General features: G+C 35.4%; 1 protein-coding gene across 2 annotated transcripts; it reads left to right on the forward strand.

Moving 5' to 3' along the window:
* Nucleotides 1–8,237: 8,237 nt before the first annotated feature.
* On the forward strand, nucleotides 8,238–54,429 carry PTAR1 (protein prenyltransferase alpha subunit repeat containing 1). 2 transcript variants are annotated; one of them, XM_012736794.3, is made up of 7 exons: nucleotides 8,238–8,411; nucleotides 20,109–20,278; nucleotides 29,142–29,208; nucleotides 35,501–35,605; nucleotides 36,377–36,590; nucleotides 46,073–46,374; nucleotides 49,057–54,429. In XM_012736794.3, exons 1-7 carry the CDS (start codon nucleotides 8,326–8,328, stop codon nucleotides 49,397–49,399), a joined length of 1,287 nt encoding a protein of 428 aa, XP_012592248.1. In that variant the 5' UTR covers nucleotides 8,238–8,325; the 3' UTR covers nucleotides 49,400–54,429. The 2 variants fall into 2 exon arrangements, with proteins under 2 accessions (XP_012592248.1, XP_075864756.1); XM_076008641.1 differs by lacking the exons at nucleotides 8,238–8,411; nucleotides 20,109–20,278 and adding an exon at nucleotides 20,288–21,297.
* Nucleotides 54,430–72,089: the final 17,660 nt, after the last annotated feature.

The following is a 72,089-nucleotide window of genomic DNA, read 5'->3' on the forward strand; positions in this document are numbered from 1 at the left end:
TTATTCTTGAAAAAGTGTATTTCTTGGCATTTCAAAATGTTGGAATATTATGTTGATCTGTGGGACAACTACAAAAGGTACAACATATGCACAATGGGAATATAAAAAAAAAAAAAAGCGAAAGGAGCAGAGGAAAAGTTTGACATAATAATGGCAGAGAATTTTCCAAAATTGATGATAGACACAAAACCATAGATCCAAGAAGCTCAGAGAACACCAAGCAGGATAAATAACAAAAAACTACACTGAGGTATTTCTTATTCAAACTGAAGAAAACCAAAGACAAAGAGAAAATCTTGAAAGAAGTGGGGGTAGGAGGTGGGGATGGGACACCTTACCTATAGAGGAGCAATAATAAGAATTACAGCAGACTTCTCTTCAGAAACAATGCAAGTAAGAAGAGAGTGAAATGAAATATTTAAAGTGTTGAAAGAAAAAAGCCACCAAACTAGGATTTTGTATCTAGTGAAATTATCCTTCAAAACTAAGGAAAAATAGGGACTTTCTCAAATAGAAATTGAGGGAATTAGTCATGTTAAAAGAAGTTCTCTAAAAGACCAGTAAAATGATATAGGTCAGGAACATGGATCTACATAAGGAAAGGAAGAGATTTAGAGAATAAATGAAAGTAAAATGAAATATTTTATTTTTCCTATTCTTAATTGCCATAAAAGATAAGTCTATGCAGAATAATAATAGCAACATTGGATTTAGTGATTATCACTTATGAGTAAGTCAAATAAATAACAGCAATGTTATAAGGTACAGGAGGAAGGAATTGGGAATATACTGTCATGAGGTACTTGTACTACCATTTAAGCAGTATAGTTACAGAGAGTGGACTTTGATTAGGTGTAAACATATATTTTAAGTCTAGGACAACCACTAAAAAAAAGTTTAAAAAGAAGTATAATTTGGCCAGCCACAGTAGCTTATGCCTGTAATCTCAGCACTTTGGGAGGCCAAGGCAGGAGGAATGCTTAAGGCCAGGAGTTTGAGACCAGCCTGGGTAACATAGCAAGACCCTGTCTCTACAAAAAATTAAGAAAACTAGTGGGGTATGGAGGCACACACCGGTAGTCCCAGCTACTTGAGGGGCTGAGGTGGGAGAATCCCTTAAGCCCAGGAGTTCAAGGTTACATTGAGCTATGATTCCACCACTGTACTCCAACCTGGGCAATAGAACAAGACCTTGTCTCTCAAAAAATAAATAAAAAAGAAGAATTTACATGTATTATATTCTAAATGTATCCCCCAAAATTCAGGTTGAAACCCTAACCCTTAGTACCTCAGAATATAATTGTATTGGGAGATAGGGCATTTACAAAGGTAAGTAAGTCAAAATGAGGGCATTAGGGAGAACCCTAATCTGATTAGTGTCCTTGTAAGAAGAGGACATTTGGATACACTGAGAGACACTACACACCTGTGTACACAGAGGGAAGACACAACAAGAAAGCAGCCATCTACAAGCAGGGAGAGAGGCCTCAGAAGAAACCAACCCTGTCAACATCTTGCTTTTGGACTTACAGCCTCCAGAACTCTGAGAAAATAAATTTCTGTTGTTTAAGCTACCCAGTCTGTGATATTTTGTTATGACAGCCTCACTAAACTAATATGATATGCTATGAGAGAAAAGAAAATGGGATCATTTTGGATCATATAAAGTGTTTCATTAGAGAAGGCAGAAAAAGAATGAAAAAAAAAAGAAAGCAGCAGCAGCAGCAAAGAACATGGGTAACAAACAGAAAACAATAACAAATATGGGAGCTATTTATCCACCTATATCAATCGTCACTTTAAACATCAATGGCATAACTTTAAGCATCAGTGGTTTAAATATGGCAATAAGAGACTGTCACAGTGGATAAAAAAAAAAGATCCAACAACATGTTTACAAAATTATGTTGGCTCCTAACAGGGGAAAATGGAAGCAAATGAACTAAAACAATGCAAAAAAAGGTGGCTAATGTCTAACAAAATAATGAAGAAGTTCTTAAATGAGAAAAAATCTTGTAAGACTATCTGTAAGAACTATCCCCAGTGCCTAGTATGGTGGCTGAAACAACCAAGCACTTAACAAATATTTGTTGAATAAATACATGAATTAAAACATTCAAGATAGTCAGCAATCTAATGTGATTTTTCCAACAACCACCAAATCAATTAATCATCTAGTAGAAAAAATAAAGTTATTCTTCAAAACAGCCCATTAAATGTATCTGTACCTTCACTTTGTGTTTTCTTCAGAGCTTAATGTTTTGTAGCCTGCCATATATAGAACCTTTAGAAACAAAAAGAGAAATTTTAAAAATAGGCCTTAAAAAGAAACACTTTCAACTCTAATCTCCCTTTCCATTCTTCCTCTATATTTAGGTGTGAAAAAAGGAAGGCCAATGGCACAAAACATACAATTGCCTACCCTTAAAAACAAAGGAATTAGGCCAGGCGCGGTGGCTCACGCCTGTAATCCTAGCACTCTGGGAGGCCGAGGTGGGCGGATTGCTCAAGGTTGGGAGTTCGAAACTAGCCTGAGCGAGACCCTGTCTCTACTAAAAATAGAAAGAAATTAATTGGCCAACTAAAAGTATATATACAAAAAATTAGCCGGGCATGGTGGCGCATGCCTGTAGTCCCAGCTACTCGGGAGGCTGAGGCAGAAGGATTGCTTGAGCCCAGGAGTTTGAGGTTGCTGTGAGCTAGGCTGACGCCACGGCACTCACTCTAGCCTGGGCAACAAAAAGTGAGACTCTGTCTCAAAAAAAAAAAAAAAAAAACAAAGGAATTAAATTGCATGGCACTGAGTTCCAATTCTGGTTTATAATTTAGAATGAAAAAGTTTTAGTTACACAGTCTAAAATGTGTCAGAGAGCAGTTTAGATTTTTTCAAATATAATTTATAAAAGTCTGAAATCATTTTTTTCCTTTTTAAAATTTCAAAATAGTAAGGGTGAAACATATTGTGCTTAAGTCATATCTTCCTTATTAGGATGATACTGATTTATAGCTTTGATCTTTCAAAGAAGGGTGTCAAGTTAATTTTTAAAATGACTTCACTCATTCTTCTTGAGAAAAATATTTATGCACTAACACTTTTCTTATTGAAATGGAAGACAGTTGTCAACTCAGTTAAAGCCAGTAAGAAAGAACAATCCATTCTTGATGTTGGTATTGACTTATATCTATCCCATAGACTTATCTAAAGATTGTAACAATAAAAAATGATTTAAGAAAGCTTATATAACTTGGTGCAATGTGGTCAGAGCTACTCTTGGTCAGAATTAAATCTTGTCAAAAATTTTGGGAGAAAATATTAAACTATTTTAAATGAAATACATTTTTTATATTTTATTTGAACTTTCTTATAAAGAACTTATTCATTTTCATTAGGAAAAGGTTGAATTTGATCAAGTCAAATTCATACACCGAGTCATTTTAACTGGAGTTTATGAAATACAGGAAGGTGTTCAAGCAAATAATTCTCACGAGACTAGGATTTTGTTAACATCCATTAAGATTATTTTTGTGCATTACAAAAGTGGCTAAAAGCCAGCTTTACAAAAAGCTTCTGCACAGCCAAGGAAACAATCAACAGAGCAAATAGACAACCTACAGAACGGGGGAAAATATTTGCATGCTATACACCCAATAAAGGGCTAATAACCAGAATCTATAAAAAAACTCAAGCAAATTGGCAAGAAGAAATCAAACAACCCCATTAAAAAGAGGACAAAAGACATGAACAGAAGCTTTTCAAAAAAGAAGATGGACTAATGGCCAAGAAACATATGAAAAAATACTCCATGTCTCTAGTTATCAGAGAAATGTGAATCAAAGCCACAATTAGATATCACCTAACTCCAGTGAGAATGGCTTTTATCAAAATGTCCCAAAACAACAGATGCTTGCATGGATGCAGAGAGAAATGAACACATACACTGTTGGTGGGACTGCAAACGAGCACAACCTCTGAAAAATAGTATGGAGATTCCTCAAAGACCTAAAAGTAGAACTACCATTTGATCCAGCAATCCCACTACTGGGTATTTATCTAACGGAAAAAAACTCATTTTCTCAAAAAGACACTGTACCAGAATATGCCAATGTTGAAGCTCTGTGCAAGGAAGAAGTGAAGGCTACGGCAGAGTTGTTAACTTTCTGGCAGAGTGTTGAAGGCACGCTACTATACTGAATACCCAGCAGATAGCACAATATCTTATACACTGTAATAATTATTAAAATGTATGGAATAATTAAGTAAAATTGGAGTCTTGTCTTCTAAGAGGTAGTATTTAGCCTTCTCCTCTTACAAACCCAACACATCATTTTTTGTACTGTCCTTTTTGCACACTGACGATTTAAGGGATTTAACATAGAAATTAAAGTGCCTAAAATCAAAAGGCATCACATGGGGAGTTATTCTTTGACGTTCCTAGCTAAAACTCAGACTATCAGGCTCTATAAATATTATACTGCAAGTTAAGAGTATAATTCAACTAGTAATGATGCTTGCTTTACTCATAAAAATAATTTGTATAGTGCTTCACAGTTTAAAGATGCTATTGCATGTATTTTCTCATTTTATCCCAACAGTTGGAATAATGCAGTAACAGAGATATTAACTAAATATAATAACAGATAACATTAGCATTCATGGGTGCTTTTGTGATATTTTTAAATAGTTCTTGAATGTATAGTAAGTCTTATGTTTGTGAAAATAAACTAACATATCAAGGCAAAACATGTACCAAATGTCCCTAGGTTTAATGTACATGTCTTTTAAAGTAAATTTATTAATTTCCATTCCTTTTCTTGATATAGTCTTTAATAAAAACTAAGATGGACACTATGCCCATTGACTTTTCTTAAGAATTCATAAAAAGACATCAAAATTGAGGCTTCTTAGCTAATAATGTGTTATCCCTTCTCCTATTTCTTTGCTAGTAAATTCTTAGATTTTAAATTTTAGGATAATGGATAGGGTTGACATATGGCATATTATAAGATATCACAATGGCAATATTACAATAAAGCATTTAAAATTGGGCATTTAATTTTTTTGATGGAGGAAATAAACTTTGTTTTTGAAATAACTAGTACCATGGTAAGAACATAGTGCTACTTGAATTCTGTCTTGCTTAATGTCATTAGAAAATGGACTTCAAATAAAAATAAATGGAGTATATAAACAACATGTCATAGTAATATAAGTAGAATAATACAGAGCAAAGCTGGAAACAGATTACAAGGTCATCTCCATTTCTTCACAAAAGTCATTAAAACCACTGTGGTGTCCTTCTTCCTTCCAGGGCCCTCAATCTATACATTAGGGTTTTCACTGCAGAAAGTTTGGAACACTTAGGAAAGTATAATGAACATATATTTACATGTCTTAATTATCTCCAGTAATTCTATCATACAGAGATAACCACTGTCAACATTTGAGTTTATATCCTCCCGGTCTATTTTACATATATGTGATATTTAGGTATAATTCATATTGTATATATGAAATTAGGATTGTATTGTACACATTTTGGTATCTGTCATTACAGGTCATCACACATTTACGTTTAAATTACACATTTACGTTTTCCCCTATTGTCAATTAATATTCTAAAATATGAAAAGTGTAATTTGGGGGGTGAGTGGGAAGATTGTCAAAATATATTCACAACCATGTAAATGATGATAGATATGCATGGTCGCTTAAAAAAAACATTACATCTTGGCCAGGTGCTGGCACTTTGGGAGGCTGAGGTGGGAAGATCACTTGAGGCTAGGAGATTGAGACCAGCCTGAGCAAATATCAAGACCTTGTCTCTACAAAAAATAGAAAAATTAGTCAGGTGTGGTGGTACACACCTGTAGTTCCAGCTACTTGGCTGGCTGAGGCAGGAGGATCACTTGAGCCCAGGAGTTGAGGTTGCAGTGAGCTATGATGAGGCCACTATACTCTAACCCCTGGTGACGGAGCAAGATGCTATCTCAAAAAGAAAAACAATGAATACATCTCTAAGAAAACTAATATACAAAAGAGATAGTTGGCTAATTAGCAAATACATCATCTCTTTATTAATATATACTTTAAAAAACTTTTCTTAAATTTCAAAAATTATATTTTGCTCTTTGCATTACTTAGAAAGTAAAATTCTCCTATGAATATATCTCCCCCTAACACTTTGGTATATATTCTTCTTTTTATGAGATTTCTAAATGGCTAAATAGTATTTTATTTTTAAATGGCTAAATAGTTTTTTATCATATAAATTTGTCATAATTTAATCAATTCCCTATCATTGGGCATTTAAGCTATTAGCTATATTTTTGTTATTATCAATAAGTGAGTTTTGCAGATCCCTGAACATAATCTTTTAGTCCTTCTACAAAATCATGCTAAATTTATCACACCCTGTTCTTACATACATAGCATTATTAAGGACTCATGAATTTCAAATCTTAACCTCTTTGAACCTCAGTTTCTGTATCTGTAAAATTAGGAGGTTTTCTAAAAAAAATTAAAGTTTTAAAAATAATAGAACTTTAATAATCAGGTGAAACAATTTGTCAACTCTTAGAAAAAACATGAGATATAATGCCTGCCTTTTAAATAAGTATAAAGTGTGTGTGTGTGCAGAGGACATACAAAGAGTCATATAGAGGAATTATCTTTCTGGAATACCAATTTTATATCAAGAATTGGGGACAAAGTTTAGATTTTTTCTTGTTAAACATAAATATACTAGAGTGAAATGAAAAAAAATCATACTAATTTTTAAAAATATAGTTTCTGAAAAAAAAATTCTTATTTCTGAGTGTGCTGTTTTGATCTCTGACCTCAGAAGTTGAGATTTATTTCCCACTGTCATTAGGTTGTCAAAGTCCTGATTAAGAGGAAGACTTGTCACTTAACTCAAACCATTTGAGAACTGATTATCAAATTCTTAGGGTAACCAGGATATTTAAAGTTGTTCTTGGCTTTGGAATCTAAATACACATTCCACTCATTTCACTGCTTCATTCCAGAACTTGTCAGGTTTGATTTTACTAATTCTTTTTAAACCTGTCTCATCTTGCTTTCTACAATTTTGTGAAACTTCTTTCTCACTTCTTTTAAAACCAGGCCAATGTCCAGCCTTTATAAATAAATCCATAGGCTAATATTGACGACTGGGTATAGTTAATTTATATTTTTCATTTATATTTCTCATTTAATTCACTCTACATCCCCAACGGATGGTTTTTACTTTCACAATCAGAATCCCTACTTTAAATCCTCCACATATGTTCACATTAAACACAAAATAAACTAGCTTTTAAAAAAAAAGTTCTTAAAAGATATAGATTTCAAGGGTGAAAGAAAAAACAACTTAAAACAAGACTTTTCTATCACAAAGGGGCAAAAGAAAAAAAAAAGCTGATATATGAAAGTCTGAATTATGACATTTCAAAATCCAAATGGACTAGAAACCTGGTTTTTACTACAAAAAATACTGGTAGCAAGATAAATAGCGATTGTGAGTAAATTCTGTCAGGGCCTTGATATTTCTTACTCCAAAACTGAAGCAATGTTCAAAAATGAAGTAGAAAAAATCTGTTTAACTTCAACTTCCTATAGCCAGACAGCAAATAACTTTTCCTTCACTTTCATTTGCCTTCCTTTAATGAATTCATTAAAAAATTTTAATTAACTTTTTTTTTTTTTTTTTAAAGAGCTGCTTTTAATTTCAGAGGCCAAAACTGGCACGCAGGTACAAAAGGAGGTCACCAACACGGTCAAATAGGGACTCACTCCGCTGCGAAGTCTCTGGACCTCCTTTTCCCTCTGGCCGGGAAAATAAATCGAACAAGCTCTCAAAACGCTCGGGGACCACCTGTTCAAGAGGCCTGCCCTACCAGTTCAACTATCCTGAACTCCCGGGCACCTGTCTGGGGGGTTCAGGCAAGTCTCTGGCTCTCGGGGAGTGTCTTGAGGACCTCTTCTTCTTCCTCGGTTCCGAGTAGACTAAAAAATTAAAATAAAATAATAAAATCAGCGGCCTCAGGTAACTTTGCAAATGAATCTACAGCATCCTCTCCGACGCTGAGAAACTCGGTTACCGGTGCCAAGGCAAAGTCAAGGACGCGCCAGGCAGCTGGCTGCCAATCCCTGCAGTAAGGCGCCACGTCCCTGCCGGTGGCGGGCTGACCCGGAAGTGCTCGGCGGCGGCCACGGCGGCGGAGGCGCGGCCAAACCAGTGCGCACACGCGCGCGCTTCCCGCGGAACTCCCGCCGGCTCTCGGCTCTCCCGGCGGCGCGCCCGAGCCGCCGCGGCCGCCGCCAACATGGCCGAGACCAGCGAGGAGGTGGCGGTGCTGGTGCAGCGGGTGGTGAAGGACATCACCAACGCCTTCAGGAGGAACCCGCACATGTGAGTCGCGCGGCTCCGCCGCCTCCTGGGGTCGTCGGGGGTGGGCGAGGGCGGGGCCGCGCCTCGAGCCGACCTCGGGCGGCGGGCTGACCGCAGGTCCCGGCCCACGCGCCCTTCTCGGGCGGAGGCAGAGTGAGGTCGGGGCGGACCGTTGTCGGCAGCCGCGGGGCCAGCTTTCCGCTACGGGGACTCGCTCGCGGGCGAGTCCCTAGAAGTGACCTCGGAAATTCCACTCGGAACGACTTTGTTTCTCTCTCTCTCCCTCCCTCCCCTTTCCCAGGAGTTCACGAAACTCCAAAGACTTCCCCCGTAGGTCCATGTCCGACTTCTGTTTAAGACGCACGGGCACAAACAACACTGTGGGTCTGTGTGTGCTTTGTGAACACAACTCCTTTGAGGTTCATCCCGGACGTTGGCAAGAAGGGGTTACCGATCCTCTTATTCTTAATGGGCCAAAACCCCCTCCGTTTGCTAACTAAAGGTAGTTTGAGGCTGCTTTTGACTTTCTCCGTACTTGTTACAAGATTGTAAAGTGACTCTGATAAAATACTGTGTTGTGAAGGTGAACAGCGTTCTCAAGAGAAGCTTCTGTGGGCATAGTGTGGAGTCTGAGATAAAGCAGATGAAGCCTGGATACTTATTAGCATAAGCTGATTCATAGTTACAGGGAACATGTAAACTCATTTTTATCCCAACACTGCTGCCCTCTTCAGCAGAACGCTACAGGACTGGCACATGAAATATCTTCCCTCTTTCCTTTTTCTTGGAGTACTCTGGGAAGATACCACAAGAGTCTTTACTCTTTTTTTTATTTTTTATTTTTTTGAGACAGAGTTGGGCTCTGTTGCCCGGGCTAGAGTGCTGTGGCATCAGGCTAGCTCACAGCAACCTCAAACTCCTGAGCTCAAGCTATCCTGCCTCAGCCTCCCGAGTAGCTGGGACTACAGGCATGTCCCACCATGCCTGGCTAATTTTTTCTGTATATATATTTTAGTTGTCCAGATAATTTCTTTCTATTTTTAGTAGGGATGGGGTCTCGCTCTTGCTCAGGCTGGTCTCAAAATCCTGACCTTGAGTGATCCTCCCTTCTGGGACTCCCAGAGTGCTAATCTGACACTTCTGCTTTTATGTAACCATTTAAAAGGAAGCTGTTAAAAGAGAGAGAGAGAGAGAGAGAGAGAGAGAGAGAGAGAGAGAGATCTACAACATTATAGAAAGAAGTAAGAAGCAAGAGTGTAACTTCTTTCCCATTCTTACTGTGAACTAAAATAAAATTTTAAGGCTCACCCCCCCACCGGCTGACTAAATGGACCCCCTCATGGCCAAAGGAATATTCTAAAACTAAATTGTCTGCCGGGAGGAGGGGAGGTCAGACATGCCTTATCATGGAGCCCTCCCTTCTTAGGGAAGTCCTTTGTAACCCATTAATAGGCCTAAGGGTATGCTAGACAAACCTACAGGTCCTCAGTTTATACAACAAATATATGTCAGGTGGTTTATCTCTGATAAACAGCTCCTATGTTAAAACATTCCAAGCTTTAGACAAAGCTTCATGTCTTTAACCAATTACAAGCCAAAAAATCTTTAAACTCACCTGTGAGCCCTGGCTTCAGCTTCCAGATAGCCCACCTTTTCAGACCAAACCAATGTATGCCTTCCAGATATTGATTTATGATTTTAGCTGTAACCCTTGTCTCCCTGAAATGTATAAAACCAAACTGTAACCCAGCCACTGCCACTTGCTCAAGGCTTCTTGAGCGTGGCTCTGAGTCATTGTCCTCAAATTTGGCTCAGAGTAAATCTCTTTAGAATTATTTTACAGACTTTATCTTTTCTTTTCCATTGACACTACTCCTCCCCAAAGGAAAGAAACATGGAATCCAGTTCACATTTTCACTTTATCTAGTTTTGGGGATTTATTTTTAATGTTTTCTTTTTTAGACTGGAACACATGAATTAATTTTTTAAGCCTTCTAACCCCTTCAGCTTTTCTGCCTAAAAGAGTTGCCAGACCTACATCTTAAAGTGTTTTCTTCTTCCAAGATGATGATTTTAAAAGAAGTCCTCAGATGTCTTGCTCCCTTGTGGCACACCATTGGAGACCTGCAACTGTGTCTCATTAAAAAACAAAACACTGCTGGCCTCAAAACACACCTGCCACCTCTGACAGCATCCACTTCCCTTCGCCTTATAACTGCTGCCTTTCTCAAAATGAGAGTGTTTGGAATGATTTCCTGGCAGTATCCATAGTGGTTGCTGGGCTTTCTAAAGAATGCTTTGATGCCTTTTTGTGTATCCGTCTTTCAATCCTTTCTTGAGAATGGGAGCCTTAGTGCAAATAAGAGACATCCTCAAAAAAAAAGTTGGACAAATGAAGGGCCTATTTTCTCATCATTGGTGTTATTTTTCTAAAAGAAATTATAGCAGAAGTTAGAAGTCTAATAAAAATGTAGTAATCATCTTAGTTTCTCTTCTTTGTGGTAAATAGAGCATAATTATTTCATATTTGAAGAAATGGAGATTGAGTGTTCACTGGCTTGGCAGGTTGACAGTGCAGTTTGGAACATGTCCCAGTTCTTCTGGATGACACTTACCAAAACTCTTAAAGGACTTTAATGCCACACCCTTAGTAATTTTTTTTACTGTGAAATCTCATTAATATATTCTTTATCAGTATATAACTTAAAATTATTAGTAAGCATTTGGGTCATTCAGAATTTAAAAGGGAGATAAGTTGGGCATTTAAATAATTTTAAATGATTTGTAATATAGGTCTAAACATTTAAATCGATTAATATTAATCATCAGCTATATTTTAGTATATATTCCCTACTGTACAACTATCTTCAATAATATTACTCTTCATCTTTTAAAATGTCTTCTAATTTGGGCTTTCCAAAATTGCCTATACTTCTTTTCCTGATCCAGCCCTTTTACTCCCCAAATAGAGTGGCTTTATTTCTAATTAAAAGGAAAAAAATGCAGTATCTTTAAAGTTAGTGTCTAACTTTACAATATCTAATTACACTTTTAGTGCTATAAACGTTTTTCGTTTTTTTTTTTTTTTTTTTTTGAGACAGAGTCTCGCTTTGTTGCCCAGGCTAGAGTGAGTGCCGTGGCGTCAGCCTAGCTCACAGCAACCTCAAACTCCTGGGCTCAAGTGATCCTTCTGCCTCAGCCTCCCGGGTAGCTGGGACTACAGGCATGCGCCACCATGCCCGGCTAATTTTTTTAAATATATATATCAGTTGGCCAATTAATTTCTTTCTATTTATAGTAGAGACGGGGTCTCGCTCTTGCTCAGGCTGGTTTTGAACTCCTGACCTTGAGCAATCCGCCCGCCTCGGCCTCCCAAGAGCTAGGATTACAGGCGTGAGCCACAGCGCCCGGCACGTTTTTCGTTTTTAACCTTTCTCTTCTCCAAACACAAGAGAGATTGTAATTTTATTAGCCAGTGTCCACTCTATTAAATATATTGACTTTATTTATGTAGAAATACCTAGCTAGAAGGAATCGAAGATAAAGTGGGTGAGATGTGGTTTAGTTCTGGTTCAGTGTGAATAGATACGGTCTCTCAGCCTCAGTTTCATCTTGATCTTGTGAGCCTAATGAAAACACAGGAAAATTACCTCACACTATGGCACTTAATTGCCACTAAGTAAATGTTAGACTTAAACTGATTCCCTGTGCTCCTCACCAAAAATATATTAGCCAGATGATTGAAGAATGAAGCACTTTATAAACCAGATAAATACCATATAAATGTTGTTTGTATAGTTGACTATTATTGTCTTGGATTCTCTAAAACTGAAGGCTTGACCTAGCAATGGGCATTAACTTAATGTGTAGACCCTGTGCTAATGTGGAAGACAACTGTCTACAATGTAATTAGGGTCATGTTAAAGTTCTTTTATCCAGCAAGTTATTTTTTTATTACTCTATTAAGTATTTATTGAGCTGTCACTGTTTATGAGGTGTTATAAGTACCATCTTCACTGTATGGCACTCAGAAATTTTTGTGATGATGGAAATTTTCTATATCTGTGCTATATCTATGGTTCCCTCTAGCCCTTAGTAGCTGTTGAACACTTGAAATGTACCTAATGCAAATGAGGAACTGACTTTTTTATTTTTTATTTATTTTTTTTTTTTTGAGACAGAGTCTCGCTTTGTTGCACAGGCTAGAGTGAGTGCCGTGGTGTCAGCCTAGCTCACAGCAACCTCAAACTCCTGGGCTCAAGCAATCCTGCTGCCTCAGCCTCCCGAGTAGTTGGGACTACAGGCATGCGCCACCACGCCCGGCTAATTTTATATATATATATTAGTTGGCCAATTAATTTCTTTCTATTTATAGTAGAGACGGGGTCTTGCTCTTGCTCAGGCTGGTTTCGAACTCCTGACCTCGAGCAATCCGCCCGCCTCGGCCTCCCAGAGTGCTAGGATTACAGGCTTGAGCCACCGTGCCCGGCCGAGGAACTGACTTTTAAATTTCATTTAATTTTAATTGATTTATACATAGTGGCCACATATGCCCAGTGACTACTTCATTACACAGTACAGGTCTAAGTGGAGACCTAAGACCTACCTGCATGAGTAGTAAGTTAACTCTGCAGAGCTAACCCTGCTAGGCTTTCATGATAAAGGCTGGATTAGCAGGATGATGAACAAGTGCTATAGGAGTCTAATGGAAGGAAAGAGGAGGTAATGGAAGGAAAGGAGGAGGCTGGGTATTTCTGAATTGGGGCTCTTAGTGGAGATGAGTTTTAAGCTGAACAGTAAAGTCTCGGTAGAATTTACAGTCTCAGAAGGAACCAGAGACCTTCACAGGGAGCAGTGAATTGACCTAGATTAATGAAAATGTGATTGAGAAGGTACAATAGGGCCAGGTTATGGAAGTCCTTGACTCTTTAGCTTTATTTCTTTCATTCCATTTATACATTCAGCAAAAGAGCACCTGTGTTTGACAGGCATGATGCCAGCCTTTGGGTATTCAGGGCTAGGAGTGAGCTGGGTGTAGTTTGGTGAACAAACCAGACACGGTCCCTACCCTAATGGAACTTTAAATAAATCAGCACCCAGATTATGAAAAGAGCCAAAAAGGGTAAGAAGGGTACTTTGAATGAATAATAATAGGGAGGCCTAATTTAGATTAGAAGGTCAAGATAGTTCTTTTTGAGGAAATAGCATTTAAATTGACACATGATGGATAAAGAAGAGTTGGCTCAGGGAAATATGCTTCCTTAGGCAGTGAGTAGGCCCCAGTGAAAAATTTTGACTAAGGACATGATAATGAAAGGCAGTTTTAGATTGTTTGCAAGTTGAACTAAAAATTAGGAAGCCATAGAGTCTACTGAGCTTCTTTAAACAATAGTATAATACGGTTGTAAAAACTTTGGTTTAGAGTTTGACAGTCCTAGATTTGAATCTTGGCTTGTTATTTACAATCTGGCTATACTTAGACAAGACTTTTTCTTCATCTATAAAATGGGATTAAAATTCCTACTTTGAAAGATTGTTGTGCAGAATAAATGAAATAGTATATGTGAAACCTAACACAGAGCGTGACATATAATAAACATTGAACAGTAATGATTTGTATAACTTTTTTCTAAATTAGATCAGTAATGTAGTTTCAGTGATACACAAAATCGGTAGTCCTTAGAATTACTGAGAAAGCCTATGAGGTCTCTGAAATATCTTAATCACCAGTAAAGTTTTAATTATCAATATGCAAGGGCCAGTTCATTAAGATATTTTTCTGACTTCCCTTTTTGGTCATTCTGGAAAGAATTCCACTTGAGGGGGTTGGGGAAGAGAAAACCAAATAACTACTATTAGATTTAAAAGATGTTTATTTAGCATTTCCTGAATCTTTGGGCTGTTTTCTGTTTGGCTACCACACATTATAGGGTTCTGTTTTATTATTGGGGGACCATCTGTCCCTCTCAGAAGAGAATCTGGTTAATAACTACTTTTGTGAATAATAAGTGGATCTTTCCTAGTTTTTGATGTTTCTGAGAAGTACAGACAGGAGAATCTGTCTGAACATGAGGAACAACGTCAATATCAGTATTATATGAACCTTGAACTTCATTGGGAAGCCAGTGGATCCCCATTGTGAAGTGAGGCACTCAAAGAGATGTATCATGCTGTGTATGATCGTAAGTATCATACATATGTTGGTTCATTACATGTTACTATGCCTTTGGAGTGTCTTGTGAAGGTAACCTAAAAAGCAAGCACGATTAGAGCTTAATCTGTGTCCCAAATCTTCATGTGTTTAAAAATCCTATGACCTTCTTGGTAGTACAGGTATTTACTTGAGTGCCTTGTTAAATACTAGGAATCTAAATTGCCAGAAACCTAACAGTATAAAAGAATGAAATTTAGTGGTGGTCAAAGAGGTCAGAAATTCCTCTCATAAAACTATTAGGTCATTAAATACAAAATGTCCTGATTTCGAATCAAAAGGGTAGTTTATCATATCTCAAACAAGAAGCAGTACAATTAATCAAAGTATGTACCTAAACTGTTGACAGGGTTTTGCCATCTTAACTTGTTTATGCCAGCAGCGAAGAAGCCTGGAAAGTAAGGAGCCACGAAATTGTTAGAGGTGTTTTCCACAGCCTGTTGAGAATTGAATATTTTTCTTTGCAAGAAGTGGTCCAAAGCCTGGAAGAAGTGGTAGTCGGTGCAAGGTCTGGTGAATCTGGTGGATGACAGAGAGTTTCTAAGTCCAATTTCTGTAATTCAAGCAATGTTGTTTGTGCGCCATGGTTGAGCGTTGTCTTACAAGAGGATTGGCCTGTCTCTATTGAGTAATCAGGGTTTGGAGAGAATTTCTCTTCTGACGCTCATTTAATTCATGTGGTACCCATCTTCTTTACCCATCCATCTTCTTTACCTTGCCAATTTCTTTCACATGATTCAAGATTGTTGGAATAGTAATGTCAGACTTTGCTAATTCACACATAGGTTGAGATGGGTTTGCTTTCACTACAGTTTTTAGTTCATCATTATCCACCTTGGTCTCAGGTCCCCCATGTGGCTCATTTTCAACATTAAAATCACCAGAACAGAATTTCTCAAACCATCGATATACTGTGCATTCATTAGCCATAACCTTCCAAAACACTTGATATTTCAAGCTGTCATTGCACTGGTTCTACAATAGAACTCATACTTGAAAATAACATGAATTTTTGACTTATCTATGGTTTCACAAAATTGCTCTAAAAATTTTAAAAGATAATCACAAACGAAAACGTGCATTTGAGGATGTACCTTCACAATAAAAACAAAACAAGAAGTGTCAAAGTGAAATGTCAGAAATATCAACTGTCAAACTTAGTACTTAAGGAAATCGAACATTTTCTACTTAATAACCTAATATTTAGGAAGTAACTGGAGATCGATTTGATATTTATAGTATTAATACATTCATTGTAACCATTTAAAATATAAAAATTAATTGTAGGAAAATGTTTAATGTGAATTGCTAAGTTTTTTAAAAAAATTATAGACGACTATGTCCAAAATGTATCCCACTTTTGTAAAATACTTAGAAAAATAGGATGTGTACCCAAACATTAGTAGTATAGAAAGTTGATAAATGGCTTCTTAAGTTTTTTTCCTGAGTCTCCCAACTTTTTTCAGTATGAAATTAGAATTTAAATTGCCAAAAATATAGAAGGAATTGATCTAATTCCTGTTTTGCTCTTCACTCCAATGTCAAGGGGTTTGGGCTAAGTATTAGGAGGCCCAGATTCTTAGCCGCTAGTGTTAATAATGTGACCTTCAGTAGTACCCTTAAACCTCATTGGACCTCAGTTTCCTCATCTGATAAAATGAGAGACTGGAAGAATGAGGTCCCTTCCAATTTTAAAATGATTCCGGAATCCTATCCTAAATTGTCTGATAAAAAGTGGACTATGACCTAAGGGACTAGGCACAGAAATCTGAAGTAAAACGCACTGTTTTGTAGAAGCTTACTGACCTACCTATCTTTATAAAGTACATGTTATATTTTTTAGGAAGCAGCAAAACTCTGTATCTTAGGGTCACATAACTTGACAGAGGCTTAATATTCTTTGTCTCTGCTTCCTGTTATCTGTTAACCAAGGAATTTCACTGGCTGATCACAGGCTCTTAAATGAATTGATAATGATATATTTCATCTTTGCCTAGCACTTTTGAATTTAACCCATTCTTCACATTGCATTATTTGGTTTCATAACAGGCAGGGGAGGTATTATTATTCCTGTTTTTCAGATGAGGATACTGATTACAAGTGACTTGCCAACTTCACATTGACTGTCAGTGGTAGAATGGAGACTAACTACTGGAGAACTCTAGACTTCATATCGAGTGCTTTTATCTCTACATCTTACTACCTTTATTTTCAAATGTTTTCCCAACCCCACCCATAGTGCTTTATATTCTCTGTTATGACTGTTTTCATTCTCCTTACATGAACATAGCTGCCAGGTTTCATAGTCATAAAGTTTGAAAGTTGTGTAAGATCTAGCTCTTTTCCCTTACTGGAGATACAGTGCAATTCCAAGATTTTATAAATGAGGAAACTGAGGTCTATAGAGGCCAAAATGACATGAGATATTTATATATACACACACACCCCTATATTGCTATATATCTCCACATTCATCCAAGACTTGGATCCACGCTGTTTTCAGTATACTGCATTAAAACAAAATCAGAGGTAATATTCTTTTGGAGGATTAAGCAGTAATAACCTTTGAAAACTGTTTGAATATTATCACTGAAGTGCAAGGATAATCAGCCTTTCAGCAAGGAGTTATTGAGACCTGCTATATCCATGGCATTCTTTTTTTTAAAAGAGTATTTCTTGAAAGGATGGTAGCCAACCAAAGCAGTGTGTTTTTTATTTTTTTATTTTATTTATTTATTTATTTTATTTATTTATTTATTTATTTATTTATTTATTTATTTATTTATTTTTTTGAGACAGAGTCTCGCTTTGTTGCCTAGGCTAGAGTGAGTGCCATGGCGTCAGCCTAGCTCATAGCAACCTCAATCTCCTGGCTCAAGCAATCCTTCTGCCTCAGCCTCCCAAGTAGCTGGGACTACAGGCATGCGCCACCATGCCCGGCTAATTTTTATATATATATATATATATATATATATATATATATATATATATTAGTTGGCCAATTAATTTCTTTCTATTTATAGTAGAGACGGGGTCTCGCTCTTGCTCAGGCTGGTTTCGAACTCCTGACCTCGAGCAATCTGCCCGCCTCGGCCTCCCAGAGAGCTAGGGTTACAGGCGTGAGCCACCACGCCTGGCAGCAGTGTGTTTTTTAATTGTGCAGATGGCTCTTTCTTGTAATTGAGGTACCAGATTATTAGTTGGGCATTTTAATTCTGGTTTAGTGAGCAGGACAGGTTTTTACATTGTGAATTTAAGTTAAAGAAAATCCCTCCCCAAAACAGAATATATCCAGAAGCTAGGTTTGTTTTATTTTTGTTACTATAATGTTTATATTGTTGACTCTTGCAGTTCTTCGAAGTGTCATAAATGGTTAGTAGATCTCAGAGAACAGAATTTCCTGAAATAATTACATTGAGTGGTTTTTTTTAAAAAAAGTAATTTTAGTTTATTTTATATATGTTCTTTAGATAGTAAAATAAGAACTCCAGAAAAATAAATGTTCTTTAGATAGTAAAATAAGAACCCCAGAGATTTGGTCATGTATTAGTCAAGTATAGTTAGATGTGGCTAGTTTTTCCAATAGTGAATTAGATAGATTTCAGGTTAATATCATCAACTATAAATACAAAAAAAACATATTTTGAAATACTAGGCATTGACCTCAGGTGCTCTTTCAGCATTGTCCTGATTTTTCCTACAGAACTTTATTACTGGAATGGTAAAATGATAACGTTTTATTGTAGATATTGACACAAATCCCCAGTAAATCTGTTAAGCTCTTCAAAGTCTGAGACCACTTTATGTTATTCGTTTTTGTGTCAGAACCTAACAAATTACCCAGTGCATCGTTACTAATAGGTACTCAGAAAACGTATGATAGTATTGACATGGTGTGTTGAAACATCTTGGAGTCAGCTGAACTAGTTGTCAGGACAAAAAGCCATAGGTCCCAAAATATACTTGAGAGTTAAGTTAGCTTGAAAGAATTATTAGTAAATTGCAACCCCTGGGGTACCCTTGTTTATTGATATATCCCTATGTCACTAAAGAAGTGATTAGTAGAAAGTAGGTTACCTCTGAGCTATCCAGTTTAGAGTTTTCAGGAGGGAATTTATTTTAGATCCACAGGTGCTACCAATTTGTGATAGTGGCCTAACAAAAAAAAAGGGTATTTCTTATAACCTGTAATTGAACAAGTTTCCCCCTTTTTTCCATCTGTCAAACTATTATCTTCTTGGCAAGGGAATCCCAGGGACATAACAGATTAAGTCGCACACAAACTCTGAAAAATAGTTCCTTATTCTGTTTTCTAAAGACATGTTTAAAGAATCTCTATTGACACTCTAAAAATAATATTGCACCTACTCTTGTTAAAAGGTTTCTTGTTACTCATTAAAACAGGACATTCTGTTTGGGAAAGGATGCTTCATGTATACAAGAATTATGTCTTCCTTTATAGTTGAAAGGTGTGTATAGGTTTTGCAAAAACATTTTTATGTTTGCTGGTTCATTTACTATGTAAGTCAAATCCCCTGTATAATGTTTATGAAATCTCTGCCTGTGATGTAAATTGGCTTAAATTGGTGTGGATTGAAGGATATAGATGAAAATTATCAAAATCTGAAATGTAATTTGTGGGTTTTTTTTTTAACATTGATTAGAGTTGCTTTTTTAATTTAGTAAAGTATAAAGAAGAAAAAAAATGGCCCAAGATCTCACTAAGATAACGTTTATTGTTAGTTTGTTTCTACTCCACATAGATTTATTAGCAAGCCAGCATAAACACATTTGTTGACGTTTTTAAAAAATAGAAATAATAGTACAAGTGATTAGACAATTTAAACTGTATAAAATAAAATCCTTCCTCAATACCTTTCTCTCTCCAAAAGTTTCTTATTATCCCTCTAAAATTTTTGAATGCATCTATATATCTTGTAAAGAAATTATGTAGAAGACTTTGTGCTATGTACCGTGTTCAGCATTTTGCTTTTTTTTTTTTCATTTAATATAACTTAGTGAGCTTTCCATACCAGCATATGCGATCTACCTTGTATTTTTTAACAGCTCAATCACATGGATGGGCCATGTTTATTTTATCAGACTATTTCCAGTTTTGTTGCACCATGACAGTGAACATCTTATTCATATATTTTGGCATGGGATCATTTCTGAGCACTTGAATTGCTGGATCAAAGGGTATGTGCATTTAAATTTTTGAAAGACATTTTTGAATTGCTGTTCAAAGACAAGTCCAATTTTCACTCCCATCAGCCGAGAGTACAACATACCACTGGTTTTCCCATGCTCTTGCCAGCGTTAACAAACTAGTTTTTTGTTTTTTTAATTTCTACCAATCCAGTAAGTAAGCTAAATGTTTTTAAGGAAGGGAAATATATAAATATATATAGATTTTTAAAAAATATTCTGTGGGATTAGAAAATTTTTGAAAAAGCTAGTATTCTTATCTTTAATTCTTTTTTTCATTGTTTGTTTTACATTTTAAGAGATGAAATTGGCCTGATCCCATGTCCTGAAGCTAGGTATAACCGGAGTCCCATAGTCCTGGTTGAAAACAAACTTGGTGTGGAGAGCTGGTGTGTCAAGTTCCTTTTACCATATGTCCACAACAAGCTCCTTTTGTACAGAACGAGAAAACAATGGCTGAACAGAGATGGTAAGTGTGAACAGTCTCTTCTTCATTTAGTTTTTAGAAGCAACATGGGATACAGTAGGAAGGGCCCTTGTCTGGGTGTTGGCATTCCTAGATTTTAGTTCTGGTTCTTCTTCTCTGGGTGGGTGCTTAACCTTTCTGTCAAGTGAGGCCTTTGGACTAGACCTGTAGTTTTCAAATTTTGCATCTATAGTGATTTTATGGAAATGCCTCAAGCAGGATTCCAGGTCACCTCCTACAACCAGAACAGTTCTGATTTTATCTGTTTATGTGTTGGGGTCATTGTAAGATTTTATTCAAAGAGAACATCCTATGGCTTAAAAAAGAGCTTAAATGTCACTGAAGAGTACTGTATTCCCTATGAGATCAGTTTCTGATTTCTAGTCCTTTAGTAGTTTATGACCAGTAGAACTCACTTTTGCAGCAGTCCAAATGAGGTACCAGAGGCATGATGATGGTAGCTATACTGTGAACCCCATGATTTATGAGTGTGCCATTGCACTGTGAATCCCAATTGAGCTCTGGCTCTCTCTGTCCTGTTCCTGTGCTGAAATGAGCAAAAGAAATCCACCCCAGTAGTCATTTCTTCATTCCTCTGAGACAGTTCTTTACTGCATCAGACAATCCCTAATCATTCTACCTCATTTCTTTTCTTAGTGTTCTGCCTCTGTGTGTACAAATTCTGTTTATCGTTTTAAGGCTCACCTCGGGTCTCACTTTTTGGGAGCATACTCATCTAAGACTACTGTTTTCGTAGAGCCTCTTCCCCTTCCCACATACAGCAGTACCTTCAGAAGTGCTCAGTATGCCCAGAGGCTGATTTTGAATAAGAACTTTGTTTCCTAGAGAATTTTAATTGCCAGTTTAGTAGCCATTACCAAGGGCCTACTCATACCAGAAGCTGTTCTGAGTACTGTGGGGGATAAAAAGATGAATAATACATGGTCTCTTTTTTCAAGTATCTTACAGTTGAGTGACAGTCTCTTTAGGGGTAGGAGCTATGGAGAAGAGTGTTGCCAAAGGTATGACATACTGATTTCCTTGAATTTCTCTCAGCACTATCCTTAACATACTGTCATGATAGCACTTTTCCCTGTTTAGACCATAGAAAAGGAGTATGATTTGAAAATTTAGTGAGCAGTAGTTTCTGTTTTCTGCATGTGATTGTTACACTCAGTCCTCTGATATATATTTCTTAATTACTAATAGGTGGCTATGCCTAAGTTTATGGCATAAACTTTAAGGCATCAGTTTAGGCATAAATGTAAAGGTAAGGGTATTTATCTATTGTTAGACCCTCTTTAATTCTCTGTTCCACCACCATGCCATAGGTTTCGGTAACACTGAGGTAAAAAATAACATTAATCCCTCAAGTTATTTTTTGCCAAATCTGTATTGGTTATGTTCTGGTGCACAGAAATGTGTGATTGAGCCAATGCATAACTAACTTTAGCAGAGAGTTAGAATGATTATCTTGTAGAGAAGAAACAAAAATTTTAAAATGTTAAAGGCTATAGTTGCCCATTCATGCATGCTACCTCTCAGTCTACCTTCCTGTGGCCTTCCAAGTTCTTTTCTCCATTTCCCTGTTTCTTGTCCTCCTGGTCGCTGTACTACAGGCTTTGCTGTTGTCTCCTCACTATGTACTTTTAGTCTTAATAGGCCCAGGAAGACCCAGGCAGAAGATGAAATTAGTAAAGCACTCTGACGAATGTCTGGCATCTAAACTTTGAATTCTGATGCAACTGTGCCTGTGTACAGAAGCAGCTTTTGATTTTATTCTAACCTATATCCTCATGGAAGCAGTTTTCACTTTTTAGAAAGTGGGTAGGGAGAGCATAGTTTAGTGTCACATACTACTCAGGTTTGCATATCGTATTAGCAGTAAAAATAAGGTAGTGAATTTCTGGTTTGACAGAAAAAGATACCTGAAAATGCTGACTAATATAATTCTGGCAAATTTATGAACTGAAGCAATTAGAGCACAGAGATGAATCTTGCTAAGAGAAACATTTCAAAAATATTATGAAAAAGCAGTTATTTCATGAAAATACACCTTTGAAACCATTTTTGTAGAAAATATTATACATATAAGAAGAGCCAAATGAAGAAAGCTGACAGTTTATAGGACAGTTTCAGAATGTCAGTGTCTGTGTGATTGATCATGCCAGAATCCCAGTAATCTACCTAAGATTCTGTAACTGAATTCTGTGAAGAATTCTGTGACCTGCTCTCCTGGGATAGATTTTTTTCCCCCCATAATGAAACTGAATTCAAGTTCTCAGTAACCTGCTAAATTCCTTAGGTGATTGGAAAGCATCCCTGTTTACATTTGGTCTTAGCCAAAAGGCCAAGAAACGATGGCATCCCTGTTTGGTTAAAGATAAAAGTTTATTACAGTAATAGCCATATTTGGTTTAGGAAAAAGGAATGATACTATAATTCTGATTTTTGAGAAATCCATGACAGGTACAGAAAGCAAGAGAAAAGACCACAGCATTGGAGTACTGACTGGGCAGAGCTTTCTCTCACACTCTCTCTCTTCAAGTGTGCTTTCCTGCTGTCATCCTTTTTTGCCCTTCTCTTTTTCTCACTATATCCCCTCAGTGCATAACTGACTCTCTCTTTAAAAGCCATCTTCTGCTCTCCTTTTCTTTGTCTGGCCAGGCCTTCACTATTTCTCATATGGACAAATGTTATTACCTCAAACTCATCCCATTTCCAGGTTCTTTTGTGATCCATGTCCATCATGTCACTAGCCAATCATTTCAAACACTTCCCAGCAACATTTTTTACAAACAGTTTGAGAGATACTTTTCTGAAATATGTGTCTGTTCATCCTATTTCATGATGCCTGTGGGTCAGTGTAGAGTTCAGATTCCTTAGGTATTCAAGGCCCTTCACGACCTGTCCCCAGCCTCCATCACCAGCCTTTTCTCCATTTTATATTCAACATCAGAGGTTGCAGATTCTTAGCCCTGAGGCTGAAGCTTGTCGACAGATACATTTTGTTGTAGCTTGTATAATGTTTTAAAACATGTTTTTAATTAGTTGGGTGAATGTTTAAAATCAGGATGAAAATCTTGAAGTCTGTCTTCATTTGAAAAATTAGGCAGCTTAGGTGTACAGCTTTCTGCATGGTAATAGTTGGCCAGGGCTTATAGCCTCTGCTTTTCTTAACTGGGAAAGTCTGTTCCTGTTTATCACAACCTCTTCTCACCCTTCAGATACTGAGGCAGAGTGTCACTTGCAACTTCTCATCAGGTTTGCTTTGCTGCTTTGACGTTTTCTTGAACCGTGGAAGTATTTGTGTTTATAGCTATTTGATATGTGTTCATTCCAGCCATAACCTGTATTGTTTCATCATTTGACTTTGCTGTGTACTACTGCCTTACTTCCATGCCCTTGCTGAGGCCAGGCTCATGTCTTACGTTATTGTCATCGGTGTGGTTGCACACGCCCACACACAGAGACTCAACACTATGAAGCATTTTTGACTGCTTCAGGAAGCAATAATTACTCTTTGCTCTCTTATGGGAGTCCTTTATTCAGACTACATAATAACACATCACACTGTATCATAGTTGATTATTTAAAAACTTTTTCCTGGCTGTATTGTGAGTTTATTAGGAACAGGGATTATGGCTCTTCTTTCTTTGTTTATTAAGCATCTTTACATGTTCAACAGACATTTGTCAGGTAAGTAACAAGAGTTAAGCAAAAGAGTTTTTAGCTTGGTCTAGCTATTGATTCAGTGACTGTACTGTAATAAACAAGGCCTCTGGTGTTTACCATGTAGCTTTACCTCAAGCCTCTCTCTTGTGGTGTCCTGAAGGTATTTTGGAGAAAGAGATTAATTGGTCCAAGTTGACCTTCGATTTATTCCTATTTCATGAAAACCTTTCTCTGTCAGAGACTGTTGTCAAACTCAGTGACCATTACCAGGGCGCCTGCTGGCCTTGGGCTGTTTCTAGAATGCAGTGTAGCAATGAATGCATATTGAGTTTTTCTGACTTCTGTAGCATCCTTTTATCCTCTCCTTGTTATAGTTGGTATTTAGCTAATTTCCTACGTATATTGTGCGCTGATTCCTTTTTTTCCTTGTGATGTGATGATGGGTTAGTCATACATTAGAGTGTGAGTAACAAAGGAAAATTTATTTGCTGGTATATGCTCTGGTGTTTGGAGAGAGACTTGTTTAATTTCAAGAGACTGTAGGGATTGTGCTTATCTTTTGAGTGAAACTGCAGGGCAAGTGATATATAGTTGATGAAATTTAGAGAGTGAAATAGTTACAATCAACTATTGGTTGTACATATTTATCTTTAGGTCTTTGGTTTGGTCCTGAGCTGTAGAGGGCAAAATATTTGCCTACAATGTGCTAGAATAGAAAGAGCATCTGCTTTGCAGGACAACAGACCTGGATTCAAATTCACCTCATCTGCACACTGAAGTCACTTAGCAGTGACTTTTGGCAAATTACTTAACCTCTTTGTTCCTATATCCACACCAAAATATGGGAATACTAATCAGTACTTCAGGGAGTTGTTGTGAGGATCTGGTTCTTTAATTATGTCCAGTTATTTTTAACCTAGTTCCTTCTGGTCCTTTAATTTTTCTGACATTCCACTTCACACTCAGCTCTTTTATCTGACTGGAGTGCTTCCTGAAGGAGATCCTGTCTGGGCTTGAGTCCTGAATCAGGAAGCTTTAGCAGTTTGTCAAAGAGGAGGGAGGGCCCCTGGTTGTATGTGTTACTAGGCACCACTGATGGTTAGGAGGCATCCAGTCCCAGTACCACTCGTGGAACTAGGCTAGGAGATACAGGTTTTGTAACAGGAATTATCATTCAGTGCTTATTGTATGTCAGATGCTGTCCTAACATTCCAGGGGTTTTAATCATCTGATACTCCTATGATACCTCCATTTTACAGATGAGGAGTACACTAGGCACAGAGAGATTAAGTGATTTTCCCAAGAACTCTCATAACCAGTGGAGTTGGCCTTTAAACCCAACAACTACTACTGCCCTTCTGGGGGAGACCTGCCAGTAAAGGAAGCAACACTTTGATCAGCTTTCCTCTCTCTTCACACAGCCACAAAATGAAAGGCGAGGCTTAAGTATTTGCAGTGTTTGTTAGTTTTTGCCTTGTGCTGCAGTACAGAAGTCTTCTCGTGGAGGATAAACTTGTCTTCACTTACAGCGGCAGGGAGGAGAGTTGTCGTAGAAGTACAAACGAATGGCATCTGCCATTGATCACACATGTTTTCTCTTTAATGTGGAAAGGGAGAGTCCAAGGGACTAAGTACTGATTTACCTATGTAATATAATGGCATTTTGAAAAATTATATATGTCAAAAGAAATTTCAGAGGCTTTCCCATCATATATCAACTTTTCCATATAACTACTTGACTACTAAGTGGTTTTTTTGTTATTGCCATTTATTTTACAAGTTTAGAAATTTAGACGGTTTTATTATAGGAACAACTGCCTCATTATTTCAACTTCCTTGAATAATTGCTGTTAAAAATATTCATCTCTTGGTTGGTAAGTCGCAGCGGCTCACAACACTGTGAGGTTGATGTTACTATCCCCATTTTACAGGTGAGACTGAGGTCCCAAGAGGTTATATTCTGTGGGTAGTAGGTGGAGAAGTTGGGATTCAAACCCACATGGTGTGGTTTTAAGAAAGGCATATGCTCTTAAGATTCCTTGGAGCTGCTTCTGGGGAGGGACCAAATCTTAATGCATCTTAACCCAGCTCAGTACCTGGCTTGTTGAAGATGCTCACAAAACTTCTTAAGTGGGTAAGTAATTTGAAGATGTATTAGGGAGGACTTGCTTCCAAAGAATTTATGATCTGAATAAGAGGATATTTATGTAAGTAACCAACTAAGATACACATAAAGATTGTGTAAAGTAAGATGAAAGATTTTTTCCAGCTTGGTAGGTCAGAAGAGCCTTTATGGAGAAAGGTATTTAAAGAGCTTTTGCAAAATAAAAAAAAAATGTATTTTTTTAATATTCAGAGATGGTAAGACATTTCTGGCAGAAAGAATAACAAGTAGGTAAGTCCTGAGTTATGTTCAGTGAAGAGAAGGTAGGCAGGTAGACAGTGTGTTCAGAAGATGGTGGGGTTTGGTTGGGGTGGAATGCAGTGTGTGAAGGAAAGTAATGGATGGCTCAGCTGATGAGATTGAGACCAGGTTCCAGCACAGGGTGCGGGAAACATCTGGCACATGTTTCCCACACCCTGTGCTGTAGTGACACTCTGGTACCCATAATCTCTTAGAGAGCAGATTGTGTGTGAAGTGCCATGCCTCTTTATCATTGCTTAGACTTTTTCCAGTATGGTAAGGCAGCACCTTTACTGCTTTATTCACTTACAGTCCTCCAGGGGTACTCCAGCAACAATTAATTGCAGCTATAATGGTGGGTCCCAAAATGTAGTACATGCTTCTGCATCATAATTATTTCATTTTGCCCACTATAATTATTTGTTTATATGTTCTCTCCAACTTAGAGGGCAAAAATCAGGCTTATATGTCATTATATCCATTCTATCAGTCCTAAGGGCCCAGTTTGATCTTTGCCCAAGTTAATTCTTGGAATATTTCGGAGTTAAATGAATAGTGACATAGAATATTATATTTATTTTTCTTGGTAAGTATTAGTGCCAAAAACTACTAAAAGCAAAAGAATGAAGAGGTTAATTTGATTATTCTTTATAGGCAGATTGTGTTTATACATGTAATGGCTTGTAAGAAGTAGGATGGAGGTCAAAAATAAACGTGTGTTGATCAAACTGTTTGTTGCTCATTTATTGAATATTACATTGTACTCAGTAGCAATGAAATCATGAGCTCAAAATTAATGTTTACCTCTTATTCAGATGGTGAGAATAGAATAATTGATTTTGTTGCGAAGTAGAATATTTAAAAATAACTATAGGGTGTATTTTCATGTGATTTTAGATTTTAAAAGTTTATCTTTTACTTGAACACTGAAAATGTCCTAGTTATTTACTGTAGGCAGATTTTTCAACTGCAGTATAATTGATTTGTTAAAAGCAGTCAGATGTTGACCATGCTGCATGCTAATTGGGTGACTATGGGCAAATTGCTTAAACTCTGTAAATCTTAGTTTCCCTATCTATAAAATGATATAAGAATATTTGGAGCTGTAATGGTGAGAATTCAATGAAATAATGTAAATAAAGTACTTAATACCATGGCTAGTACACAGTAGTAATGATTGTCTTCATTCTTTTATTTACTTGGCATTTAATATGAGCTTGGTAATGTTGCCTTAATTTAGTATTATGCCGCTAGATTGATAATCTTCAAATTCTCTTTTTAATTTTAGTAAAGCAAAGAAAGTATGTGTAATTTTTACTGATTTTGTTCTTTTAAATACAGACATATACAGTTTATTTAAATATGTAAGAATTTCTGTCAAGACCATGATAGATAAATAGCTAATGAATATGAATAGCCTGTTTATAAGATGAACTATAAGTAGTATACAAAGATAAAAAATGTTCATATTAATAAATGTAAATTAAGATGTAAATTAAAATAGAAACAAAGTATAATTTTTTATCTACCACACTCATTTTTTTAAGTGTCATTATAGAGGACAGTTATAGGGATATAAGTACACTCATATTATTCTTGGTAGTAGTATAAATAGATACAGTCCCTTTGGAGGACAATTTGGAAATGCTTAATGGGAACCATACTGATTTTTATATTGTTTTTGATGTCATATTTCTACTTTAGGAAATATATCTTAAGAAAATAATCTATAAGACAAAAAGTCTGTTTAAAAATGTTTATAGCAATATTATCTTAACAGTAAAAAAAACCAAAAAACAAAAACCAGGAAACAGCCTAAAGAATAAATGATAGTATATAAAAGTAAGGGATTGTTATGCAACTGTTAAAAATACATACTGTAGCAATATAAGAGAATGCATATAAAATGACTGAAAAACACAACAAAATTGTACATTTATCATTGCTGTAGCTACATGTAAAATGTGTGCAAGAAAAGATAATTTTTGTAGGAGAATATACATGAATCATGTTGAGTGGGTTGGGTTATGAGTGGTTTTTTTCTTTTGAAAATTTGCACACATAGTAAATACTTAAGATATTTGTGGAATGAAATGAATAGTGGCATAGAAATTGTATTTTTTTTTTTTTTTTTTTTTTGAGACAGAGTCTCGCTTTGTTGCCCAGGCTAGAGTGAGTGCCATGGCGTCAGCCTCGCTCACAGCAACCTCAAACTAACTCCTGGGCTCAAGCAATCCTCCTGCATCAGCCTCCCAAGTAGCAGGGACTACAGGCATGCGCCACCATGCCCGGCTAATTTTTTCTATATATATGTTAGTTGGCCAATTAATATGTTTCTATTTATAGTAGAGACAGGGTCTCGCTCTTGCTCAGGGTGGTTTCGAACTCCTGACCTTGAGCAATCCGCCCGCCTCGGCCTCCCAGAGTGCTAGGATTACAGGCATGAGCCACCGCGCCCGGCCGAAATTGTATTTCTTTTCCTTGGTAAATATTAAAGTAGTACTAAAAACTGCTAAAAGAATGAAGAGATTAATTAGATTACTTTTTATAGGTATATTGTAAAATTGTTTCACTGTCGACTTCCAAAAGAGTTATGCTTATCATAAGTAGGAGAAAGTCTTGAGGATAATTTTCACATTCCTGACAGTTTAGAACAGGGTATTTGTTATTGCAATTAATGTGGTATGACATATATTAGTATAATGAGCTAGCGAAAGAACCTTAAAGAGAAGCTGGGCTTTAAAGAGTAGAACTGCTTGTTTTTAATATGGTTTCTCTTTATTTTAGAATTGATAGATGTCACATGCACCCTGCTGCTTCTAAACCCAGACTTTACCACTGCATGGAACGTGAGGTAGGTATGTCATTTTCATCAGTGATAAGGTGAAGTTTGTTCAATTTCTGAAGACATATAAGCCCCTGAGTTGTTAGCTTTTTGAAAAGGAAATATAAACCATATATCCATGACATCTTATATCTTCTACCTATTCTTTATAACATCTCCATGAAGATTCTAACACATACACTTTGCCCCTTTTTGCACATCTATGTCTGTTCTCTGTAAACTTTCTTGCCTGAAACATAAATTCTCATGTTGAATTGTAGTATACTATTTGATACCTGTTTTATTTATTTTTCTTTTTGGGGGGTGGGGGAGTAACAGGCAGTTGGGATAATTGTTTGAATCATAAGGCATTGGTTGGCATATTTGAGAGGCACTGCAGTGCAATGGAAAGTGTGTGGGGTGAAAAAGAAGGTAGTCATGTTTGACTCTGGTTTTTGCCCTGAGCAACTGAAAGGACAAAGTTACCATTTGCTGCAATGGGGATGTCTGAAAGAGAAGTAGATTTAGGTTGAGGGTAAAGGGTGCTGGTTAGAGGTCAAGAATTTGGTTTGGAACATGTTAGGTTTATGTATAAGTAGTTGCATATTAATCTGAAGTTCAGGGGAAAGGTCTGGGCCAGACAAAAATTTTGGCATCACTAGCATGTGGTTTTAAAGCCTTGAGACTGTTTGTGATTCCCCAAAAGAATGGCTGCAGCTAGAGAAGAGAACCAGTCCAAACACACTGAACACTGGGATGCTCCAGTTTTCTAGAGTAGCACTGTCCAATACAGTAGCCACTAGCCACAGATGGCTGTTGAGCCTTTGAAATGTGACTAGTCTCAGTTGAGATGTGCTGTAAGTGTAAACTACACATCAGATTATGAAGACTAAGTACCCCAAAAATGAAATATCTCATTAATAATTTATATTATTTGTTTAAATTATAGTATTTTGGATGTATTGAAGTAAATAAAATATATTTATATTTGTGTTTAATATAGCTGTTAGAAAATTTAAAATCACATATATGGCTCACATTTGTGACTCACATTATATTTCTATTGGACAGCACTGTTCTAGCATTTGCAAGATGAGGAAGAATCAGCAAAGGAGACTTTTAGGAAGGTACCATGAACTTTCAATTGAGAGCTTTCTTGAGGGTAGGGACCATGATTTTTTTTTTCCTTTGTTTCCGTAGTATCAAACTGTAGTGCCTGTCACATAATGGATATGCAGTTTGCAAACTGGGCACTGAAAACAAATCAAATTCAGTGAAAAAGAAAGGATGATAGAGAAGTGGGAGTGCCATTTTTATTCATGTTCTCACATTCCTCATCAATAGAGAGGAATTAGAAATCCTTCAGCAAAAAATTCTTACTAGCATAATGTATATATGTACATATATATACACATATATCTGTAACATGTGTACACACACATTATTCATTGTTCTATAGGACAGTTCAGCATAAGAGAAAAAAACTTAGTCTTAAAATTCAGGAACTTAGTCCTTTTTCATCAGTTAACTAGCGTTTAATTGTAAGCAAAACCTTTAATTTCTCAGGAGTTAGTTTCTTTTCTGTGAAATAAAACATTTGAACTAGGCGAATTTTCCATGATTCTTTTCAAACTCTTTTTTGATTATGTGTGATTTTGTCTTACGAAGGGAAATTGCTCCGTTAATCTAACTTCAGTGGTGTTTATAATAGTTAATCTTGAAAGTTATTGTAGTAAAATAATTAGTAAAGTTTTATGTTAGACGAGTAGAAAGGGAATCTTGATTTTTTTAAAAAATTTATTATGAATATGTATTCTAGTAAATTTTAATTAGTATCAGTAAGATTGATTGACATATGAAAACAGAATCATGGATACATTTAGAGCAAAACTTTGAAAGTAAACTGCTCTAACCCTGTAAAGTCTCTTTGCAGATCAGATACTCAGCACTTTATGTTTCGTTGTTGGTTATTTCTTCTGCAGTAATCTGGAAGATGTTGAGTGATTCTGACTTGTTTTTCAAACTGTTAAAATATGGTATAAATAATACACCTCTAGTTCAATTTGCAGGTGTTGTGGTCTTAGGGGAAAAAAAAATAGGGGCTAAGTTTTTGAGCTGATCTCTTGTGATTATAGTGAGTGATGCACATAGTTAGAAATTTCAGCTGGTTATTAAAAAAATGACTGCTGCTTTTTGCTTTGAATTTGCTTTGAAAATTGGTGATTGCTTGATGAAAGAGGTTGACTTCATAATAATGTCCTATTTTTTTCATCAGTCTATCTACTTAAAATAAGCAAAACATCTTTGAACAACTAGACACCAAAAACTCCAGTGTTTCTTTCATGTCTTTACTCATAGCCTATATTGATTTAAGTTGGTAACTTTTTTATGCAGATTTGATGTTTGGTTCTGACACTTTGAGCTAGGAAACCTCAAGCATGGTATTAAATTCCTCCAAGACTCAGTTTTCTTATCTGTAATATTGAGATATTAGTAGGTTGAACCATATGAAATTATTTTTTCTAACACTGTAATGGTTTTAGAAATGGTTGATTCTTAGACCAGGGCAGGAAGTATACAAGATGAGCCTGGAACATCTTGTAGAGCCGGAAAGTAAGAAAGTCCTTAAAAAACAATCTGTTGGTAATATATTAAAGGGATGCAGGAGCCAACTGAAAAGCTTACAGTGGCCAAAGCTGGAATGATTTGAACAACAAAAAAAGTAAACATAGTATTGGATTATATCCCAGAGTATAAAATGGATATCTATAAGTTCACACTGGAATGAATGGGTGAATGAATGCATAAATAAATAAGAGACAAGAGACAAATGATATCCCATTAATTTACCTAGATAACCCTTCTCAAGGAGGTTGTAGCATAGCTCTGTACTTCTTAAGAGTGGGCTGTGCACTGAAGTAGAAAATCATAATGACTTTCTTCCAAAAAGTACTGAAAAAACCTGACCTCAGCCACATAATCTAGATCAACAGTGATAAGTTATGTTGATACTATGTGCCTCTGATTGGATGAAATGAAAATGACACTTTACCTCTGTGGTCTTTCACTCAAACCCATATCCCTAGTCTAATGATAAGAAAAACATTGTACAAAATACCTGACCAGTATTCTCTTAACTGTCAAGACCACCAAAAACAAGGTAAATATGAGGAGCCAAGAGGTGCCTAAGTAGATATAATAACCCAATGTAATGTATCCTGAAGGGAACCCTAGAATAGAAAAAGACATTTGGTAAAAACTAAAGAATATGCCTGAAATCAAGGTTATGTGATCACCATAACTTAACCACTTACCATATATTTAATATCTTTTTAAAACGATCTTTAAAAAACTTGCTTACAACAAGATCCTGCCCTTACAAATGATCAAGCCTGCCCCCAGGAATGTTTATTAAATTTATATTAAAATGTTGCTTTGTTTTAAATTATTCTATCAGGTGATCTCTTTAAGTGTTCATATATACCATTGATGAAATTGTTTCAGGGTAAGATGTCTTCCCAAAATACTACTACTTGGTTGTTGAAATAATACTTGGTTGTTGAAATAAAGAATTAAGAGAGTGTCCATAATTTAAGAAACTTCATAAAGAGTTAGTTATAAGGAGACTCCCTCTTTTCTGAAGAAAATTTGATTGTCTCCTCTTACATATGAGTATACATGGGAATACAGATAGGCAGTTGTAAATAATAAGAGGTCTTAAATTTAGTAAATTGAAATTAAGCTTAATATAATAAATTCTTTGCAGTAGTCATTTTTAAACTTTAATGTGCATCACCTGAAGGGCTTGTTGTAAAACACAGATTGCTTTGCCCACCTGAGTTTCCGATTCAGTGGGTGTGGGCTGAGCCCTGAGAATCCATTTCTACTAAGAATCCAGATGATGCTGATGTTAGTCAGGCACTCCACTTTGAGAAACACTACTCCACAAAGTAGTTTAAATTACATAGAACAATTTTTTGTCTCCTTTTACTTCATAGGTATCCTACTTACTGTGTAAACAAAGTATTACTGATTTCAGAGGACAAAAAGGTCTAAAACTTCAAAAGCTCTTGGCTGTTGCATCAAAAAAATTTTTTTACATGGCATGTGTTTCCTATACAGTGAAAGGAAAGCAACCAATAAATTCATTCATCAAAGTGGCCACAATCCTTTTGAATATTACTTCAAATTATTTGATAAAGTTACTTACCTAAAAATAATTATAAAATGCAAGCATTTATTATCCCTGTTTAGTACTTACATTAAAAAGGAAGCTAGTTTCCTTATCAAATAAAAGTTTAGAAATAGTACATTGCTATTAGAAAGAAAATCTATTGTATTTATGAACTAAATCTGTCTAAATATTAATAGGTGAGCAGTAAAAGCTGGGGTATTTTTGTTGGCTTCAAGTTCTCGAAAATAAATGAATAATCAGCCCTACCATAGGAAGGATATTTTAAGATGAACAAATATTAGCAAATGAACTTATTTTATTATAAAATAATAGATACAACGAGAATTAATTGGTAGTGTAATCAGTAATATTGGTACCTATCAAAAACCCATCAGAGAAATTAACATAAATTGTATTTACCTGAGAAATAGGTAGAATGCTCTTATATGACATTCTTTATACAGTTGACCCTCTGTATCCCTGGGTTCTGCATCTGTGGATTCAACCAACGAAAGATTGAAAATATTTGGAAAAAATTGCATCTGTATTAAACTTGTACAAATATTTTCCTCATATGAAAGCAATCTTTTAGACTAAAAATCTCCAACCCAAAGAACCTCATTGTGAAGGAAATTTCCAAGAATTAAAAAGAAATAAAAACACCCAAACCTAAAACCATTCTGGTATGTGAAACTCTCATAAATGTCCCACACAGTAACCAAGAATATATTCTCATAATCTCAAAATAACAAATTAATAAACAGGAGGAGAAGCTCTTAAAAGCAACACTGGAACTTCAGTTGACTATTTGGGAGAGGGCAAAGGGATCTTCTGGCCTATCTCATTTCCGAAAGTTATGACACCTGACAGCAGTATTTACAGAGCCAATCCAGTATCAGTCAAGAATTGCTCTAGCTTCCAAAACAGGACTTGATATGGTTTAGGTCATTACAAAACCACACATAAAACAAACACAATATGACTGGTTTATAAGGAAAAATACATTCATTTAATCACTAGCAAAATCACTATTTTTGGCCGGGTGTGGTGGCTCATGTCTATAATCTTAGCATCTGGGAGGCTGAGGCAGGAGGACGGATCAAGGTCAGGAGTTCAAGACCAGTGTGAGCAAGAGTGAGACCCCGTCTCCACTAAAAAATAGAAAGAAATTAGTTGGACAACTAAAAATATATAGAAAAAATTAGCTGGGCACAGTGGCGCATGCCTGTAGTCCCAGCTACTTGGGAGGCTGAGGCAGGAGGATGGATCGCTTGAGCCCAGGAGTTTGAGGTTGCTGTGAGCTAGGCTGACACCACAGCACTCTAGCCGGGGCAACAGAGCAAGACTCTTGTCTCCAAAAATAAATAAAATAAAATAAATTACTATTTGTATTTTTGAATTTGAATTTTCCCTTCTACCTTTCCCTATATACATATATATTTTAACATATAATTTTATATCCTGTCCTCACTGCATCTTAAGAATTTCTCCATGGCTCTATTTAATCTTTGTAATGAACATTTTAAATAATCAAATAGTTTTCATTCAGTGGTTATGCTAATAATTTAATGACCTTTTCCTTTAGTGTTAGATATTTAGGTTGTTTCTAACTTTTTGCTATTTTTAAAAGAACTGGGGGGTAGGGGGGACTTTGTGCTTATGACTTCTTTCTTTTGTACTCTTACTTAGGATAAGTTTCCAAAGAGGCATTACTATGTAAATACTTGCCATGACCCTTGATACACTAGGCCATTCCTTTTTGAAGTAATAGAAATGTAAGGCTTTTGTTGTTTCAAACTATTCAATCCCAACCAAAGCTCCAATGCAATTACTATTGTCCCTTGGCATCTGTGGAGGATTGGTTCCAGGACCACCTGAAGATATCCAAATCAGAGAATGCTTAAGTCTGTGATATAAAATGCTATATTATTTACATATAACCTATATATATCCTCCCATATACTTTAAATCATCTCTAGATTACTTATAATACCTAATACATAAATGTTTTGTAAAGTGTTATACTATTGTTTAGGGAATGACAAGAAAAAAAGTCTGTACAAGTTTAATACAATGAGGTTATATTAAAAACCATGCAGAATGTTTTGATAAAAGGGTAATTTTTTTTTTTTAATTTCTCTTTTACAGGAAAGAGCTGATCCTCTCTGGCACTTTAAATCCAATTAAAGATTTACATCTGGGAAAACTGGCCTTAACTAAGTTTCCAAAGAGTCCAGAAACATGGATTCACAGGTATGATTAATTTACAACATAATATTCTTACTTTCTTTTTAGTTTAAAAGATTGCTTTCATCTGAGGAAAATATTTGTACAAACTAAAGACGTTAAGTGGTTAGAAGTACTTTCTTAGTGCTTTCAATTTAAATGCATACTAATGCAAATCTTAAATAGACCAAAGGAAAATCTGTTTTTAAAGACATTTGAAACCTCCTTAATGATTTATCTAATTTGTATTGTGTTTGTTCTCTTTCAGATTTTATGCTATAATATAGAAATTTTGCTTAAAGAAAGCTGTTACAATGCATTTTCTTGTTTGCAAACAAATACACAGAGTAATGCATTCATATATAATTAAAAATGTGTGAACTATGACTCTAATATCTAACAGCCATAATTTATACTCCCTCACCATTACTATCACCACCACCACACACATACACGAAAGCACAGAACAGTTGCCTTGACATTTCCTGGCCAGGTGAAATTATGCAGTTATTATTTTAGAACTAATGACATTTCATTGTAACAAATTTTTAAGTTTTAGAAGGGTTTTTTTTTTCTGTGTATCTTCCCCACCCCACCACCTTCACCCATACTGCTGTTTGTCTTTAAAAACAACAAAACAATATCCCCTCCCTATCTCCCCAAAACTAGGCTTATAGATAGATATTATTTTGCCTTGTCTGTGAATGGAAATTAAATTAAGAACTACAAAAACTAGTTGTTTTTCCTCTGTGGTTTATGGTCTTTCCTTGTTCCCTTTCCCACATGGTACCTTAACAGGAGATGGGTGCTACAACAGCTAATTCAGGAAACCTCCTTGCCTTCCTTTGTAACCAAAGGAAACTTGGGAACAATTCCTGCAGAAAGGACACTTCGGCTAATACAAGAAGAGATGGAGGTCTGTGGTGAAGCAGCAGGGAGATACCCAAGCAACTATAATGCCTGGTCCCATCGCATCTGGGTTTTACAGCACGTGGCCAAGCTAGATGTCAAGGTAGGATATTATTCAAACTCCAGGGCAGGCTGCCCATCTGCCCTTAAAATCTTCTGGTAGTAGTTCACCCTCAGAAGAGCTTTAAAGGAGTAGAGGAACCTAATGATCTAGCAGCACGAGAGGATCATGGCAGCTAATACCTCCAGAGTAACTCTAGCAATTAAAAAAAAAGTTTGTATTCCCCACCAGTGCAGTTTTTGGTGTTCTTAAAGCTAGTGCATTGGTAGAACAGATTTAACCAGTTGAGAAAACTGAGCATAACTCACTTTACCCTAAAACAGGAAGGGATTATTGAGATTTATAGCATTAGATTGCTATTTCTTGGTAGTCTTGCTTAATATGCTGACTTAATATGCTGAGTCACCTGTCTGTCTTTTCACACTTTGCTCTCCTGGAAGCGGGGAGAGTGAGGCAGACACAGACTGTCTCACCCAGGTGTTTTCAAACTTGGCTGAGCCTATAAATTACCTGGGGATTTCTTAAGTTCCACTCCAGGTATAACTAAACCAGAATGAGGATGGGATCTAGAGATCAGTATTTTCCATAGGCTCAGGGGGTTACTTGGATACAGAGCCAGGTTGGAAACTCACAGCCTAATCTTTTCAGTTCAGAAATTAGGAGATGGAGGTTTTCAGAGAATTTTAATGGCTCAGACTTAGCTACATTTGCACCACTTATTATTCATCAGAATGAGAGCCCTATATCCCTCGTATTCCTTCTTATATACTACAGTGTCTCTATTTTTTTCTTCTCTTATGGTATCACAGTGCCATAGGAATCTAGGGTACTTGGCCAAAAAATTTCTCAGGCTTAGGACAGTTAAAAAAAGTCACGTTGAAGGTCAGAGCACCCCAAGTGGTGCTTAGATTAGTAGGGAAGTATTCTGTAATTTTAGTTTACTACCCCCCTTTTCCTACATGTTCCTTCCTAGGTTCCCTCTCTCCTCTTTGTTGCCTAGCCAGATTCCTCCAGGACAAGTTGGAGAATTTTTACTTCTGGGGATTTTAAACTAACAATTCTGAAAGAGTAGCCTTTCTCTTCTAGTTTATATAGCTGTGAGTTTCAGAAGGGGAGACCAGGTCGCCTGATGGAATAGAAAGAGCAAAGTCTTAGAATCACAACCTGGGTTTAGATTCTGGCCGTATTAGCTATGTGTGCAAAGTAAGGCTTTAATGTTTTCGTTTATAAAATAGGGGCTGTATTTCCTGCTTCAGTGGATTATTGTGAGAGTTGCTTGAGTTAATGTGTGTGATATACTAGGCACCTGATAACTGCTCACTCTATTTTAATAGTTCCTTTCTCTGATCTCCCAGAGAACAGAGAAGGGAACTAACTAGATAGAAAGTTTAGGTGAAATTGGCTTCCAGTTTGCTTGATCCAACTCAATATAATTTATTCTTGAAAATGTGCTGAAAGCCTATTGTTCCCAGCCACTGCCATGTATACTGGTGTGGCAGCAAAAACAGTGCTCACCCTTAGCAGATTGAAAATCTAATTGAGGAAGTAGACCAACAATTACAAAGCAGCATAGTTGAAAATCTAGTTGAAGAAGTAGATCAACAATTACAAAGCAGGGAGACATTTGAAGCAAGCGAGGGAAGCTCAGAATACAGTGGGAACACAGAGAAATGGCTCCAGTGGCTGGGCTCATTGGGAACAGCTGCCAGAGGGAGGGGAATACACAGTCTGAGTCTGGAGGAGTGAGTACAAGTTATCTGGTGAGTTATTGGGGGATCTGGAGTGATTTATAGCCCCTCATCTCAGCTCCACAACTTGATAGTGTGTAGAGGTGGGGAGTGGCATGGGGATGATTGGGGATAAAAAGGAGGGCAGAGTTCACCTGGGTGAACTGAGAGGTCTTTGGAAATTTTCTACCTTGATATGTACCTTTTCAAGTGGCATTCCCATAAAATCAGGAACAAATGGCCAAGGTGAAATTCTTGGTTACTTGAGACCATCTGATGTTAAAGATGACAACTCATTAGGTGCTTTGCGTGGGCTCAGCTACCTGTGTCCAGTCCTACACTCACATGTTATCAGCCTTCCTTGATCTACCCTTTTTGTCCCCTCTGCCGCTGCAGCATATTTTACTCTCTTGTTTTCAGTGAAGAGTGGTAAATTTGCAAAATCTCCTTTCTGTTGTTGTAAGTCATTTACCCAGCTAGGAGAACATGTTCTATGCTTTGTCTGTTAGAGGAAGTGATCACAAAAGTATCAATAGTCTAGAGCAGCTTAATTTTATATTTATTTACATAGATGTATAGAAAATGAACTGGCATTTTTTAGAACATTGAAAATGAATTTTTAAAGTGCTGGATTAAGCGTTTGAAAATGAGCATTATAAAAATTATTATCTTACTGAAGGGTAACATGGCAGCATTTATCACACTTTAAAAAAGAGTGTTATCTTTAAGAGTTCTGCTTCCAGGAATTCATCCTAAAGAAATAATGGGAGATACGAACTATGGTGTAGTGATTAAAGGCTCCACTCAGTGATCATACAGACCTCATTTTCATCTTGGCTTTACCACCAATTTGCTTTATAGCCTTAAGGAAGTTACTTAGCCTCTCCAACCTTCAGTTTCCTTATCTGCAAAATGGGGGTGATGATAATTCCTATCCCATTGAGTGATGCAAATCTAATGAAAAGATCCACGTAAAAGTGGTGTGGTTATCACAGTGCTCTTACTAAGTGCTCAGTAAACACTGGCTATTATATTAAATATGGAAGTTTGATGTATAAAAGTAGAGTTTATGATAGTGGAAAACTAGAACGAACGACTGTAACCCTCCAGTATTGAGGGATTAGTTGATTACTTTACAATCCATCACAAATTGGAATATTTTTCTGCAACTAAAAATTATATTTTTTAAAGAAAAGTGTTCACAATAGGTTGAGGATATAAAACTAAATATGGAGTAGGCCTAATATAATTTTTAGTATATTTATTAGCATTGAATGAAATAGCAAACACTTTAAAGTGTTTGAAAATAGTGCTTGGCACATAGTTAAGTGCTTAGCAGTTATTTGTACATACATACATACACACAGTGTTATGGATATTTTTTCTTTCTTATAATGAACATGGATTAGTTTTCTAGTCAGATAAAAAGAGTTAGAGAATAATGGTTAGTGGTGCTATGGGGTAGAATTTGAGACTTTAATTTTCAGTTGTATGTTCCCTGTGATGTTTGCATGTTTAAATGAACATATATTTAAGTACATTTTTAAATACTCTTAATTTTGAGAGTTGGGTGGGAGGAAAGCCACACAGTCATGTAGAGTTTATTACTACTAGCCAATTAAAAGTTGATATGGTGGCTAGGTGCAGTGGCTTGTGCCTGTAATCTCAGCACTTTTGGCGGCCAAGGATGGAGGATTACTTGAGGCCAAGAATTGGAGACCAGCCTGGGCAATATAGTGAGACTTGGTCTCTACAAAAAATGGAAAAATTATGGCTGGGCGTGGTGGCTCACACCTGTAATCCTAGCACTCTGGGAGGCAGAGGTGGGCGGATCACTAAAGATCAGGAGTTCAAAACCAACCTGAACAAGAGGGAGACCTCATCTCTACTATAAATAGAAACAAATTAATTGGCCAACTAAAAATATATAGGAAAAAAATTAGCCGGGCATGGTGGCACATATGTGCCTGTAGTCCCAGCTACTTGGGAGGCTGAAGCAGGAGGATTGCTTGAGCCCAGGAGTTTGAGGTTGCTGTGAGCTAGGCTGATGCCACGGCACTCTAGCCTGGGCAACCAAGTGAAACTCTGTCTCAAAAAAAAGAAAGAAAAAATTATCCAGGCGTGGTGGCATGACCCTGTAGTCCCAGCTACTCGGGAGGTTCAGGAGGCTGAGGTGGAAGGATCACTTGAGCCCAGCAGTTTGAGGTTATAGTGAACTGTGATGGTGCCACTGCACTCCAGCTTAGGTACAGAATGAGACCCTGTCTCTAAAAAAAATAAAAAGTTGATATGGTACATCACCTGATAAAGCACATAGGGTTATTTCTCCAGAAAGGATATACAAATGGCCAATAAAGACATGAAGAGATATTCAACATCATTACCAGTAGGGAAATGCAAATCAAAGCCACAGTGAATAAGATGCCACTTCACACCAATGAAGATGGTTAAAATGAAGATAGGCAATAACAAGTTTTGATAAGGGAGGATGCATAGAGATTGGAACCCTTATATATGACTGGTAGGAATGTAAAATGGTGCAGCTATGTGGAAAATAGTTTGGCATTACCTCAAAATATTAAACATAAAATTACTATATATGGAAAAAAATTATAGTTAATAACAATATATAACATTTCATACCAATACTTGAATGAGAATGTTTATAGCCACATTATTCATAATAGCCCAAAAAAACGGTAACAGTCCAAATGTTCATCATATGAGGAATGGAAAACAAAATGTGGAATAGCCAGCCATACAATGAAAGATTGGCTATAAAAAAGGAATGAAGTACTGATACATGCTGTAATGTGGATGACCCATGAAAACCTTATGCTCCTTGAAAGCAGCCAGATTCAAAAGGCCACATACTGTGTGGTTCCATTTATATGACATGTTCACAATAGGCATAGCAGATTAGTGGGTGCCAGATGCTGGGGAGGAGGGGATGGAGCTTAACTTATAATAGGAATGGGGTTTTCTGAGGAGTCATAAAAATGCTTGAAATTAGCCACGCACAGAAGGACAAAAACTGCATGATTTTACTTAGATGAGGTATCTCTGATAGTCAAACTCATAAAAGAAGAAAATAAAATGTTGGTTTTCAAGGGTTGGGGCGGGGGATATGGGGAGTTGTTGTTCAGTGGGTATTGAGCTTTAGTCATACAAGAAAAAAACGTTCTGAGAGCTGCTGCACAACAATGTGCCTATAGTTAACAGTATGTACTATAACACTTAAAAATTTGCCAAGAAAATTTCATGTTATGTGACTTCATGTTATGTGTTTTTATCACAACAAAAATAAACAAATATATATATGGACCTGTTGATACAGGCAGCAATTCAGATAAATCTCCAGGGAAGTATTCTGAATTAAAAAAATCTAATTCCAAAAGGTTACATACTATATGATTCCATTTATATAACATTAAAAAAAAAAAAGAAAATTGTAGAAACAGGAAAGATGAGTGATTACAGGGGCTTAGGGACAAGAGAGAGGAAGTGGTTGTGGTTATAAAACGACAATATAAGGAATCTTGACTATAGTGGAAAGTGCACACTTGTGAATAAATAAGCTTTAAGAAATTGTTGGAAAAAAGGAAAAATAAAGAACATTATACTGTTAGATGTTTAAGTGTTTATTAAGACAGAGTAATTAAAACTGCGGTACTGTTTCAAAAATAGACTTAGTAATGAAAGAGAATATAGCCCAGAAACACATCCGAATAAATAATATGTACAGATTTCATTAATGATGAATATGGCATTTCATATTAATTAGAGAAAGGATTCTTTCTTTAACTTGTGATGCAGGTAAAATTGATTGACTTTTTAGAAAATAATTAAGTTAGACTTTTTATCTCATATACTAAACTGAACTCTGAGCTCTAAATGAAATAACAATCTATATGAAGAAAAAGAGACCTGTTGTATATTATCCTACGTGAAAAGGCCAGGCACAGAAAGACCAATATTGCACGACCTCACTTATGGGTAGAATCTTAAAAAAGTTGAATTCATAGAAGCAGAAAGTAGAATGATGACTGCAGGAGCAGAGGATGGATTGGGAAATGAAGAGTTGCTGGTAAAAGAGCACAAAGTTTCAGTTAGGATGAATAAATTTTTAAGATCGGTTGTTGCAGAACATGGTGACCATAGTTAGTAATGTATACCTAAAAATTGTTAAGAGAATAGGTCTTAAATGTTCTTACAACAAAAAAAATAACCATATGAGATGATGAGTGTGTTAATTATCATGATTGTGGCAATCATTTCACAGTGTATACTTTAAAACATGTTGTATAACATAAATATATACCAATTTTGTTTGTCAACTCTACTTCAGTGAAGCTGCAGAGAAAAAGAAGATTTAGAAAATCAATTGCAGTAATATAATCTATGGAGAAAAATATTTACAAGATGTACGAGAGAGACTTAATGTCCTTAGTATATAAAGATCTCTTAGAAACCCATGAGAAGAAGAATGACTATCACAAATAGTAAGTTAGACAATTCATAAAGGTAGATAATTAGGCAAAATAGTCAATTCATAAATGAAGAAATAAAGGAAAAACAATCATATAAGAAAACATTTTTAGCCTTAATGATTAACGAAATATAAATTGAAATGTGATTTTCTACTTACTACATTAGTGAAGATTAAAGTATTGATGAAGAATTTAGGAAATAGGCATTAACATGTATTTCCAATAGGAATATAAATTATATAGCCTTTCTAGAGGGCACTTTGGCAGTATATATCAAGAACCTTACATAGTTTTGCTCTGTTTCAGCAAGTATTCTTCTAGAAATTCTTCCTAAATAAATAGATAGCACATACTGTGTTTCCCCGAAAATAAGACAGGGTCTTATATTTATTTTTCCTCAAGAAGAAACCCTAGGGCTTATTTTCAGGGGATGTGTTATTTTTTTTTTTTTTAAGTGCTGTACAACAATCTACATTTATTCAAATATAGTTAAGTCGTCGTCTTCTGGAACATCATTGTAACTCTTCAAACCCCAAATTCCATCCTGAATGTCTTGCGACTCTATTTGCTTTAGAACCATTGGCCCCAATCTCTCATGTCAAGCAATAGAGCTCTCATGGGGCAGATGAGAAGGGCTGCTCATCTTCTTTACCACCCGGCAAGGAAATGCATGGGTTGTGCAGATAGGCTGCGTAGCCACACCCATCACTAGGTCTTATTTTTGGGGTAGGGCTTATATTGTGCAAATACTCAGAAATCCTGCTAGGGTTTATTTTATGGGTAGGTCTCATTTTCGGGGAAACACGGTAAATTTATATGAGTGTTACATATACCAGAGTAGAAACAAATAAAGGAATGGTTAAATCATGGTAATATTGAAGGTGAAATATTATGTAAGAGTTAAAAATTATATTATAGAATAATATTTAATGCCATAGGAATATGTTTCTAACTTAAGTGGAATAAAATCAGTATAAAAGAGTATCCCAAGTTGTGTTAAAAATAAACTATGTGCATATGTATGCACACAAAAAAATATGAAAGATTGGTTTTGTGCCAGAATGTTAAGAATAATCTCTGGCCAATAGGATCATCGGTGATTTTTGTTTGCTTTTTTAATTTTTTTCTATATTATTGAAATTTTCTATAATGATCACTTTTAGAAGTGATAAAATCAGAAGGAAAATCAAATGTTATTTTTAAAAATTTACAAGACTGATGGCCTGTACATTTTTAGTAGTCTTTTTGTTTTCAACGTGTTATTCTTGTTTCATAGACCTGATTATAGTTTTCTTATAGTTATTTATCCACTCATTTTTTATATGGAAGTTGGAAAAGAATAAGGACATTTCAGGTATGTCATATAAAATGCATTCATTCTGTGCCATACATTTAAGCCATATCTTTAATTTTCTGTTTTTTTTTTTATTATCATTATTATTATATTATTATTTTTAGAGACAAGGTCTCACTGTGTCACCTAGGCTGAAGTACATTGAGTGACCTGATCATACATAGCTCACTGTAACTTCCATTTCCTGGGCTCAAAGCGATCCTCCTGCCTCGGCCTGCCAACATGCTGGGATTACAGGCGTGAGCCACCACACTCAGCCTAAGCCATATAGAACACTTAAAAGTAGTTGGTGTCTTTTGTTTAAATCATTGCCTTTATTTATATACCTTTTTATTTTAATAAGAAAATGTCCTAGACTCCTATTAAAGTTTCTTCTTTGGTTTAATATGCATGTTTATATCTTAAGGAAAAGAATGTAATGGATTTTTCTCTAAAAAAGTCTTAAGAATATTTTTAAGATATTAAGTTGATTTTGTTGAATAACTTTCATGTATGTAAAATTAATGAATTACAATTTTTGTACATAGAAATACTCTGTAATAAATAATCTAAGTTTTTTAAAATATAAGTTCATTTTAAACAAATGGAGTCCTCTTTTCAGCCCATATTAAGAAGCTATACCAAAGTTAAAAAGCTGCTATATTATAGCCTAAATGTCCTACAGGTTAATTTTTCAAAAATGTAATAACATTAAGAGTATTTTTTTTCAGGTAGAAGTTTTGTCTGGTGCTTTAACATTGCTCACCTTTTAAAATCAGATAAATGTTCTTGTTTTTCATTTCTCAGAGACTTGACAGTTATTGCCTCTAGAATAAATTTAGATGGCTATGAATAAACTCATTATAACATAAAGGAGATATTTAAAACATTTCACTGATAGGATTAATATAACTTGACCATCCTGTCTGGAAGGAACCTTATTCCTTTGCACTAGTCACCTCATTTGTTACATTGCTCATTCATCTATTTATAAAATATGTATTCACTCTGATGTCAGTAGGTATAAGGGATTGAAACATCAATTAGGAATGACTAAATATCTTAAAGCACCTATAGAGTTTAGTGGGAATGAACAGATGCATAGAAAATTCTTTAATATATTATGTATACGAGTGTTGGAGTTGCAGAATGGGGAAAGATTTCTTCTAGGGAAGTAAAGGGGTACAAGAAGTGACATTTGCCTGGGACCCTTGACAAGCAGGTAAAGGTGTTATTTGGCATTGCACTGTCATATTATTCACTGTTCACAAGTATGTGACTTCTTTTCCTTAGCTGGTCTGAAAATTTTCTAGTGGAATGTGGTAGGCCCTCAATATACCTTTCACTGATCAAAACTGATTTACATTTGCTACCTGTCCAAGACACTGCCAGATAATTTTTTCCATAAATGTAGCTTTTAAAAATAATTTAAATTTCTTTTGTTTACAGATTGGCAGTGCAAAGATTTAAACAATTTACTGCAGAATTGTATTTCTTCTGTTTAAAAAACTTATTTATCATTGATGTTAAGTTTGAGATGAATAGTGAAAATCATGAGCTCTTGAAAAATCCTATTATTCACTCATCATATTTTTGTGCTTACCCCTTAAAATTAAGTAGTGAAAAAAGACAGGCATGGTCTCTGCCCTCATGAAACTTATTAGCAAAGAATTTGAATTTTCTATCTGTGTACCAATTAGAATGTGATTTGTCAAGGTCCAGGGAAAGAATGACAGGTCCTTAAGTTTTGTTCTGTTTTTGTTTTGTTTATCACTTTATGTGGGAAAGGGGAAACTGGCATGTATTAAGCTTCTACTAAGTGACAGCACTGTGCTGGGCATAGCATACAAAATACTGGTAAGAATGGTATTGTCAACAAAACAAGTAACAAACCAAAGAGAAATCAAAAGCATTAGTGGAAAAAGAAAAACTTTTGGGAGTTCCTCTTCTCACTTCCCTTTTTCTTCCTACAAGATTCTTCTTGATGAACTATCTTCTACTAAACACTGGGCGTCCTTGCACGTTTCAGACCACAGTGGATTTCACTACCGCCAGTTTTTGTTAAAGTCTTTGATTAGCCAAACTGTGATAGACAATTCTGTTTTGGAGCAAAACCCTTTGAGAAGTGAGCCAGCCCTGCTTCCAAAAGATGAAGAAGCAGCAGCTTCAACAGAGGAACCAAGGATAAATCTTCCTCATCTTCTAGAAGAAGAAGTTGAATTCAGCACTGATCTTATCGATTCCTACCCAGGACATGAAACCCTTTGGTGTCATAGGTAAGAGAAGAGAAAATCCATATTCTTCGTAAAACCACATGTCCTTATGTGAGCTGCAGGAGGTGTTACATCTAATTCTTGCCTGCTTGAGTAAACATGGTCATCTGTTTTGAGTTTTGACTGAGTGAGTGTGAGAGGGTTTGTGTTACAATATCATCATCATCATCAGTGTGAGATTGCTCATGCAGATCTCTGCCTATAGCTTAGGATAATGGTATTCAACCTTGACTGTAACAGAATTACCTGTGTTACTTCCAAAATAAAACAAAAACAAGCAAAATAAAATAGTAACAAAAGTTTCTGAATTCCCTTCTTGGAAATCCTTCTATTTAGCTTATCTAGGGTAGAGTGCTGCCTTCTGTTTTTTAAAACAAAAGAAAAAACCCTAATATAATTTTGGTGCACAGTCAATATTGAGACTATTGATTAGACCCCAAGAACAAGGTAAGCTTTATCATTTCTCAGACCCTGTTGGTCTGCAAATTAACTTACTTTATGTATAATATCTTGACACTTTTTGATTATCTAAAGTATAAGAGAATTTCTTTGGGAATGGGGAACGACTGGTAGGAAGGAATGAATGAAGGTAAATAATCTATTAACCTGAGTGTTGAGTACATTTGACAGTAAAGCAAATTTCATATTGGAATGAAGTCCAGGTATATGAACCTTTCCTTGCTTCATTTATTTCAGAACTTCTTTTATTTGGAGACATCTCCACCTTCATAAATACAGATTCTCTACTTCAGGCCATAAGATTTTATTTACAAAAAAAGACTTGCTTCTGCTAGGCAGGAGGTAGGCATTTTTAAAAATTTGTATATTTCTGAAGTGATTAAGATTTTTCCCCCTTTCTCCAGTCTAGGCTTTTTTTTTTTTTTTTTTTTTTTTGAGACAGAGTCTAACTCTGTTGCCCAGGCTAGAGTGCCATGACATCTGCTTAGCTCACAGCAACCTCAAACTCCTGGGCTCAAGCAATCCTTCTGCCTCAGCCTCCCGAGTAGCTGGGACTACTACAGGCATGCACCATCATGCCTGGCTAATTTTTTCTATATATTTTTAGTTGTTCTGGTAATTTCTTTCTATTTTTAGTAGAGACAGGGTCTCGCTCTTGCTCAGGCTGGTCTCGAACTCCTGATTTCGAGCGATCCTCCAGCCTCAGCTTGCCAGAGTATTAGGATTACAGGTGTGAGACACTGCGCCCGGCCTGTCTAGTCTTTCTTGTAGCCTATTTGAGGAAACCTGGTCAGCTGCTATCCCACGCTAAATATATGCATAAGACAGAAGACTGTCTCCCCTCCTTGGCACCTTCATAAGTAGAGAATTCTCTTTTTCTCTTAAAACCAAGACATTCTTATTTCACATTTTCAGGAGAGAAGACAGATCTTAACTTGGCAGGTTTTGTTGTTACAGATTTTTGTTGCTTCAGCCATACCTCAAAGATATTAAAGGTTCAGTTCCAGACCACTGCAATAAAGTGATTATCACAATGAAGCGAGTCACACAAATTTTTTGATTTCCAAGTACATATAAAAGTTATGTTTATACTACATTGTAGCCTATTAAGTGTGTAATACCATGATTTCTAAAAAAGTATGTTAATTAAAAAATACTTTATTAATAAAAAATGCTAGCAATTCTCTGAGCTATCAATGAGTCAGTCTTTTTGCTCGTTGGAGAATCTTGCTCTGATGTTGGTGGTTGCTGACTGATCAGAGTGGTGGTTGTAGAAGGTTGGAGTGGCTGTGGCAGTTTCTTAATGTAAGACAACAGTGAAGTTTGCCTCATCAATAGACTCTTCCTTTCATGAGCGATTTCTCTGTAGCATTCAATGTTTAATAACATGCTGCCCGTAGTAGAACTTTCAAAATTGGAGTCAAACCCTGCCAGATCAACTAAATTTATCTAATATTCAAAATCCTTTGTTGTAGTTTCAACAATGTTCATAGTATCTTCACTAGGAGTAGATTCCATCTCATCCATAAGAAACAACTCCTCATTCTTTAAAGTTTTATCATGAGATTACAGCAACTCAGTCACATCTTCAGGCTTCACTTCTAATTCTATCGCTGTTTCCACCACAACATTTTTTGAGATTAGGCACATGTATCTTCAGTTTTAACAAACAATTCCAGGTGATTTTAAGGGCAGGAGAATTGATCTCCTTAGAGGGAGAACAGGAACTGTATCTTTTAACATGCTTTGCTCGGAGCCCAGCACATCTCCAGTGCATGTGGATATTCAAAACTATAGCAATGAATTTAAGAGAAAGTTCAGTTGGTCTCTAGATAACAGGACCAATTGCAGCAGATGTTATTCTTATTAAAGAAAGTATTGGGTAAAGGCCACAGAATAAGCCTTTAAAGGAAAAATTTAATCCCTTATTTCTGAACAGTTGTCTTCTAAGATATCAATGTGGTTAATTTTTGGTTCTGCTTTGTATTATAATTTATAGGAGAAATTGGATTAAGACCTATTTCTAGTTTTATAGTATAGTTAGTGCCTTCATCTCAATTGTTTATCCTCCTTCCCCTAGATAACTCTGGGTTATGAAGTGGGCAGTGAACTGAGTGCTCTGTGTTTTGAAATTACCAACTGTTTTTTTTTTATTATTTCTTCTGAAATAACTAGACTTTGTAATGTGATTTTCATTATTCTCTTCTTCCTTCTCCCCCATCACAGGCGGCATGTTTTCTATCTTCAGCATCATTTACATGGTAGGTTTCCTCACAGCATGACCCAGTTGTCACCTGCAGACAGCCCTGGGGGGACTTTGAGTGACTTGCATCTTATTCCAGCTGGCCCCCAACTGTCTCAGGCAATGGAAGTGGATGGACTGAATGACTCAAGCAAGCAAGGCTATTCCCAAGAAACCAAACGCCTAAAGCGGACCCCAGCTGCAGACTCCCTAGGCCTAGAAATGGAGCACAGGTTCATTGATCAAGTGTTGTCCACTTGCCGGGACGTAGAACAAGCCAGGTTTGCCAATGCATACAGGAAATGGCTGGTTACTTTGAGTCAATGAAAGAGGTGGATTAGTCCTACAAAGTTCCCCTTTTAGTGCAATATTGCTTTCTTTTACATTGCATGAACTATTTACTATTATTGACTAACCATATTTTCTTCATCTTTAGGTTAAAAGTCCTTAGTAAATCTTTGATTTTATTTATTTTGTAAGAACTGGCATTCCTTTGGGGCTAAAATAATTGTATAGTTCTTTCCTGCTAAACAGTGAGTCTTAAATTTTCTTTTTAACTTCTCATTCTTTATATTTCTATAGATGAGGCTTCTCATTTGGTTCTCCTAATTGGTTTGCGCACACCTCCACTCACCTCAGTGCAATTGCTGCATATGCAAATTTTTTAAAAAATTAAAAATTTATGTTGTAATTCAGCTAAAGAACATTAATACAAATGCAGAATGACTTAATGTAATTGTTTGAGAATCAAATGGCTAGATGGATGGATATGTCAAAATACAAACCAATTCTCTTCTCTAGCGTGTCCTACTCAAGTTATAGACTAATATAACCAAAGTCCAGAAGTATCAGAATTTATATGAAAAAATACTTCCAATGTAATCCATTTTTTAAATGGTTATTTTAAAATAATTTAAGTGTTTATGTAATTGCAGTACTGAAAAATTATTTTTATTACTAGTTTTGATAGATTGTTTTTACCTCAAATTTGGTATATGCCAAAACACTTGTCAGCCCTTATAAAATTGATTTTTTTAAAAAACCTGGAATGCCATTTTTAGTTACTACTATTTCCCTTTTAAATTTACTTATGAAAAAATGAGAGAAATATACATAGAAAGTGTATCCATAAAAATCTTTCTCTTTAAAATTTTAAATTATTGAGAATATACTAGATAAACTACAAAATTATTTTAAAGTGACTATTAAAAAGTTTACTGGCAAAAGCCAGGGGGAAAGAATAGTTTTGAAGATTAGTTCTTCAGTCTTTATTTTAAAAACATAACACTTTGATACTGAACTTATCAGGGATGAGGTACCAAAGTATCCACATTATAGCTGTATCTTATCTTTTTAATAACAAGGGCTGAGTTTTTCAGGTTGGTGAGGTGGGGGTGGGGAAAGGGCCAAATAATGTCTACTTTCTTATTATATTTCCCCCTTTGTAAATGGTCTTTGTTTCTTCTTTCCACATACCTTCCTATTTATTTTGCCAATCCTTTCTCTATTTTTTGTCATTTTCAGTTTTGTATATTTTTCCTATCTTTCTTATTTCAGGGATGCATCCTGAAGATATTCTCCTCCCTATTTGCAATAATTTCATACCCCATCTAAAAACATACACACACCAGGAAAATATGAACAAGAGCTGCCCCTCTAAAAGTTCCTCTAATGATGTATGCTGTCTGTTGTTCTGTGTGTGTGCAGAATGTAATAGTGGCAGAAATAAATGTGACTGCCATGCTTTCCCTGTTCTCCTTTTTACTTGCTAGGTAATCTGTAAGGTGGGGAGAAAGACGTAGGGAAAGGCAAACCTTTTCTATGTCACTATTTTGGAAAGCCTGGACTTGAGTTAGGTGAATTGTCATAAGGAGGAAGGAGGATGAGGTCCTTTACTTGGGCATCTTGGTTTTGTTGAGTGGCAGACTGTTGAACTGAGTGAGATTTAAAGAACACCAAAAATACTGTCTAGGTTGGCCCTAGTAAACAGAACTTGCCCTTCTCTCTTGGGGTGAAGAGATTACCCTTTTATAACTTTTATAATATTTAGGTGAGAAAATAATTGCCATTATGAACATAATTCCATGTCCCTTTGTGTACAATGCATATTTTGAATCAAATACCTCAAGGTCTACTTAGACCTCTATGAATAAAACCATTAGTTAATGACTTTTAGCTCCTGCGGAAGTTGATGGGAAACTACACAAAGAAGACATGGGGAGAGTCAACTCATTCCACTAATACATGTTGCCAAATTCTGGCCTCGCTCAGTATTACCTTTTTTCCAAGCATCATTTTTAGTATCCTAGGTGATGAGTTTGCTTATACTTTGATATGAGAAAGTATCCGTGCATGAGTATAGACAATACCCTGTGAATTAGCTACATTTTCATAGAGCTCCATGTCTTTTTATACCTTCCGCTGAGTATCTTGCCCATCTTTGGTGTTAACTATCTTCGTATGTTCTAAGGCTTTTAACCTACCCCTTTCTTAAGCCATGCAGTCCTGTAATATATCCTGGTCTCTTGTCTTCCTAATAAAGTTTTAAGTAGGGAGTGAAAATACAAATATCCAAAGGATACTGTTAGTACGTGACTTTTGTGTGCTACTTTATTTCTAAAATTTGCATTTTTCAAGTGTTCATTTACAGAAAACCCCAGCATTGTCCTGTATTGTTAAGTTTTTGTTCCTAAGTAGTCAACATTTAAATTCATAGGCATGATAATATTTTTGACTGAGCTCATGCAGTGGAAAGGCTTTGTCTATTTTCAGGGGCTTGTTAGTCTTCACTTATTTTTCTATAAATACCTAAAAGGAAAAGATGGTTTAAATTAAAACACATTTCACTAAACTTTCACTGGAAGAATAGCAAGTCATTGTACCATCCTGTGGATTAATACTACTATTGACAAGCAAAAAACAGTAAGATCTCTAACTATCTCCACCACCAGCCTTGTCCCACCTTTTTTTTAGTATACCTATTTTGGTAATATGGTGTTTCCAGATTCTACTTGTGCCTTGCAAATTGTGAGGACTCATTAAATATTTATTAAGTTAATGAATGATTAACTGTTTGAAGAAGAGAAAGATTGGTCGTGAGTGATAGGTAGAGTGAGTGATGATTGAGAAATTAATGGATTAGTGCAATGGATTGTGAATGAATGATGCTTTCTAGCTTCATAATATTTGTGGAGAGCTATTACATTTAGAATAAGTTCCTTTAGATTTTTTTTCTTCATTTAATTACCTTTGTTTAAGCTTGCCAAATCTCGGCCAAGACACGCAGCTCTATAATTATCAATTAACTGTACTTTAATGTATATTAAAAATCCATAGAGCTAATGGAACCCACTTGCATTAAGAACACTACTTTCTGTTCATTTATGATATTAGAGAACAGATCTTACATACAGAGCCAGCAAGAGCCACTTTTGGTCATCTGAAGAAATTCTTTGATTTCAGTGACTTGTTGATCTGTATGCATGGATAGTCATTTTGTGCTTCTCCTTTTTGTCTCCAGCGTGAACTATGGATCTTTCAGATATTTCTTAAACCTGTATGACTCCTTTTTTTTAAGCTTAAGCATTTGATACATATTGGTATCCTCTTTTTCTTTCCTAGATTTTACATTTTGTTACCTCTTTAGAAACTCTGGGCCCATACCTTCAATTATATTTCTTATTCCTATGGTATGTATGTAATTTAAATTAAAGGCTTCCTTAATTAGGAATAGGATTAAATGTGTACAGGTTATCACTAAAAGCCACTTAAGTCTTCAAATAAGGACTTATGTGATATGGAAACAAAAGGTTTTTTTTTTTTATTTTTATGCAGCAGTTTGTAGGAAAGCGTATATGATAGACTTTGTCATTTAAATATGTTGATATGTTCATGTCATGCCAATTTACGCATATTGGGTCACGCAGACATGTGTCTGTGTGTATGTGTGAAAAGAACTTTTAATTGTGGTGAGCAAATTGTCTAATTTTTTCTTATATAGCACAGATGGTATCTGATTAGAAGTGCAACTACCACCTACTACTGTACAACATCTCTACCTTTGTCCCCCTGAACTATAGAAGATAAAGATTTAGTTGTAAAAGGAAGTAACATATGATCCTTTTTTTTTTTTGCAAAAAGCCATTTTAAGCTTACTGATAATTTGTTACTAGAAAGATATGTTTTGAAACTTTTAAGATATTTAAAGTATGTGAGAAATTTTGAACCGCGTTATAACTGAACCTTTTGTCTTTTGAATAAATTTCTCAAATAGAACTATGCTGTGCAAACCCTAGCACTTTATGTGCTACTACCTCCCCGCATTTAGGTGTGCTCTGTAGTGAGCTTCTATTTAATGGAGAAGTGTGTGGAGGCACTGGAAAGTTTAGGCAAATTCAGTGTCATGAAGGTAATGAGCAAGAAAAATCAAACCCAAGAATTCTACTTACTGTTACCCAATATCTTTTAAGAAATAACTATACACACTGTGTTAATTCGAGTGCCTTTCTTACTTTTGGGGGGAGCAAGATTATATTTAAACTGTAATGTTTGAGTAGAAAACAGAAGATGGAAGTTTTATCAAACAGTTGTTGATTGTGGCCCATTGTTTTTTTATTCCTGTTCCTAGGCATGGTCCCATGAGGTGTTTTATCCTTCGGTGAGATACTGATATTAATATAAGAAGGCAGGATGCTTTGATTTATATTTCATTAGTTATCATTTTTAAGCACCCACCAAGAATTAGTTCTTCTTCTCTGACAACTAACATTTTGTGGGTTGGAAAGCATCCCACTTACAGGGCAATGTGTGTACAATTAAAGATCAGCCTGAAACCTGTGTTCAAAGGTAAACAGTAGCATTCCACCCTAAAATAAAGGCCAGATAATTGTCCTAAATGAGTCATTTGCCTTACTTTAAGGACCTTCCTTCCCTTCCAAATCAGGCCTTTCAATTATAATATAATTGAAAGTGGGAAAAATAAGAATTATTTTCTTTTTTAGCTATTGGAGAAAAAGAAGTAAATACTGAAATAAAAATTTAAATGTGTTATTTTATATATTTGTGTATGGAGAGGAGAGAGACAAGAATTGCATACTTCCAGACAGCAAGTAATTATTCATTGTAATTTCATAAAAACATATAACTAAAGATTCCAAAGTGCTTTACAGAGAACTATTGAATAATATGTTCCTAACGGGCACCAATATGCCATATTCATGGTGGAGACAGAAAACCAGTGTGTCAGCTGTGGATCTGTGGTGGGAAGGGAAACCTCAGGCTCCCAACTTTGACTTCTCTACTCTCACCAGGCCATGTTAACACTGTTTTAACAAACTCTTTGCTAAAAAAAAATATAAGGCAGTAGCTTAGTCTGCTGATGAAACTTTGTGCTTCCAAGATTATTAGCTATACATAGTTTATGCTTTCTGGACAATAATGTGGTCCACAAAGCTAACCCTGACATTTCTTTTATTAGTCTGTTGTTATTCCTCAGGGTGTAGAAGATTTAGTAAATTTAGGACAAAATTTTATATGCAGTGGCAAAAAAGAAAAGGCAAAATATGCTAACTATATTATTAGCTCTTAAAATTTTAGTATAGATAGTATTTTTTATAAACCACCAGTAGTGCAGTAGCTAATAGATGCTCTGGACTGCCTCGTTGTTTATCTCGCTGCTTCGGTTCCTGGGGCCCTATTATCAACGTTCTTTTATATGTGTCTTCTGTAGAAATTATTTCTGTATTATATTTCCATGTTTGGCAGAGGTGGGGATGATTGTATTTTGTTTTAGTTGACATCATTCTCAATTTTTAGAAATATTATACTATTGAGGAAAATGATTCCCATTGTTTTTCAAGTTGACAATTATTTTGCTTCCTAAGACCCGAGTTTTTTGAGAGTGTTCTATGTGCAGACACCATATATATTCAATGCATTGCATAATCCCCTGCATCTTATAGGAATTCACCTAGACATAATGGATAAAGGCTCAAAAGGTAAAACTGGCTTATTCGCTCTCATCATCATTATCCACATTCTCAGCTTTGAGATAAGTCTAACATTTTGCATAAAATACAGAAGTTCAAATGTACAAGGCAAAGATACACAATTGCTTAACATTGCAAGTGAAATTTACAAAGGATTTTTATTTTCATATTTGCTAAAAATGTTGCTGTTTATGGCAGTTTTTGTTATTAGGCCAACCCCCTCCAGCAAAGTTGGAAACCTAACACAAGTGCCCATTTGCCTCAATTAACCAGCTATTTGTGTAAACTGTTTATATTAAGTCTTTGGTGGTTTAAAAACCATGACATTCTGGCTTTTCTTCTGTACCTTTAGAGAATCAGCCTTAATTTTATGTATGGCAATCACTTTCCTCAAAGTACTATGCAGCATAGTTTAGTTGTTTATCTTTATAAGGTAATGGGTAATAAATTTGAAGGTTTTCTTAATGTCATAGGGATATACAATTTTATACATCCACAAGCTGATTCAAACAGCATTCTGTTAGAAATGCTCGTATATTATCCTCTTTTACCAATATCATCTTTCATTTGGAGCAGGTATTTTTTCTTATTGGTTGAAGAATGGTTGTAGACTGAGTGCAGTCATAGTAGGTGCTCAATAAATACTTAGTCAATGATTGATCTAACATCACACTAACAGCTTTCAGAAAGACTGCTGTCATCTTTTCACTGAGGAGTATATTTGTAGAGTAATATATGTATGAAATTAAAAATATATGACATGAATTTTTAGGCTTATTTAGGCAGGAGTTAGTAACATGTAACAAAAATATTTATGTAGAACGTGGTCTGAAGATAGGAGATGTGAAAAGTTTAAGTAGTATCTTGTGCAAGGCACATTAATAAAGGTGATTAAATGTCTTAATAGGCGGCTGAACTCTGGAGAGAAGTACTGTAGTCTTTTGCAATCAGTTTCTGTATTAGTATATCCAGTACCATCTGGTTTAGTTAGGTTCTTTTTATTTCTCCCTAAATCTTACATGTTTTCCCTTATCTTAAAAGTGGTAACAGTAAAATATGAAGTTACATTAAATGACTTCTACTTGTTTTCTCAGTACATCTTTGACATGAGGGAGAAGTTCTTATGAATGATATATATAGTAGTTTCAGCATCAGTTAAGTGGCTTTCAGAGCATTTTTGATGGAGTTTACCTAAAGTAAAAAGATAAAATGGTTTTAAGAAACACAAACATTCCTACCTGAGCTGTGAGGAACAGAGTATGTAGTACAACTAGGCATTTGCCTCCTGGCGAGGTTCTTGATGCATGACTGTGATGCTGGCTGCTGACTGAGGTGAACACTCAGTATTGTATTTTGGTGTATATTGTTCCTAGGAGAATAAGGGAATGTGTACTAGATTAACTTACTGTTTTTGAGTTGGAAAAAATAAAAGATGAGGTATTATAAGTATGCCAAATATTTATATACTCTACTATAAGAGCTAAAAACATGGACGCGGAGAAAAAGATAAAAGGTCAGTAATGGTTTTTTTAATCGCTTCTAATTTTTTTTTTTAACTCAAGTTTCTGGGCCACTAGTCAGTTGCTTAATTTAACACAGAGAGACTTTAAAGTTAAGGAAAAGTTCTCAGTTACTATATTCTGCTATTAGAATTCATCATGCCTGTTAATTTGACATTGCTTGAAGATTTAAGTAAGTTGCCATCAATATTGTTTTAAAGATTTTCTTGTAGTTTATGTTTAAATGGACAAGTTACATATATGATTATTGGTGCAAGGTCGGATCCTGGGCTAATTTTAAAGATAAGCTTAGCTAACTAGTTTTACTGAAGGTACTAATTGTCTGATTGCACTGTTGTGTTTCTTAATCTTTCCCCCCCACCCCCCCGCATAGCAGTCTGCATTGAAGTTCTTTTATTTCTTACCACATACTAATTGACATTTTTTTAAGGATTAACTATTTTGTGAATTCTTTTTACACTTAAAATGTATACCTTGCAGAGGGATAAGAATAAATTTTACAGTAAGTTATGTGCAGAATGTACTTACGGTGTCCTGGGAGTTAGTACCTCAGAGTGCTTACAGTATGGTGGTAAATTTTAAGGCTAATATAATGACTATATAGATGATCTATATACATACTGTTCAATAGAAATTGTAATGTGAATGAACCACAAAGTAATTTTTAATTTTCTAGTAGCCACATTAACATTAAAAAAAGAAACAGGTGAAATTAGCAATAATGATATATTTTATCTAACCCAATATATTAAGAATATTATTTCAACATGTAATCAACATAAAAAATTATTAACAATACATCTTACCTTCTTTTTTCCCCCATAGTAAGTCTTGAAAATTTCTGTGTATTTTGCGCTCACAGGACATCTCTCAGTTCTGACTGGCCAAATTTTAAGTGCTCAATAGCCACGTGTTGCTAAGGGCTACTATATTGGACAGTACAGATTCATAGAGTGACTTTGTTTTAAATTCAGAGATGATGGTGTAGGCATGAAATTATGGTACTTTAAAAATTATTTAGAATATTTAGAAAAGCATCTAGTAGATTACCTACTTTCCTTCATCTTCATTTTAAATATGCACTAGAGATAGGATCAACCCATTTCAATTTGCCAAACATTATTTAAGGAGGAAGAAATTCCATGCCGTGTAAAATACCATGATATGCTGATTATAACAATACATTATTAGCAGCACATTTTTCAGTTGTGTTCACTAAATTCTGTCCTGTTTCCTCAAAATAATAGCTTAAATTGCATGTTAATTGTATATCTTACCTATTTTTATATTAATTCTTACAATATAATAATGTATATTAACAAACAGCCCTAGGATTCTAATCTTCCTATGCAGCTGTCTTCCAGTACTGATCGGTACTTTATTAAATTGTGATAAGTGGCAGAAAAGTAGAATGAAATGTTCTTCTTTCCATTAGATATGTTTTTATAATATCATGTGACCATGTACCAAGCCAGCTATAAATTATTGTATTTCTGTAGAATATGGAAAATAGCATCTGTCTTATCTTTGCTAAATGTTTGCAATTTCTAAGTAAACTTTTCATCTCCTAAAATGAGTGTTAAGTGTGATTTTATTTGTGCTTGTGGTGGTAGTTTAGACTCAACTGCAGTCTACCAAGCTGTTCTTTTTATTTGTTTTGATGGGGGGGAGAGTGGATATGAGCTGTTGTCTAAGTGAAACCAATAATTTTGTTACCTACATTTGTAGAAGTAATAAAAAATGTCACTGTGTCTAGGGCATAAAAAGTGTCAAAAACAAATTAGAGAAATTATTGCAGTTGTCTTCAAATTGTGTTAACAGTGAGTTATTGACTTATGAAAGTTATTGTGACTTGAGATGCTTTTCCCATATATTTCAAATGAAGATAGAGAACAGGGAATTACTCAGTTATTCTAACATAACATCCCATATTTTCTCAATCCTGAGTCTTCTGTATGTTAAAAGTCAAATATAGCACAGTTGCTTACACAGTATAATACACAGATAGACTTTGAAAAATATTTGATGAACTAGATACTTTCTTACTCAGATTTTAAATATTTAAAAAGTGCTTTATGGGAAAGTCTTTTATTATTTTGTCCCAAGACTATTTAGGGTGATATTTTAAATAATGCATTAGGACACAGAATATGGAATTTATTTTGCATCATGTTGAAGTACCACAATGTTTAAAATTGCAGTAATGGGCCAGGTGCGGTGGCTCACGCCTGTAATCCTAGCACTCTGGGAGGCTGAGGCAGGCGAATTGCTCCAGGTCAGGAGTTCGAAACCAGCCTGAGCGAGACCCCATCTCTACTATAAATAGAAAGAAATTAATTGACCAACAAATATATATAGAAAAAATTAGCCAGGCATGGTGGTGTATGCCTGTAGTCCTAGCTGCTCAGGAGGCTGAGGCAGAAGGATTGCTTGAGCCCAGGAGTTGGAGGTTGCTGTGAGCTAGGCTGACACCACGGCACTCAATCTAGCCTGGGCAACAAAGTGAGACTCTGTCTCAAAAATAAATAAATAAATAAAATTGCAGTAATGGTTATGCACTGATACGCTAGGAAAGGAAACTAAAGACAGTCTCAAATTGAATTAATAAGCAAATTATATAAGAAATTTAACAAAAATCTATATTAGCAGAGTGCTTCCCTGGGAAATTGTTTTGCTAATAGCATGCTTCTTAAAATGGAAGATTAACAATAATAATAGATACAGAGGTGATACACCAACCAATTAAATTTATTAAATATGATAACCCTTTTGTCATTGGCTACATTTAGCAGATATCACCATTTTCCTCATGTTGGAAGCATTTAAAAGAAGAGGAAAGGGTATTTTTGAAAAGATAGCATACCTCCTGTCTGCTAGTAACTCACTTCCAAGTGGCCTTATTGAGCATCAACTTTGTTACACTGTGCCATTTTATGAGAAATATAGTATTGTTATATGTGTCTTGTGTTACAATAGAAGTGGAAGGGCTGCTTTCCTTTCTACCTGGGCTTTAACAAAAAGCAATAATTTACAGTGTCCTATATTTCACAGAAAGATTCTGTGTAATCATGGCTGCCAGGATTCTGATTCCTTTACTTCTTAATGATGTGAGCAACAGACAGAATATTTCTGAAATCTTTTAGTATTGTAATACTCTGAAGATATCCAAATATCTCTTGTGTTAAGTTCGTCATACATCCCTCATGATCATTACAGCATGATTAATGAAAGGTTTGCTTTCTGTGTAAGGAAGCTAACTGAGCTGAAATGGCCCTCTGTCATGTTATTTTTATGTTCTTAATTTTTTAAATTGTAAGTGATCTCATCAGACATTGTTGAGATAATACTGGAAGGTAGGTGAATAAATGGGATTGGTTTTATTTTCAGGTAAAATGTATAGTCTTATCATCTCCCAAGGTCCCTTGGAGCAAAAATAATCACCAGTTAGCTCTTGTTTATAACTGAGGACAGATCTAATTAGTGTCTTTGGTTTGATATGAGTCTTAACAGCAGTTATTTTTTAAAAAATCAAAGCATCTTGTGTAGCATTTATTATAGTACAAAATCATAAACAATTTCATCTTGCAAGAGTAGATTGAGTAAATTGGTGCTTTCGTACAGTGGAATATGCACCCATAAAAACAGAAGAATTATTAACATAAAGGAATCTCATAATTTCAATTTTTTTAGAGTAGGATATAAAGCAGTATATAAAGTAAGATTCTCATTTTATTTAAAAAAAGTTTTAAATCCCATTTCTAATCATGGCAGGACCAACTCTTCTTTTGGACCCACCTAAAAATGTTGGAAAAAAATATTAAAATTTTCCTTAAAGCCAAATATATAAAAAGTCCACACCATACTTAAACTGAAGAACACCAATAGAAAAAGAGTCTTAAAAGGAGGTGAAGATAAAAAATTAAACTCATAGTTCACTTCTCAACAGTGACATTGAAAGGAGACAGTAGGATTGATAAATTCAGTGTGCTGGAATCATGTAATTGCTAATCTAGAATTATAAATACAGAAAAAATTCTTGAGGATAAAAAACATTCCATGTGACTATTCATATAAAGTTTTTTAAAAAATCAGATTTATCACTTATTTTTTTAAAGCAAGCAAGAAAATTATTATAAAGGTCCGGATAGTGGTTGCATCTAGTTGGAGAAGAATGAAACCATGACCAAGGACAGGAACAAGATGAGGAACTTAGGGGATGCTGACAGGGTCTGTTTTTTTGACCGGGCCGGGGTACCTGTTTTATTTATGTGCACTTTTCTTGTATTCACAACAAAAGAAAAATATTGAAAACTTAAGGTATAAATTCATTTTTAAAAATTAAGGTACCATATTCATGACTAGACCATATATAAAACATTCTTCCCAAGTTGAACAAGACTATCTCAGAATTCCAGTGGGTTTTTTCAAACAAATTGACAAGCTGCTTTCAAATGTATAAGGAACTGAAAAGGATTTAAAATAAAAAAGGCAATATTGATAAAAGTGACTTGCTATAAAGCTACAGTAATCAAGTCTGTGATTTTGGCATAAGAGTAGACAAATCTGGAGCAGAGTCCAGAGATAGTCCTACACACATACTGTAAATTGATTTTTGATCAAGACACAAAGTCTTCAATGGGGAAAGCTTAAACAGTACTGGTACCTACCATTCAATAGGTTTTCCATATGGAAAAAGCCTAAATCCTTAAGTCACATAATACAAAAATCAATTCACATGAATCATAGAGGAACACTAAGTAAGAATCCACAAAACCACTAGAAAATATGACCTAGAGATAGACCAAGATTTTATTGGACAGGACACGAAAAAGTAAGGACATGAATAGAAAAAAATCAAATCTAGAAAGATAGGACACACGTGTAGGGCTATGCACATGATCAAAACAACCTGAGAAATATTTTGATTACTAATTATATTTATTATAGGTCTATTTGGATTTCTGATTATTCTTGAGTCAGTTTTAGTAGTTAGGAATTCATTCATTTATATATAATCTCACCTTTCACTGACTTTTAGGCTCTACACAAGCAGGAAGTAAAGGCTAAGGAGGAGTTGGAAAACTACCTGGATGAGTATGGATGTCATGCCCTAACATGCACAGAGCTCCTCAACAATAACTGGAAGATTTATTCTTTTAAGGAAATATCTGTCTCAATCATTAACTGACCACTATGCTATTGAGTAGAGACTTCAGTGGCCATCTGCAACAAAAAATATGGACTTTTCAAAATTGGTTCAGAAAAGTCACTAAGCAACAACTACAACAAAGAGCAATAAACCCAGGAATAGTGGAGAATCTGATTTATAAGACATGGAAAGAAACAAAGTATGGCCAAACCCAGGAATAAAAGCAATCAATAGAAATGGTCTCTGAGAACAATCGGATGTTAGACTTACAAGGTAAAGACTTTAAATCAGCTATGTTAAATATGTTCAAAGAACTAAAAATATGAGAACTATGCCTCATCAAATAGAGAATATCAAGAAAGATATTTTAAAAGAAATGAAATAGAAATTCTGAAAAAGCACACTGAATAATTATTGTATTAAAAAGTGAACTAGGCCGGGCGTGCTGGCTCACGCCTGTAATCCTAGCACTCTGGGAGGCCGAGGTGGGCGGATTGCTCGAGGTCAGGAGTTCGAAACCAGCCTGAGCAAGAGCGAGACCCCATCTCTACTATAAATAGAAAGAAATTAATTGGCCAACTAGTATATATATATATATATACAAAAAAAAAATTAGTCGGGCATGGTGGCGCATGCCTGTAGTCCCAGCTACTTGGGAGGCTGAGGCAGCAGGATTGCTTGAGCCCAGGAGATTGAGGTTGCTGTGAGCTAGGCTGACGCCATGGCACTCACTCTAGCCAGGGCAACAAAGCGAGACTCTGTCTCCAAAAAAAAAAAAAAAAAAAAAAAAAGTGAACTAAAGGGGTTCAATGCAGATTTGAGTAGAAAGAAGAAAGAATCAGTGATCTTGAAGACAGGTCAATTGACAACCAATGGACTAAGGGGCAGAAAGAAAAAAGAATGATAAAACAAAAGATCCTCGGGGCCCTTGGGACACCATCAAGCCAACCAACACACACATTATAGGAGTCACAGTAGGAGAAAAGTTCAGAAAAAACATTTGAAGATATAGTGGCTGTAAACATCCTAAATTTGATGAAAGATATGAATCTACAAATCCAAGAAATGCAACAAATTCAGAATAAGATATATGCAGAGAGACCTACAGAAAAACACATAATCAAATTGTTAAAACCAAGAACAAAGAAAATCTTGAAAACAGCAGAGAGAAGTAATTCATCATATGTAGGGATCCTCAATAAGATTAACAACCAATTTCTCATTAGAAACTATGGAAGCCAGTCTCGGTGCTGTGGCTCACAACTGTAGTCCTGGCAATCTGGGAGGCCAAGGTGGGAGGATTGCTTGAGCTCAAGAGTTTGAGACCAGCCTGAGCAAGAGCAAGACTACATCTCTGCTAAAAATAGAAAAATTAGCCAGACATTATGGTACACACATAGTCCCAGCTACGTGAGAGGCCAAGGTGGCAGGATCGCTTGGACCCAGGAGTTTGAGGTTGCAGTGAGCTATGATGATGTCACTGCACTCTGCCCAGGGTGACAGAGCAAGACTCTGTCTCAAAAGGAAAAAAAAAACTATGGAAGCCAGAATGCAGTGATAGACATGTTCAAAGTGCTAAAGGAAAAAAAATCTTATCAACCAGGAAGTCTATATGTGGGAAAATTACCCTTCAAAAATGAAAGAGAAATTAATACATTCCAAGATAAATAAAAACAGTTTTTTACTAGCTGACCTACCCTAAAAAATACTAGAAGGAATTCTTCAGACTGAAATGAAAAGGCACTGGAGTAACTCAAATTAACATAAAGAAGTGCCAGTAAAAGTAACTGCATAGTTAAATATAAAAGACACTATAGGTGCGTTTTTGTTTGTAACTCCCTTTATTTCCTAATTCAAAAGACAACTACATGTTGCAATAATTATAAATGTACATTAATAGGCACACACTGTATAAAGATATAGGTTGTGACAATAACACCATAAATAGGGTGGGGAACAGAAATATAAAGGAGCAAAATTTTTGTATAGTATTAAAACTAAGCTGGTATTAATTTAAGCTAGATTGTCATACATTAAGATGCTAAGAGTATTCCCCAGGCCAGCTACTAAGAAAATAAAAATAGATAGTAAAAGAAAAAAACAAGGGAATTAAAATTGTACTCTAGAAAATATCTAAAAAAGCAGGCAGTTATAGAATCATTGAGGAACAAAAAAGACATACAGGAAACAACAAAATGAAATAAATTCTACTTTATCAGTAATTACATTAAATGTAAATGGATTAAATTCTCCAAGGAAAAGGCAGAGATTGGGAGAATGTATTTTTAAAAATGGTTCAACTATATGCTTTCTTCAAGACACACACGTCAGATTCAAAGACAGGTAAAATAGGTTGAAAGTAAAATGATGGTTCATGACCAGCCTAAGCAACATAGCAAGAACCTATCTCTAAAAAAAAAAAAAAATAGAAATAATTAGCTGGGCATGGTGACACATGCCTGTGGTCCCCCCAGCTACTCAGGAGGCTGAGGCAGGAGGATCCCTTGAGCCTAGGAGTTTGAGATTGCAGTGAGCTATGATGATGCCACTGCACTCTAACTGGTTTAAGGGTGGGTAAAATAATGGAAGAAGTTATACCATGCAAACTCTAATCAAGAGCTACAGTGGCTACACTAATCTCAGACAAGATAGACTTCAAGACAAAAGTGTTTCTAAGACAAAGAAGGACATTTTCTGATGATAAAGTGTCAATCCATGAAGAAGACATAGCAATTTTAAACATAGGCACATAACACCCCCAAATATATGAAGCAAAACTGATAGAATTGACAAGAGAAATATCAACAACATTCCACATTCAATAATAGAACAACTAAACAGAAGATCAGGAAGGAAATAGAAGTCTTTAGCTATACTATAAACTGACTAAATCTAACAAACATCTGTAGAACATTTCACCCAACAACATAGTCTTCTCAAGGACACATGAGACATTCTCCATTACAATCCATATGTTAAGCCATAAAACAAATCTTAATGTATTTTAAAGCATTCAAATAATATAAAGTATATTATCTGACCACATGAAATTAATTAGAAAACAATACCAGGAAGAAATTTGAGGAACTAACAAATATGTGGCAATTTAGCAACACACTCATAAATAACTGAGGAATCAGACAAAATCGCAAGGAAAAATTTTAAAATACTTAGAGGTGAATGAAAACAAAATATACCAAAGCCAAACTTGTGGCATGTAGCAAAAGCAGTGCCCAAAGGAAAATGTTTAGCTATAAATGCCTACATTTAAAAAGAAGGAAGACCTCATATTAATATCCTAAATTTCCACCCTACTAAACAGAAAATTGAGTAAATGAAACCCAAAACAAGCAGGAGGGAGAAAATAATAAAGATGATAGTGGAAATAAATAAAATAGAGAATAGAAAAAACAATGCAGGAAAATGCAATCAAAAGTTGGTTCTTTGAAAAAAACAAGACTCAAATTACAGATCTCATGAATGAAATGGGAGACGTTACTACCAACATTACAGAAGTAAAAAGGGTCATAAGGAATATGTAGACAACAACTTAAATAACCTAGATGAAAGGGAAAGATTCCTTAAAAGATACACACACAAACTCCTGAAACTGACTCAAGAAGAACTAGAAAATCTAAATAGACCTATAATAAATAAAAAGATTGAATTAGTAAGCAAAACATTTCCCACAAAAGTCAAGTACCAGATGACTTTACTAGTGATTCTACCAAATGTTTAAGAAAGAGTTAACACCAATCCTTTACGGAATATTCCAAACATAGAAGAAGGAACACTTCCTGAGAGGCTAGAATTATCTTGATACCAAAATCAGACAAATATATCTCAGGAAAAGAAAATCAAATCCATATCCCTTATGAATGTAGACACAAAAAAAATGCTCAAAAAGGTACAAGCAAACTGAATTCAGCACTATATAAAAAAGAATAGACACTATGACTAAATGGGTTTATCCTAAGAATTCAAGGTTGGTTCAACATACAAAAATCTAATGTAGTACAACCACATTAATATAATAAAGGAGACAGGAGGAGAATCACATGATCATCTCAACAGATGCAGAAAAAATACTTGACAAAATACGAAACCTTTTCTTGATTAAAAAAAAAAGTCAAACTAGGACTAGAAGGGAACTTCCTCAGACTGATACATGAAAACCCCACAGTCAACATACTTAATAGTGAAAGACTGAAATCTTTCCCCCTTAGGTCAGGAACAATACATGATATCTGCTCTTACCACTTCTATTCAACATTGTGCTAGAGTTTCTAGCCAGAGCAGTTAGTCAAGAAAAAGAAATAAAAGGCTTCCAAATTGGAAAGAAATAAGTAAAATTATATCTGTTTGCAGATGAAATTATATTCTATACAGAAAATCCCAAGGAACCCACTAAAAAACAGTACTAAAAAACTTTCAGCAAGATTGCAGGATACAAATCATTTGTGTTTTTATACACTTGCAATGAACAATCTATAAGTAAAATGAAGAAAACAATTCCATTCACAATAGCATCAAAATAAATAAAACATTTAGGAATAAATTTAACAACAAAAATTATACTCTGAACACTGCAAAGCACTGTTGAAAGAAATTAAAGAAAATCTAAATAAATAGAAAACCATACCATGTTCATGGATTGGAAGACTTAACATTGTTAAGATGGCAGTACTCCCCAAACTAATCTACACATTCAGCACAATCTTTATCAGAATCTTAGCTGACTTTTTTTAGAAATTGCTAAGTTGATTATAAAATTTATATATAATTGGATAGGACCAAGAATAGCCAAAACAAATCCTTAAAAAGATGAAAGTAGGAGGACTCACACTTCCCAATTCCAAAACCTACTATAAAGCTGTATTAATAAAGATGTTATGGTACTGGAATAAGGACAGACATATAGATCAATGAAGTGGAACTGAGTGTCCAAAAATAAACCCAAACTTCTCTGATCAATTGATTTCTGACAAGGGTGCCAAGATTATCCAATGAGGAAAACAGTTTTTTCAACAAATGATTCTAAAACAAATATAATAGATATCTATATGCAAAAGAGTTAATATAGATCTTTACTTCAAATTGTACACAAAAATTAACTAAAAAAGGATTAAAAACCTAAATGTAAGAAAACTATAAAACTCTTACAAGAAAACAGGTGTAAATTTTTATGGCCTTTGTATTCGGCAAAGGTTTATTAGTTATGACACCAAAATCATAAGTAACAAAAGAAAAAATAGGTAATTTGATTTCTTCAATATTAAAAACTTTTATACCTAAAAGGACACTATCAAGAAAGTAGAAAGAAAACCCTCAGAATAGGAGAAAATATTTTCAAAGTATATATATACAGAGCTTCTATGACTGAACAATTAATATCAAAAATACCATAAAACTGGGCAAAGGATTTGAATAGGCATTTATCCACAGAAAATGTATAAATGTCCAATAAGCACATGAAAAAATGGTCAACACTAATAGTCATTAAGGAAATGCAAATCAAAACCACACTGAAATACTACTTAACATCCATTAGGATGGCTATAATTTAAAATCAGACAAAAAACTAAGTATCAGCTAGGATGTAGAATTATGGGAAACTTTACCTTTCTATTCTATGCTCCCTATGATGTTTATGTGCTTAAATGATCATATATTCAAGTAATTTTAAAAATATTTCTATTTTTGAAGATAGAATAAAAGGAAAGACTCATACCAATTGAGGGACTCAAACCAATTAAAAACTGATATATTTGGTCACTTGAAAAATTACATAGTGTTCTATCACCAAATGAGATTACAAATGGCTATTATGTATCCAAATTAGATATCACAGAGACAGGTGAACATTGTGGCTAGACAGAGGAACCAAATTACAAGTTCAAAATATAGGTAGAAATAAACACACTTTGGAATTTTATTCAGTTGCTTAGGTCTATACCAAAGTAGGTAAAGGAGTATAAATAAATATGTGTCAAAACTGAAGTAACATATCAGAGGGGAAAAATCTAAATCAAAGTATTGTGATCACTAAGGCTTGAGCAATTGGCCTTAGACTTCAGCAATATCCCCAGCACCAGTCCAGCCCCTGCATCTCTAATCATCAGACCAGTATTCACAGACCCAATCTCTAGGTTGGCCCATTTGGATACAAGCTCCAGGCCTGCCCAGCACCAGGCCAGCCCTGATGGCCCCAAGATCCAGGTCTTCCCCAGATTCCAGATGAGCCCAGAGCCAGGACAGCCTTCACAGCCTCAGGCTTTAGGTACCCAAGTGCCAGATCAGCACCTCTGGCCTCAGGCAGCAGGCTGGTACCAGCGCACATGGGTTCAGGCCTGCCCAGTGCTAAGCCATTACCTGCAGTCCTACCTTCCAGACCATCCCTTACAACCCCATGCTCCAACAGATCCAGGGACCAGACCCAGCCCAGTAAATCCAAGCACTGGGATGACCCCACAGAACCAGGCTCCAGGTCTGCCCCTATGGACTCAGATTCGAGGCTGGCCCTCATGGACCTAGACTTCAGGCCAGCACCTCCACACCCAGCCTCTAGGCCACCTTTAGGGAACCAGGCACCATGCCTGCCCACTAGACCAGCCATAAAGAAATAAAGAAATGTTTAAACATAAAGAAATGTTTAAAGGAATCCTACATCTGGAAGCAAAAAGATGAAATCTACAATTGTAAAATCTACAATTGTAAAACAGACAATGTATAAAACTCACTGTTAGAGCAGACACAAATGAGAAAGAGAAAAGACTGAAATGTTAACAGTACAGAAAAGTATCACTACAAAAAACCACCAAACTGCAATAATAAATAATAAGGAGGAAAGGAACAAAGGATATACACAACAATCAGAAAACACTAAGTTGAAAGGAATAAGTCTGCACCTATCAATAATAATCTTGAAAGTAAACAGATTAAATTCCTCACTTAAAGATATAGAATGGGCCCCGGGCGTGGCAGCTCATGCCTGTAATCCTAGCACTCTGGGAAGCTAAGGCGGGTGGATCGCTCAAGGTCAGAAGTTCGAAACCAGCCTGAGCAACACCCTCTCTCTACTAAAAATAGAAAGAAATTAATTGGCATAAAAAAAACTATATATATACACACATATATATACACATATATATACATATATATACGTATATATATACATATATATGTATATATATATATATATATATATATATATATAGCCGGGCATGGTGGCACACGCCTGTAGTCCCAGGTACTTGGGAGGCTGAGGCAGAAGGATAGCTTGAGCCCAGGAGTTTGAGGTTGCTGTGAGCTAGGCTGACGCCATGGCACTCTAGCCCCAGCAACAGAATGAGACTCTGTCTCAACAAACAAACAAACAAACAAGATATAGAATGGTTCAATGGATTTTAAAAATGAAACAAATAGATATTACCTACAAGAAACTTGCTTCACCGTGAAAACACATATAGTCTGGAAGTGGAGGGATAGAAAAAGTTATTCCACACAAATGAAAACCAAAAGCAAGCAGGAGTAGCTATACTCATATTAGATACAACATATTTTAAGTAAAAAGCACTAAAAACAGACACAAAAGGGCATTATATAATGATAGAGATCAATTCAACAAGAGGATGTAATAATTCTAAATATATATGCACCCAACACTGGAATACTTAGATATATAAGGCAAATATTACTAGATCTAAACAGGGAGATAGACTCCAGTACAATAATACTGGGGACTTCAACACCCCACTATTAGCATTAGACAAATTATCTAGACAGAAAATCAACATGGCAATATTTGATTTAAACTGCACTTTAGGTCAAATGTACCTAACAGACATTTACAGAACATTTTATCCAACAGCTGCAGAACTCATTCTTCTCATCAGCACATGGAACATTCTACAGGACAGACCATATGTTAGGCCACAAAATTATCAATACATTTTTAAAAATTGAAACATATTAAGTATCTTCTCAGACAATAATGGAATAAAATTAGAAATCAATAGTAAGAGGAACTTTGGAAAACTGTACAAATGAATAGAATTTAAACAACATGCTCCTGAATAAACATTGAGTCAATGAAGCAATTTAGAAGGAAATAAAAAATTCTTGAAACTAATGAAAATGGAAACACGATACACCAAAACCTATGGGATACAGGAAAAGCAGTGCTAAGAGGGAGTTTATAGTAATAAGCACCTACATCAGAAAAGTAGAAAGATATAAAATAAGCAACATAATGAAGCACCTTGAGGAACTAGAAAAGAACAAACCAAACCCAAAATAAGTAGAAGGAAAGAAATAATAAAGGTCAGAGCAGAACTAAATGAAACAGAGGCTAAAAAATCAATACAAAGGATCAGTGAATCAAAACAAAGGATCTTTCTTGGGAGACCTTTTATTACTGATTCAATCTCATTACTCATTATTGGTGTGTTCAGGTTTTCTATTTCTTCCTTGTTCAATCTTTTATTTTTTTTTATATTTATATTTTTAACTTTTTTCTTTAATTTTTTTTTCCTTTGAGGTGAAGCTGTGGTATCCTTGTTCAATCTTAGTATGTTGTATCTGTCCAAGAATTTATACATTTCCTCTAAGTTTTCCAGTTTGTTAGTATATAGTTTTTCCATTCCTAAACAGTGCTTGATGAACCTCCCAGGAAGCAGACAGCTTTTAGGCATGACTATTTCACCTCAAATCTCCATTATACTGTTTACTACCACAAGGAGAAATGTCCAGGGATAATATTAGACCATATAGTTTATCTCTGTGCCCTGGCTTATAAGTCTACAGACAGGAATTGGCCAGCTGCAAGCACACAGCCTAGCTTCATTGAAGAGCCTGCGTGCTCACGTTGTACTACTATTAATATAAGAGTCAAACTAAGAGGAAATGGCCCCTTGACAGATGGCTAAATTTTTCCAGCAGGATAAAACAGAGCTGCTTTTTAGCTTGTTTTTCAAATGAGTTTACCATTCTGAGGTAAGCTGAATGTCATATTAATAGATAAAATGAAAGAAAATGAACAAGCAGTTTTTTGTGTACAGACACTATGATTTTATTATCTCAAACCAAGAGTAGTTTTAAAGACAACTGACCCTATTATTCCCTGATTATTGACACAACAGAAGAACTACAGATGAATTATTCTGAAACAAAGTTAATAATTATGGAAGACTTTCCCAATACTTAAAAAATTAAAATAATAATCCTATACAAATTAATTTTTCCAGTTACCTGGAGGTACATTATACACATGTTTTACCTTGACCAGTGTACCCAGAGCTAACATAGCTTAAAGCTGGGTGTTCTCCTATAATTTTTTTAAGGGTCAATGATTTTTGTTTGTTTCATACCATTTTTTTTTGTTCTTAATATAGCAGAAATAATCAGTTACAAAACAGTATAAAATACAATGGAAAGAGATTTTTGTCCACAAAGTAACCTAATATTCTAAGAAACATGAAGGACCCAAATGAATAAAACCACAAAATTGCTGAAAGATGAAAAAGAAACATCTCTTCAATGGAGAGAGAAAATTCTTATTCATATAATTCAATGCCAATTAAAGTCACATTTTTTTTTGTAAAGTAATTAGAAAGTTTGGAAAAATAAGTAACTACCTCAGTGGAGAATAGCCATAATAATTTAATACCTATAGTGCAGACATAAGTACATCTGCAAAACAGGCTCTTCTGTATATAGAATTCAATATATGATCAGTGGGACATTAAAAACCAATAACTAAAGATTATTTAATAAATTTTGGGGGAAATGATCATTATAATTTTGGGAAAAATCAACTTAGATCTTCATCACACGCTTTTGAATGGACCAAAATGATAAATGTAAAATAAATTAAACCATTTCCTAAAATCTTGACAAAAATACAAGAAAACACTGAATTTCCCAAGGGGAGAGGACTATCTAGCTTCAAAAGGATTAAATAATTCAGATTAAAAATGCCCAGTAAACTCAAATTTTAAAAACTACAATTAGAGGTAACATTTGCAGGAAATGCCACAGATGAAAAATGCCATTGTTCTTTATATTGTACTTGCAACTTTTCTGTAAGTGTAGGACTACTTCAAAATAAAATTTATGAATATCTTTGATATATGAAGAATTATTGCAATTTGATAAGAAAAACACTAAGACCCCAGTAGATGAATGGATAAAGGACATGAACAGAAAGTATATACATAAACACATACTCACCAAAGTAAAAAAAGTGATTTACAGACATGGACAGAAAATACTCAGTAGCAAAGAAATGCAAATTAAAACAAGACTTCAATTTATATCTATTAAATTTGGGGTTTGTTTTTAGTAGTAATATCAAATGTTTG

The sequence above is a fragment of the Microcebus murinus genome, chromosome 12 (genome assembly GCF_040939455.1).
Source record: "Microcebus murinus isolate Inina chromosome 12, M.murinus_Inina_mat1.0, whole genome shotgun sequence".
In the NCBI taxonomy this organism is placed as follows: Eukaryota; Metazoa; Chordata; class Mammalia; order Primates; family Cheirogaleidae; genus Microcebus; species Microcebus murinus.

Coding starts and splice junctions, on each gene's coding strand:
- PTAR1 (XM_012736794.3), top strand. CDS start 8,326: ATGGCCGAGACCAGCGAGGAGGTGGCGGTGCTGGTGCAGCGGGTGGTG. Junction 29,209..35,500: donor ACCACTGCATGGAACGTGAG/GTAGGTATGTCA, acceptor TCTCTTTTACAG/GAAAGAGCTGATCCTCTCTG. Junction 35,606..36,376: donor CCAGAAACATGGATTCACAG/GTATGATTAATT, acceptor GTACCTTAACAG/GAGATGGGTGCTACAACAGC.